The sequence below is a fragment of the Adiantum capillus-veneris genome, chromosome 28 (assembly GCF_014529385.1).
Source record: "Adiantum capillus-veneris isolate H3 chromosome 28, ASM1452938v2, whole genome shotgun sequence".
NCBI classification, from domain to species: Eukaryota; Viridiplantae; Streptophyta; class Polypodiopsida; order Polypodiales; family Pteridaceae; genus Adiantum; species Adiantum capillus-veneris.
Genome location: NC_140958.1, coordinates 72,027,005 through 72,099,093, shown reverse-complemented (window position 1 = coordinate 72,099,093; position 72,089 = coordinate 72,027,005). Strand labels below are relative to the sequence as shown.

General features: G+C 44.1%; 1 protein-coding gene across 4 annotated transcripts; it reads left to right on the top strand.

Annotated features, from left to right (window-relative positions):
- Positions 1 to 28,137: 28,137 nt before the first annotated feature.
- On the top strand, positions 28,138 to 58,091 carry LOC147420665 (uncharacterized). 4 transcript variants are annotated; one of them, XM_086504270.1, is made up of 3 exons: positions 28,492 to 28,771; positions 57,100 to 57,294; positions 57,416 to 58,091. In XM_086504270.1, exon 3 carries the CDS (start codon positions 57,486 to 57,488, stop codon positions 57,834 to 57,836), a length of 351 nt encoding a protein of 116 aa, XP_086360396.1. In that variant the 5' UTR covers positions 28,492 to 28,771; positions 57,100 to 57,294; positions 57,416 to 57,485; the 3' UTR covers positions 57,837 to 58,091. The 4 variants fall into 4 exon arrangements, with proteins under 4 accessions (XP_086360397.1, XP_086360396.1, XP_086360394.1 ...); XM_086504271.1 differs by lacking the exons at positions 28,492 to 28,771; positions 57,100 to 57,294 and adding an exon at positions 28,138 to 28,379; XM_086504268.1 differs by lacking the exon at positions 57,100 to 57,294 and having other exon boundaries at positions 57,472 to 58,091.
- Positions 58,092 to 72,089: the final 13,998 nt, after the last annotated feature.

Sequence of the window (72,089 nt, the reverse complement as noted above, 5' to 3'; positions counted from 1 at the left end):
GTAATTAAAACTTATAAGATGGACCTGGATAACAATTGATATGTTCCATTGATACCTGTAAAACACATGCAAGGCTAACAGAATTGTTGTCTTGTTTGGATGGATGCAGGTAAGGACTCTATCTTATCTTGGATGGCTTTCTTTTCTTTGGCAAGCAACCTTTTTGTAATGAAATACTCACTAAGGAACGAGGAAGTTCTTTTACTACTAGTCTTACTGAAAGAGGATCTCTTTCCTACAATCATTGTACCTAAATAATTATAATACTGAGTTATTTTTGTACATATCAGTTCATTATTCCTCGGCGAGCTGTCTTTTGAATGTAAAAATTCAATTATGTCTTATTAGTTAAGATTTAAACAGCTACACACACACATAGAAACACACAAATACACATATGTGTGTGTGTGTGTGTGTGTACTCAAGTAGGGTATTATACTCATATTCTCAAATTTTCAAGGAACCTAATGTGTACACAAAAGGAGGCGTCCTACATTGCCTCAATGTCCAACCACACATTTCACAAAGCAACAATTATACCAAATGGTGGGTATAGTATAGATTGTGCGCAAGGAAATAGGCTCAAGCTGGTTGAATACAATCTTCTCTCTCAAAGAGGAATATGCTTTTGTAATTAGAGGACAGATAGAGATCAATGGTATGCATGATTTTAGTCACAACCTCAATTTTACACCACGTTCTTCACTTTAGCATAATGCCCAGAACTCCTACAAAAATAAACAATTGAGCAACCTTACTTTGCTTTCATTTTTATCACATTTTAAGATGCAAATGATGTGAAAGTGTACATGAACAAATATAGTGCACCTTATCATACTAAGCCGCTTATATATTGTTGTAATTAGGTGATGACGTAAACCATTACCATGCTTGTGAACATAGATAAAGATCCAAGAGAAGCATACAGAGAGAAGCATTGATGTAATCACATTCTTAATATTAAAAAAACGTTAGCTCATCTCTTTTTGTACTTGAAGCTTTTCTGGTACATTGGAACTATGAGCCCTTATATTTTCACAACTCTACTCTTAGACATGAAAAGTTTTATGATTACGCATTGTAGTAATTATGGGTCTTCATCTTTAAAAACTTGCCAGCTTACCCAGTTTATACTTCTCGATTTGGTAGCACGTTTGTCAACTCTAGGAAGACCAAGGGAAAGATGGTCTTCTTGCCATATAGAAATTTATGATGTACATTTTTACCATGTCTTGCTCATAAGGAAGAAGCAATGATAGAAGTAAGTAAGAGAGTGGAGTAGAGACATTGAATTCAATTGTGTTCTTATTGTTGAAACCAATTCTAGAACCCACTCCATTTTCAAAAAAGCTTTATTTTAACATTGATTTTAGACGGCTTCATCTCTTCACACCATGCTAACTTACCTAATCTGTATAATCCACGTTGATAGCATAGCTAAACCAAGATACACCAGAAGGAGGTGACTCTCTCTCTTTTTCTTACTCTCTCTCTCTCTCTCACAATAGAAGTAGAGCACTCCTAAGTTTTTTGAACAAGGGCTAGCACCTCATGAAAAACAATGTCTATGAGAAGCTCCCAAGCTTGGTATCAAAGAATGCTTTGTAGAATCTTACATATATTCATGTTTGTTAGAATCTTCAAGAGGTTGTGTAGTGCATTACTTTTAGAAATGCAATAGAATATACATGTAGGAAAAGAGTATTGATAATGTTTCACTTAGAAGAGAAGATATTCCTACAAGAATAGAAGCGATATTTCTTGGCTGAAGCAGCGCACGGGTCATATACTAGTATATAGTATAGATAGAACCAATGAGTGACACGTGGATGCCCTCTCTTTCCTTGAAATTTTAAGCTCCATTATATATAGTATAGATATGGACTCACATGGGTTTCAACAACCCACACGCACCTGCGTGGTGAGCCCTAATGTCGAAGTGCTGGGTTCAAATTTCAAATCTTGGCGCACATTGACTTTTTTTTGCACACTTCTCGTGCCTTGAGATTCATACGCTTCACCCTCTACTGTCGATCCCACCACCTTGGGACATTTAAGACCCCGTATCGAATAGTGTTGAGCCCCCCCCCTCCCCCCCCACCCCCCCTCGCACTATCTAACATGGGGTTTGAGGGGTGGGATCTATGGTGTTCGTCCCCGATGGGAATCTCGAGGCGAATGTGCAGTCCAAAAAAAACGCGCCCTTGTTTTTCGCCAAGCGTTTTGAACCCGAAACCTCCTCCTCATTTGGTTAACTAGGTCGTTCGCGTGCATCATGTCATTTCAAAGGCAAACATAAGATTTATAAATAAACTCGAATGTCCACTCTTTCCTGTCCTAGTTTACTAATTTTGTCCTTGTTTACTTCTGTGCATCATGTCATTTCAAAGGCAAACATAAGATTTAGAAATAAACTCGAATGTCCACTCTTTCCTGTCCTAGTTTACTAATTTTGTCCTTGTTTACTTCTAAAAATCAGACGACGCTACAACTCTCGTGATTCCGGCTCGTAGTTCTTCACCGTGGATCCCATGACAAAAGTTTCATTTAATTAACAACACAAAAAGCAAGAACCGCCCCCCCCCCCCCCCCCCCCCCCCCCCCCCCCCAAAAAAAAAAAAGCCATATTTGGCTGGCCAATGACATGGAGCACGCAATCTGCTTGGCTGCAGCTGCGCAACGGCCTACTTCAACTCCCTGCTTCTCGGTTTTTCGTATGCCCTCCATAATCTTGCACTGCTGATTCCAAGTTCGTGAAGCCTTCTCCATTCAGTGCTTTCGACTGTTCAAGCTGCATCGAGGTACCCCCAAACAAACACACACTCGCTAACTAGCTATTGCTTTTTCCTCAAACGCCTCTATTGTTTTTAATCAATGATGCATGTGTTTTCAGTCGAGTTTAGTTTTGATGCAGGGTTTTTAATCTGATTTCTCCCCCCAAAACACACACACACACACACACACACACACACACACACACTCTATTACTTTATCCTCAATCGGCTCTGTTGTTTTCAATCAATGATGCATGTGTTTTCAGTGGAGTTGAGTTTTGCTGCAGGGTTTTTTATCTGATCATTGAAGTGACCCCATGAGGATGAACCATCTGATTAGAAGTTTCTTGTTAAGTTTATATATTTTGAGCGATGGATATGGGTTAGGTAGTCACAGAACAGTTTTCGAGACACAATTGAGCGAAGACCAGTGTTCGGGAAAATTCATTTTTACAAACATACAAAAATCCCTCCAAGACCGGAAATTTACAATACTAGCCATTATTTTTGCAAATTACACTATTTTTCATGTATTTTAAGCGGAATTTTCTCCTTCTTGCCCTCCCCTCAACCGGCTACTTTGATTTTGCAACCGGCTCAAGGCTAAGCTGAGGCATACTTTTCCCGAACACTGGCAAAGACCTAGGTTTTATGCAGTTGCTTTAACAGGGTGGTTGGGGGCACATTGACTGAGGGTCAGTCAATTGAGAACATAGGATTGAGTCACTCCACCATCCCACTCAAGCCTAGTGTCGCTCCGGGTGTTTCCTTCATATGTCTGAGGCCCCTACCTACAACATTTATTTCAATGATTTCCAAGACTTCTGGCCTCTTCGCATGGGGGCACCTCCGACCGTGCCTACAATGAGTGTTATGCCTTCTCTTCTGTCCACAACACCTCTCCTATTCAATTGCATCCTCCCGTGACCTCTTCGAGTGAGTCGGGCTAAACGCCCTCATGTGGCGGTACCAGTGTGGGATGAGAACATTGACCTTGTTGAAATACTACGAAGAGCGATGGTCTCATGTAAACAAAGGCAATTTGTGATCGAAAGATTGGGAGGAAGCTACATTGCAATTAAAAAATGAGGTCATTGGCACGTTTACACTGGAGCAGGTTAGGAACTGCATAAACACTCTTAGAAAAAATACAAAAAAGAAAAGTAAAAAACAACCACCATTGGGGGAATGAGGGCCACATGGGAATACTTCAAGGTGGCGGACTCCCTGTGGTCATGCACTCCACGATGTGTCGGGATTCCAAGAGCCTTTAATAGTGCTAGCTGGCATAGCCATCATGCAGGGAGTTAGGGCCATGTCACGATGCTATGTCAACCACCAACCTTAGTTGTTGGTTTCTTTTTGGTTATTTTTATTTAATTTTTGGGATCCTCTTTTGAAGTCGCAAATGGCCGGACATTGTATGGCGAGTGTGTTCACCCGCGTCAGTGAAGGGCAAGTCACCACGAGGATGGTCGGGCAAGTCGGCACTGAAATCTGAGCAGTAAAAGTATGTCTAGGCTCAGTTCAAAGTCATTTAGGCGCCACGTGGTGCTTATAAGTTGGTGGGTACCAGGAAATTAACTTAAAAGAGGCAAAGTGGACACATGGTGGCCCCAGATCATCTTGCCGGACTCACATGAAGAGGAGGCACCCAATTTTGAGAGGGAGGCTGCTTCTCCTTCATTAAGTGAACTCTTGTGTGTGTGAGTAGCCCCCTTTGAATACAGAAACGTGATGCCCCACTTGAAAGCTTTTCATCTATATGTACAATTGTGTGGGTAGCGTGCTACGGGCCTGTTTCATGATTCCGTCCCTAGCAGGGCTAGTAAAATACATTTTTCCTAATCGATCAAAATAAGGGGAAACTTGAATTCTCTCGGTTTTCAGGTCAAAATTTGAAGCTTTTGCCGGTAATTACACTAAAACTTGTGTAAATTTGCCGGTTTTCTTAAACGCAAGCTCAAAATCTAACAAGGATTTTATAATTTAAGCCGGTTAAAATACTAGACCCTGGTTTTTTTTTAACATTGGTCCCCTAGATAGAATCATAGGACGAGTGACACCAGGGAAGAGGCTTACTCTTTACAGGATAGAAAGGCAGTTCCTCCTCCAGTGTTCGAGTGTGGTGAAAGTTCTCGGCCACCCATGTTTGTACCTTTTGTTGATGTGAATGCTCCACAAGTCCAGGGGTTTATGACTGGGACAAGTAGAAGAGGATGCATTCGGGACACAGTTGGTTGTTGCTGTGATTGTGTTTACTCGGTTGGTGCAGAATCCTAGGTTTATGGAATTTCTGCAAGCGCCACCAATGCCACAGCAAACAAGGAAATTCTCTCATGTAGGAGAGTCCGTTGAGGCTCAAGCTCAGGTCCCTTATGTGTCCCAGCCAGAGTAACATGGAATGGGCGGAAAGCAGCCCAAATGTTCCGAAACGTCGTTCCGAACGAGTCCTGCTCCCAAATGGAATCGAGAACGAAACGTTGTTCCGGAACGGAGTGTAACCGGAACGGTGTTCTGGAACGGCAAAATGTGGGGCAGAATGGGCAAAAGTATGCATTTGGGGACACGTTTCGGGGCTGTTTGAGGGCACGTTTTGGGGCTGATTTGTGGGGCAGTTTTGGGGTTGTTTAGGAGTTGATTTGGGACTAAGCTGAATGGAGGTAATTCAAGCCTTACTATAGTTGACCATTCTGGCCTTCCCCCCTCCTCCCTGTTCCCGTCCCGTTTTGGACACTCCCGTTCTCGTTCTCGTTCCCGTTCCGGGTAACGTTGGACTCAACAGGGCAGGGAGCACATGCAAGGCATGATGCCAAATCCCATGTATGGTAACATTGGCATGCAACAAGGGTTTCAGTGCAATCATGGCCAGTTTGGGGTGGGTCTTTGTTTCAGAGCATGACTGGTTATGCGCCTGGAAACCAGCAATATATGCAAGGAACAGTCTTTGGGGGTATGCAAGGCATGATGCCAAATCCCATGTATGGTAACATTGGCATGCAACAAGGGTTTCAGTGCAATCATGGTCAGCTTGGGGTGCCACAAGGCAATTTTAGTATGGATGGTTTTTCCGACCAGCAGGCACATATGGCACTAGTGACTCAGAATGTCAATGGCCAAGGGGCGCCGATGATCCCTATCACAGTGGCCATGTTGTAGACAATTCCCTTATGATAATTTGGAAGCACAAGAAAAGCCAAAAGCATACAAAGAAGGTGTTGCAATTGTTAAGTTTGATACTTTCAGCGGCTTTGAGGATAAAAGAGGCTCTCAATTTCTTCCAACAGTTTGATAGTGCTTATGCAAGGGGGAAATTTTACAGAAGCCTCCAAGGTCAGGAAAGCTGCCACTTTCTTGAAAGGCAATGCGCTTACATGGTGGACGATGCTGTTGATGCAAGGACAAGCACCTGCCACATGGGTATACTTAAAGCAAATGCTTGCATCTGCACCGCTGTCAAATGAATTTGAAGGCGATGTCATGACGGATTGGTACCAACTCACTGCGGCTACTTGCATAGAGGAGTACGATCGGAGGTTCTGTATAGCGTTACTCTCAGTAACCTCCTATAGGTTTGTGCCATTGACAAAGCAGATTGAGAAGTATTGTTGTGAGCTACCTAAAGGGCTTCAAAACTATTGTACAAAGAACTGAGTGGCCACCCTTACTCAACTTATGGCAGTTGCCAACACTAGTGGGTCATGCCTTGTTGAACAATGGGTTTCAGGGCAACGTGAAAGGGGTCAATAAAATAAAATTTCAACAAAGAGCCCCTTTGTGAAAGTGACTCTTGAAGCATCCTAGGGGTCAGAAAAGACAGGGAAAGCTAAGGACTCAGCCGAGACGTCTGAAGAACAGGCCAAGAAAAAGAAAAGGAAGCCTTTTATGTGCAAGTCGCTCGAGGAAAAAAAGGCCTCAATGGCTGAGAACAAATGCTTTAGATGCGAGTAGCCTAGCCATTTTGTTGCAGATTGTCCCCAGAGGAGGAGGCTAGCTACTCAGAGGACAGGAGAGGGAAGAATCCCAAACCCATGGCCGGGTTAGTGCCAAATATGGTGGGTCATAGGCCGAACTCAAATGCTAGTGATTTGTGTGGGGTAAAGTCAGAGACCAGGCAACACTTATCTTCTTTGATCGAGGTGCTAAAGCAAACTTTATCTCACCAGAGTTGGCCATCAAGTTGGGAAACAAAGCTGAAGAGATTCAGCTGAGACAGGGATGTCCTGGCCACTCAGAGCGTGTTACGCGTATCATTGGAAAGCTGCGTTTGCATTTTCAATCATATGTGGACACAGTGGAATTTTATATCATGCCACTGGAAGGGTGTGATGGGCTGTTGGGAATCCTTGTGATGTTCCGTATACATGGAGTGCAGGATGTCTTTAACAAAAAGATCAGCCTTCAACATAGGGCAAAACTCACATCCTTGATGTAAAGCTTAAAGGGGAGTCTGTCCCTGTTATATCTACTTCAGCTTCTCTTTTGTAATTAAGAATCATCTTTCTACGTACTTGATTTTCGCATGTGATGTTTCAAATAATTGTCAGTCAAATTTATCTGTGTTAAATAAAGGTTAGCATTTTTACGAGAATTTAGTGATCGTTTTTTTGACTCATTACCGTCTTGGTTGCCGTCAGAGAGGCCTGAGGATCATGCGATAGATTTGGTGCCAAGTTGTAGCCCACCAAATAGGCCTCTATATAGGGTTAGTGCGGCTCAACAAAAAGAGATTATGGGCCAAGTAGAGGAACTGGTAGAAAAAGGGCTGATTCAACCTAGTTCTTCACCCTTTTGCTCCCAATTGCTTCTAGTGCAGAAGAAGGATGGCTCTTTGCGCATGTGTATTGCCCTTGTCTTATGTAGCACGATGATTCCGCTCTCGTGCACCTCTCCCCCCCTTTGAATACAGAAACGTGATCCCCCACTCGAGGGCTTTTCATGTGTATGTAGAGTTGTGTGGATTCATGTGCGATTGCTGAGGCAAGAGCCTCTTGCACAGGTACTGGACTAGCTAATTGCTTATCCCTCACAGGTACAGGTGAACTCGGAGAGATTTCACGCGAGAAATCTCCTCCAATTCAAAAAGCAAGTAGCCCTGATAGGTGCGGGAGCTCGAGGGCTTGCTACGGATGCGACCAGCTCGCGAAGCGGAGCGCGAAACAGTAGGTTGAAGCTTGCTGTGTAATTTTGCAGGTTTAGGGTTTTGACCCTAATTGATCCCTATACCCCCAAGACCTTTAGGGAAGCTAGCGGATCACTGTACAAGTGGTCTAGTGCATTTTTGGGGCAGAAAGTAGAGAATTCAGCGTGCTGCAGATTCTCGCCGGGTTTGAGAAAGTGCTCGAATGCGCCGGGAAAGTCACCTCTTCCACGGGGATTTTGTATGTGAAACCTCCTACTGCGGTTATGCTGTCAAAATCGAGCTAGAGTAGGTCATTTTCGGCCCGGTAAAAGTGGGATAGCTCGTAGCAATTTGCGGGTTTTCTCTTAAGTTTAATAAGGCTAAAAAAATACCGAAAGGGGCGCTAGTCTTTGGGGCCTAGAGGGAGTCGCTGTCTGCTTGGAAGGACTCTAGCTGCCAAGCCGTGTTTGAAGTGTAATTCCCAGTTGCAGGCTTATTCGTGAAGTTCCTATGTCATAAAGTTTACAATGTAAAGATCGGGTGAAACCTAAAGTCTAACGCCCTACAAGCCGGTTTCAACGATCAAGAGGGAGAGGGAGCATTTATGGAGAGGAAAAGGGGGAGGGAGAGATTGGGGACGAGAGTGAGACTATGATAGAGGAGACTGCAAGTGCGCGTGGCACAGTCGATGGGGGAATGCAACACGGATACCTCAGGTACAAGACCTTCCAGGAGTTCAGTCGCAAAAAGTCAAAGAGCCCAAACGCACATCGCTAGGATCTATTGCCAAAGTGCTCGGGGAGGGGATAAAAGGGATGACCCAAACAAGGAAAGTCTACGAAAAAGGACGGACCGCCCAAGAGAAGAGATTGTTGAAGTTGAGGATGGATGATGGAATTGGAGCTGATCTCTTTAGATAGCTGATTCCAGTGTTAGAATTTACAGCTACCGGAAGTCGTCAGTTCAGTCAGTGAAATTGGAATAGAATATGGAAACTGAGCTGGAATAGTTAACTGAACTGAAATACTCTATTGGGATTAGAAACAGACTGAATGACTGGAAAAGTGTTTCAGGTTCAGATTGAGAGTTTATGAAGAACAAGTACAAGGTATAACAGATTGAAGCCCTATTGACTACTGTAGTAATGTTTATAGAGTAGAATTACAAGTTAAGAGATTGTAACTCAAGAAGAGCTTCGGAGACTAAAACCAAGAGACTAGGAGTAAGAAGTCAAAATACAAGCAGCGCAATTACAATGTAATGGGTCCTATTTATAGCCTCTCGAAGTTACTGTGGTAACCGCTGTGGTAATTACTGATTGATCCACTGTTCGGCTTCCAGGAGACAGTTCCCGCCTGTTTAGACTGTCTTCGCCGTCTACATCCTTCCCTCCTTTCTTGAATTTTGGTATGACTCCAAAATTTCTGAAAAAATCCACGGTCTGATTCTTCTGAGGTGTTGAGGAACCTCTTCGCCTGCTTGCTGGGTTGGTCGATGTTCCTCATGAGTTGGCCTATGTTCCTCATGAATTGGCCTATTTTCCTCATGATAATACTCTTCTGAAGTTGCTAACTCTCCTGGTATTGCTAACTTTATACCATACTTCATGCTTGTTGAGTGCTTGACACCCTATAATTGTAATTCCAAGGGTGTCCAACCAAAAATATTCCAGCACCTTGCTAGGAAAATCCACCGTCTGATTCTGAAATTGGATGGAAAAATCCACCGTCTGATTTTGAGAACGGCTGGAAAAATCCACCATCGGATTCTGAGATGGAACTACCCAGGATCCTTCCACTGAACCCGCTTCCTCTTGCCGTTCGATCGTGTTGGTGTTTCAGAAGTCCCAGTGCCAGCATTGTCCTTCTGGATAAGTCTGTAAATGGACTCCTTCTCAAGTTGATCCCACCTTTTTGTGGTCATTTCCAATTCATAAGGCGTGAGAGGATGATAGGTTTTGGTGTCGGGATCATAGAGCGTGCGTTTGCCTTTTGTTAGACGAGTTCTGGCCAATTTATGACAATGCGAACCTGTATGGATCCATCCTTCTGGAAGAGGCTGATTTGTTTTAATCCTAGCTTCAAAGAGAATCTCAGCCATCTCTCTGTACTGTGGTCCCAGGCCTGGTGTAGCCGTAACATCCTTTTCAGGGATTTTAGAGGACTCCTTAGTAAGTTGCAGCAGCTGGTTTGTGATCCTCGTGTTCCCTAAGTTTCTTACTGCGGAAACCATTTAAAACCATGTCCGCAACCGCTTTTCTGATGGTGGTTCCTGCAGCTACTTAGTCAGCTCCTTGATTTTCTCAACATAACTTCTGACTGATAATTTCCTTTGCTTTATCTTATCCAATTCACAGAGAATATCCTCATCTCCTCTGTTATCTGAATATTCCAGTCGGAAAGCTTTGAGTAGTTTGTTATATGATTTGAGTTGGCAAGCTGGGGTAATGGTAGTACCATTTCCTTGCTGCCTCCTTTAATGTTTGAGGAAAGTATTGCCCCCAGTCATCTTCATCAATATTTTTCAACTCAGCATACTGTCCAAAGGCTTGGATATGAACATCCGGGTCACCTGTCTTCCCACCTTTGAAAACTGGAAAAGAAATTTTCAATGAAGAGGTGTAATCATGTCGATCAGCATCGTTTCTGTCTCTTCTCACCTTAGGAACCTGACTCCTTGAAGATTTCTTGCAATGGTCCGTGTCTGCATCCCAGTCAATTTCTTCTTCAGTCTTAGTTTCTGTCACCTCCCTGGCTTTTCTACTTGAACTATGGCGACTACCTTTACTGCCTTTGGCTCCTTCATCCCCATGTGTGGTCCAAGAACTCCTTGCCTTTCGTTCTTCCCTCTTAGCCCTTCTTCTTTTGGACTGACTGGAGTGCTGAGAGTCCCTAGCCTCATCAGCATGACTGTGCTCCCCCTGAGCCTCAGTCTCAGTCCCCGGTTCATTCTTAGGATCAGAATCTCTTTCTGACTCCTCATGGATAGGGTAAACGCGGTAGGATGGTTTACGACCACGGCTGGTTTTGGGTGTCATAACTTCAACTGAAAATTCAAACTGGGAGAAGTGTTCTGGTCAACGAGCAAACAGCTCTAGCCACCGTGATCGCCAAAATGGAATTGGAGCTGATCTCTTTAGATAGATGATTCCAAAGAATTTACAGCTACCGGAAGTCGTCAGTTCACTCAGTGAAATTGGAATGGAATATGGAAACCGAACTGGAATAGTTAACTGAACTGAAATACTCTACTGGGATTAGAAACAGATTGAATGACTGGAAAAGTGTTTCGGGTTCAGATTCAGAGTTTGTGAAGAACGAGTACAAGGTATAACAGACTAAAGCCCAATTGACTACTGTAGTAATGATTACAGAGTAGAATTACAAGTGAAGAGATTGTAACTCAAGAACAGCTTTGGAGACTAAAACCAAGAGACTAGGAGTAAGTAGTCAAAATACAAGCTGCCCAATTACAATGTAATGGGTTCTATTTATAGCCTCTCGAAGTTACTGTGGTAACCGCCGTGGTAATTACTGACTGATCCACTGTTCGGCTTCCAGAAGAAAATTCCCGCCCGTTGAGACTGTCTTCGCCGTCTACAGAATAGGAGGCTCGACGAATGAAGATGTACATAAAATTTCAAATGGACGTCGTGAAGATTGTCACCAAATACAAGGTACGTCGCTACTCGACTTTAAATTTTGTTGAGGGAGGAAGAGAGGGAAGGAGGAAGTAAATGGAAATAAACTTTTGCTTTGTGTTATTCTTTAATGTGTCTTTTTTCTTTTGGAAATATAGATGGATGATGTTGATGCAATAAAATCTCTTTGTTTAGCTGTGTAGTTTGGCTGTTTTTCTCTTTGTTTTGTTGTGTAGTTTGTTGCATTGCATCCATGTCTGGTTTGATAGAGAAGGGTTTGATTGGGATTGAGCCATGGATGTGATGGTGCTTCTCTAGGCAGGTGACATTTTGGTATGCCATCCACTCGACCATTTGGACATCAGGGCCGGTAGACTGTCAAGCTATCATTAGAATGTACTATAGGATGTCTTACAAGGGCTTTCATGAGTTGAAAAAACTCATCCTTTCCCATCTCCCGTGTCTTGACGCGTATGGGTGATGTAGGGAGCCCATCCAAGTTGATCAAGCTCGTGGCTGCGTGCCATGGAGGCTTGCACATGGCCATTCCGCGAGAACATTATGCCAATCTTCAAGGGGTCTACAATATATGCTCACATTATGCTAGTCTTCAAGGGGTCTACAATATATGCTCAAATGAAGAGGAACGAGGTTTTAAATATGCCTCTTGTGGAAGTGAATGGTTCGAGAGTGCGGCCGCATATTGTGGTTAATTCGGTGTATAAGATGACGAGTTAGCTTATAAATCCAAAGGGAGGCAAGAATTGCTACAAAGAATTTTTTTGATACACATTTTGAAGGGTAGCTTGAAGGTTGAGAATTCCTTTGGTATATTGAAAGATCGATGGCGCATTCTCCGTGACCTTAATCTAAATCTTCCCTTTGATCCCTTAGTTGTTATTGCTTGCTAGGTGCTACACAATTTTGTGCAACTAAAGGGAGGACCAGAGCCATTGGAGCAAATTGATCCACACCCCAATGTGGAGGAGACCATGAGGTGATGCGCAATGACACGTCAGTATGTGGCATGTCTAAGAATGCGCACGTGACTATTAATGGATTTCAATAGGCGAACGTCGTAAAATTGAGTGTTTATTCTGGCAGTGTGTATTGATTTTGAGACTCAAACTGAGTTTTGATGTGTTTGCCAGCTGGGTTCAATGATTTTTTTTTCCATTGTTGCATGTTTTTACGTGTGTGTATATAGTGTAGCATTTGCTTGTTTCATATATTTACTCGTGTGTTTTATTAGGTTGTGTGTTTTTTTCCTTGCATATCCTCATTATTGACTTGTGTTTGCATTTCATGAAAAAAAGAAAAGCATTCTATCCTTGAAAGGCCTGGGCAACCTTTGGGGAGAACATGCCCATGGCCTGTGTAGGGTTAGGTTTGAATTCCAAGTGACTTTGACAGGGTGGATCTCTCTCCGTAGCATGCATATACGTAACTAGAAAAAAAGAAGCTTATTTAGATAAATTTTAGGTAAGATTGATGCTTGTTAAGTCCAAGCGGCCACTCTGCATGAGTTCAAAACATCGACTACCTCCTGACGGGAGGGCATTAAATGGGCGTCAACTGGCAGTCATTGCTCAAAACCATCGGCCAGTCAGAGAATATTCTTGGGATTTTAAAGTCACCGGAGAGCGGCCACCCAACCCTTAGCCTTAGCACATGAGGCCGTGCGGCCGCCGTACGGTCACTCGAGAATATTCTCCGGTCAGTCGGTGGTTTTGAGCACTTGGCTACAGGTTGATGCCTATTTGTTGGGTTGCTATCAGGCCGTCGGGAGGTGGCTGTTTTCTTGAATACATGGAGAGTGGCCGCTCAGAGTTAACAAGCCTAATCCTCGCTAAGAACTATCTAAATAAGCTTTTTTTTGTTGAAGTTATGTAGATGCATGCTACGGGGGGAGATCCACTCCGTCAAAGTTACTTGGGATTCGAACCCGGCCCCTCCATAGGCTATGTATACATTCTGCCCAAAGTTACCCATGCCTTTCAAGGATAAAATATATATATTTTTAATGGAATGTAACACAAGTCAATCAAGCAACACACACAAAGAAAGAAATACACAAGCTGATAAAACACGTAAGAGGAAACATATGAAACAAGAAAATATTACAATATGCACATATGTAAAAACATGTAACAATGCAAAAAACGTGCTGTTGAAACCAGTTATTCCTGCATGGCAAACACATCAAAAGTCAACTTGAGTCTGCGACATTTGCCTATTAAAATCCATAAATAGTGCCGTTCGCATTCTTAGACCTACCGCACGCTGACGTATCATTGTGTGCCACCTCATGGTCTCCTCCGCATTGGGGCATGGGTCAATTTGCTTCAAAAACTCCGGTTCTCCCTTCAGCTGCACAAAATTGTGTAGCACGCAGTAATCAATAACAACTAAGGGACCAAAAGGAAGATTTACATTAAGGTCGTCACGGAGAATGCGCCATTGATTTTCAAAATACCAAAGGCATTCTCAGCCTTGACCCTACCCTTCGCAATGTGTCTGTTAAAAAGATTCTTTTGTAGCCGGTCTTGCCTCCCTTTGGATTTATAAGCTTTAAGAAGAAAACTCGTTGGCTTATACGCCAAATCGCCCACAACATACACTCGCACTCTCAAGCTGCTCACTTCTACAAGAGTCATAGATATGTCAAAGTGCTCCAAGAACTGTAAAGCTTTTTTTCTATCTTTCATGCCTAAAAAGGTGAAAAATTTAAACATAGATCCACCATCCTTGAAATCTTTTGGCTGATGCGGTGCAAATCTAGGATGTGGATAATAGAGGTAGGCATACGGGCTCCAACCGTTTTACCCATTTGGCGGTGGTGGCATCGATGGTGGTATTGGTTAGAAATTCAATGGTTACTGTCACAAACACTATTGACGTGTCAAGCCATTGCAGATCTCGGCCGAGGGGCCTAAATCGTAAGAAGCAGCAATAGCAGAAGTAGAAGCAGCAGAAGAAGTTTTACTAACTTACTAAGTCTTGCCGAGTGGCTTATTTTTTTTAAATGAGTTCTTACCAACTCATGGGACCCAGGTGACTCAAAGAACAAGTAAATAAAGTAGGAGCACACACACATACTCTCAATTCTTGCATAAATTATTGATAATGTGGCAGTGTACGGACGCCCGCGATTTGCGCTGATGATGTGGTAGAGTACGGATTTTTGCTGACTACTGATGACATGGCAAATTGTACAGTTAGACCTTTTGCACAAGCTTTTCGAGACTAGATGCTTTTAAAACTTGAATCTTTTCATATATATTGCTTTTCATGGGCCTAGGGCCTTTAATATGTGTCATGGGCTCATTCTCTGGTGTGCTTCCGCGTGAAGGTGCAAAGAATGGAGTATCGGCGTTGTTTACTTCGTTAGCGTAAAAGGCAAAATCACAGATATGGAAGCACGTTCGTCCACGTGGCTGGCATTAGCAAGCTTTTTTTAACGCAGGCAAAAAGAAGCGAGGAGTCACCTACACAGGCATCTTGAAGGCATGCTGCTCCAGGCAGAATCCATGTGCAAATCGAGGGTCCCCTGGATATTCTTGTCTACCGACACGTCAAGCTGTACCTCATTGTTACTACAGGGGCCTATGGCTTTGTTCTCTAATAAGCGCCTCTTCTTTGTGAGGGTCAATGGAAATCTTGTGGAATTTTTGTGATGTGTTTCCTTATAGGGCAAGTTAAGGGTGAATGTTGATGCTTAACATCAAAGCCTCGTTAGAATGTTAGAATATGCAATATAACATATCAAAATACTTACACTATTTGTTATTTTCTAGGATACTTTTGTGTGAGAGTCAGATGTAAAGCTAATGCATGTATTTTAATTCCTCAAAGCATTTTTCTGGTGATTAAATACTCAGTTGAGGGTTCAATTGTTTTGATATTTCATAATTGCAACAGGCACTTGCAAAAACTTTGTCAGAGGATGATTTATTTTATCTTCGGGCCCAGTTTCTTTGTTTGAAGCCCTCAAAGAATGGTCGATTATTGCTGGAAAATTTCAAATCAGTATTCCTTAGACTTTTGACAGAGCGTTATTGTTATTTCAATTCAGCTACGATTTGCAAGTTTGGTGACTAGCTTTTTGCTTGCCATGTGTACCCAGGCATTGACAAAACATGCCACAGAGGCAATGAAGGAGTCCCGAATGTTTGATATGATTGTGGCGGTATTTGCTCTACCTTTGTACGTGTGTAGTTAGTCATGATACATAGAGGAGTTGCATTATCATATGTATATATGCTTAATTCAACAGGTAGATGCATTGCAATTCAAGAAGATGGACTTCAAAGTGTTTTGTGCAGCAGCCTGCAGTGTTACCCAGCTAGAGGCTCTCAAACATTGGGAGAGGCAAGCCTGCACAGTATATCAGATTTTTGAAAGGGAAGCTAATCAGGTGGTAGTGATTGAGGATCTTGCGCGGGTAAAAACTCATTGATCGACCTAAGTTTGACCACAATATTATGGAAGTCCATGTATGTGTGTGTGAAGAGATGCAGGGCCGCATGGTAGAAGTCTCATTGCGGGTTGTCGGCAAGATATATGTATGGTTTGAGCCTCTCCAGTGTTTTTGGTTGACAAATCTCACGGCATGGGGACATAGTCCGGATTGCAAGAATAAGTGTTTTCTGTGCATGTGGGAAGCTCTCCATGGAAGGTTGATATGGCAAAATTTTTTTTGATATGGGCACAAAAATTCACAATTATATTATTAGTCAAAGTTTATTGGAAAAGGATGTGCTTGGCACATGGGTATCAAAATTCATGGTGTGATTGCTAGGCAGGGACAGTTGATTGCAAGATATGTGCAACATGGATACGGCAAAAAAAACATGGTCTTCTTTTACGGGAGGCAAATGAGGGATGCTCGCCATACAAAGTCTCTTGGAGTGCTCTTATGGCCCTAGGTTGCTTTAAACAAATGCAAAGAGAGGGTTTCTCACATTGAGATTGTTGATAGCGGATTGGTGGTGAAAAAATATTGTACTTGGTTGTGCTTAAATTGGTATACTTCTATGTCAAATGTGGTTCCCTCATGAATGAAAGAAAAAATCTCGATGGGCTTTCCCTACGGAATGTCATCACCTCAAAGGCATTGATTGCTGGATATGCCCAACCTCATTGTGCTAGGGTAGCTCAGGAAGCAGATGTAAATGGAAGGCTTTTCTCCAAATGCATTACCTATGCTTGCATCTTGAAGGTCAATGGCCTTATGCAAGCCATTGACATGAGTGACAAAATCAATGAGAAGATACCTGGTACGAGCCTTCCCCTGGGTGAGAGAAAGCACAAAGGAGCTCCCTCTCTAGAACAGGGCCAACCCTTGCTGGTCACACCACATTTGGCATATATATCGGCCAAGACAGCTATGTTGGCATATCAATGATAACTATGTTGGCATCAACGTTGGCGATATCATTTCCTCATACACGAAGTCATTGAATGTATCAAGGATGGTGCTCAATTCTGGCAGAGATATTGCAACAGGGGTTGAATATACCCTTTTACAAGACATTGACATGGATAAAAGTATGTATTCTCCATATGTATGCCAAATGTGGTGTTGATTGCAGGATATGCTCAGCATGGCTGTGGCAAGGAAGCTTTGGGTTCCTTTCACAAGACTCGAAGCAATGACTTGCAAAACACTTTGAAAGCCTTCTCCAGGTGCAATCGCCTACGTATGCATCTTGAAGGCATTTGGCTCTACGCAAGATGTTGATATGGGCACAAAAATTCACGATTATATTGTTAGTCAGAGGTAGCTGAAAAGAAAAAATATGTTGTACTTGGGAGTGCCGTGGTCGATATATATGCCAAATGTGATTTGCTTGAGAAAGCACAAAAGTGCTTGAGGAGCTTTTTGTCCGGAATCTCGCCTCTTGGAATGCATTAATTGCGGGATGTGCCGAACATCAGAGAAACAAGCAAGCTCTAGAATATTTTGAGGTGATGCAAAGCGAGCGCAACTCTCTACATGAAACGAGCACATCTCTCTAGATGCAATCACCTAGGCTCATCTTGAAGGCACGTCGCAATTCGGAAGATGCAAAGATGGACAAAAGTCATGGGATGTTTTGAACAGATGCAAAGCGAGCCCATCTCTCCACTCGGTGAGCACTGCCTTGGTCAATATATATGCCAGATGCAGCACGCTTGAGAAAGCACAAGAAGTGTTTACGGAGCTTCATGTCTGGAATGTTGTCCCTTGGAATGCACCAATTGTGGGATGTGCGCAATAAGAGCAGGGCCACAAAGCTGTAGGCTATTTTTAGCAAATGCAAAGAAATATCTCTCTCTATCCCCGGGTAAGGATCACTTGAAACGGCGTCTCTTGGAATGCACTGCTCGCAGGATACGCAAAACAAGAGCATGGCCAGAAAGCTCTAGGCCTTTTTCAATTTCCTATCTAGAGCGTGGCCTCTTGAAATGCATTGATTGCACGGTTTGTCCCACAGCAGATGTGAAGCGAGGTCCTCTCTCCAGATGCGATCACCTATGCACGCATCTTGAAGGCATGTGCATCTAAGAAAGATGTTGATATGGGCACAAAAATTCACAATTATATTGTCAGTCAAAGTCTATTGAAAAAAGATGTTCTTGGCACATGGGTATCAAAATTCATGATGTGATTGCTAGGCAGGGGCTGTTTATTGCAAGATATGTGCAACATGGATATGGCAAAAAAAATATGGTCTTCTTTTACGAGAGGCGAAGTGAGCGATGCTCGCCATACAAAGTCTCTTGGAGTGCTCTTATGGCCCTAGGTTGCTTTAAACAAATGCAAAGAGAGGGTTTCTCACATTGAGATTGTTGATAGCGGATTGGTGGTGGAAAAATATTGTACTTGGCTGTGCTTTGGTCTACTTAGTATGTCAAATGTGGTTCCCTCATGAAAGAAAACATAAATCGGGCTTTCCCTGCAGAATGTCATCACCTCAAACGCATTGATTGTTGGATATGCCCAACTTCATTGTGCTAGGGTAGCTCAGGAAGCAGATGCAAACGGAAGGCTTTTCTCCAAATGCATTATCTATGCTTGCATCTTGAAGGCCAATGGACTTATGCAAGCCATTGACATGGGTGACAAAATCAATGAGAAGATACCTGGTACGGCGCTGTTGGTGAAGGATGGGTAGTTTGATCAGTATGTATACCCGATTGGATGTCATGCTTGATCAATATGTATACCAAATCCGGTGTCCTCACAATAGCACAAAAACTTCTTGAAGGACATCCTCCCTGACATGTCATCTCTTGTCACAGGTAAAGTGCAGAAGATGTCCACAACATTGTTGATGTAAGGAAGTGCATCGATGATAGACATTCAATTGTGCGGTGAGTAAGCAGTATCATTTTTTTATTCTTGACACTGAGAACACAGTTAATGAACGCACTGAAAATTGCACGCTGTCGTGGGAATGGCACGTTCCCTCGTATTATAAAAATTGGGGAGGACTGTGCAAACTCCCCCATGCAAGGAGACTTGTATGTTTTCTTTTTTTTGAAACATAAAAATGGAACAATAAACAATTAATAACATTGACATCTTGTATGATCACAAACATTGAGCTTGACAAGACTCTAACCCTCCAGTATCTGATTTTTACGAGGTGCACCTCTGAACTACGACGATTGGTATCCCAAACACGCTTTCAGGCAAAAAAAATAACATGCTTTGATGAAAAGTCTCTCTCTCTCTCTCTCTCTCTCTCTCTCTCTCTCTCTCTCTCTCTCTCTCTATTTTCTCTAAAAAATTGTAACACCCTTTGATGAAAATTTTCTCTCTTTAATTGCACTCATCTACACTTCACCTCAAAGGCTTGTGGCCTTATATGAGATCTTCAAACACAATTCATTTTCTCAGTTTTTGACTAACAAAATCTAGGCAACAAGCAATATTTGGAATACAAGTCAAGCATAGACAAGCAAAGCATGATGAGGAGTTAAAAGGAATGGGCTTTTCTTTTCTAACTGGATTGATTCCAAGATATATCCAACCTGCTTGTGGCAAGAAAGCTTTGGGTTGTTTTTACTATACGCGAAGGAAAGGCTTGTCTCTAATTTCAATCACGTACGCTTCCGCCTTGAAAGCTTGTGGCCTTATACGAGATCTTCAAACACAATTTGTTTTCTCGATTTTTAGTTCGTAAAATGTAGAGAATAAGCAATATTCAAAACACAAGTTAGCCATAGAGAAGTGGGGTGTGATGAGGGGTTAAAGGCAATGGGTTATGCTTTTTAGACCAGACTGGTTACAATATATACTCAGCATGGTTGTGGCAAGCCTAGCTCTGAGCTGATTTTACCAAATGTGAAGGGAACGCCTCTCTCTAATTGGAATCACCTATGATTCCACCTTGAAGGCTTGTGGCCTTACGCAAGACCTTTACATGTATGATTTCTTAATTCATGATAAGATTGCTAGCCAGGGGCTATTGGAGCAAGACACCATGCTTGATGGTCTTTTGATCTATATGTATGTCAAATATGGTGCTGTCACGATGGCACGAGAAGTTTTTGATGGGGATCCTCTCTAGGCTGTCATCTCTTCAAGTGATTGTAGGATATGGTCAACGTGGGCTATTTTTGCTAGATGTGAAGGAAAGGCTTGTCTCTAATTGCAATCACCTATGCTTCCACCTCAAATTGCGGGAGTCTAGAGGATGCTCACATGCTATTGCAGCGGTTGCCAGTAAGAAATGTTGTTACCTAGAGTGCGACAATTTTTGGCTTTGCTCTATATAGCAACTTTTCTTGACTTCCGATTATTTTTAGAGCATGCTAGATTCAATGCTCAAGCCAAATGATGCGACTTTTACCAGTTTGTTCTATGCTTGTAGTCATGTAGGCGAGGTTGCGGAGGCATGATGACATTTTAAGTCCATACGGTAGGACCATAACTTAGAACCTATCTTAGGCCACTATAATTCTATGGTGGATTTCCTTAGTAAAGTAGGACTTTTAAAGTAGACAGAGGAGCTAATGAAAAGTATACCATTTTTTTGGATATTATCGGATGCCTCTTGTAATACACATAACAATGTGACATTAGGAGAACGTTGCTTCGATTGAGTGCTCGATAAAGGCGGTTGGGAGGCGGTTGTGCAACTGCTTATATATTAATGTCTGGCATCTATGCCAGTGTAGGCATGGAAAAGGATGTGGCAAGACTACAAGACATGAGAAGGTTCTCAAAAGTATGGAAAAATGATACGACAAGATTTATGTGAATGGTGTATCACCATCAAGATGAATATTGTCTGACCTCATGCCCATGAGAGACATTTCAGATCAGCAAGTGAGGTGAAGGCTTCTCTTTCGACAAAGTCTCTTGTTGAATCTTCAAATGACACAACCATACCCACACAAATGACAAGAATGCAGACAATAGAGTGAGATTGAATCAAAGAATTAATACAATCTAAAAGGTAAGAACATTTTTAGACATATCAACATTGGGGCATGAAAATCGTGGAGCGTATCATGCTCTAGGATGCTTTCAACACATGCAAAGCAAGTGTATCTCTCCAAATTCAGCATCCTATACTTGCGTCTTGAAGGCTATGCTTTCTTGAAGGCATGTGGCTCTACGCAGGAGCTTAAGGAGCTTCCTTTTTGGAGTGTGAACTCTTGAAATGCTTCGCATCTGGCCTCTCTCCAGATGCAATCACCTAGGCATGCATCTTGAAGGCATGTGGCTCTACGCAAGGAAAGTCATGCTTGCGACTGTCTTGGTGAATATGTATGCCAAATGTGGTGTGCTTGAGAGAGCACAAAAAGTGCTTAAGGAGCTTTTTGTCCGGAATGTCGCCTCTTGGAATGCACTCATTGCGGGATGTGCACAACAAGAGCAGGGGTAGAAAGCTCTATGTTGTTTTTAGCAGATGCAAAGAAAGTATATCTCTCCAATTTCAATCAAGGCATGTGGCTCTACGCAAGTGCTCGAGGAGCTTCGTGTCCTAAGTGTGGACTCTTAAAATGTGCTGATTGGATGATTTGCTCCACAAGGGCAGGGCCAGGAAGCTCTATTCTATTTCCAGCAGATGCGAAGTGAGGGCCTCTCTCTAGATGCGATCACGTACACATGCATGAAGGCATGTTGCCATGTAGCTAACTGAAGAAGCTGTTATGGGCACAAAAAGTGCTTGAGCAGCTTTCTTTTCGGAATGTCGCCTCCTGAAATGCATTGATCGCGGGATCTGCCCAACAAGAACATGGTAGTTGAAAGGAGATGCCATGCATGGGACTGTCTTGGTCGATATGTACGCCAAATGTGGTGTGCTTGAGAGAGCAGAAAAAGTGCTAGAGCAGTTTTCTATCCGGACTTTCGCCGCTTTGAATGCACTGATTGCGGGATGTCTGCAACAAGAGCAGGGCAAGAAATCTCTAGGTTGTTTTTAGCGGATGCAAAGCAAGTATATCTCTCCAAATTTAGTCAAGGCATGTGGCTCTACGCAAGTGTTCGAGGAGCTTCATGTCCTGAGTGTGGACTGTTGGAATGCCTTGATTGAATGATTTGCTCTACAAGGGCAGGACCAGCAAGCTCTATTCTGTTTTTAGTAGATGCGAAGCGAGGGCCTCTCTCTAGATGCAATCATGTATGCATGCATGAAGGCATGTCCGGAATGTTTGCCTCTTGAAATGCATTGATTATGGGATGTACACAACAAGAACATGGCTGTTGAAAGAAGATGCCATGCTTGGGAATGTCTTGGTCGATATGTATGCCGAATGTGGTGTGCTTGAGAGAGCACAAAAAATGCTAGAGTAGTTTTCTGTCCAGAATGTCGCCCCTTGGAATGCACTAATTGTGGGATGTGCGCAACAAGAGCACGGCAAGAAAGCTCTAGGTTGTGTTCAGCGGATGCAAAGCAAGCATATCTCTCATGTGGCTCTATGCAAGTGTTCAAGGAGCTTCATGTCCTGAGTGTGGACTCTTGGAATGCACTGATCGAATGATTTGCTCCACAAGGGTAGGGCCAGCAAGCTCTATTCTGTTTTTAGCAGATGCGAAGTAAGGGCCTCTCTCCAGATGCAATCATGTATGCATGCATGAAGCCATGTAGCTCTACACAAGCTTGTATTGGCACAAAAATTCACAATTACATTGTTAGTCAGAGGCTGTTGAACGCAAAGAGAGGGCCTTACAAGACATGCCTGAGGAGCTTCCTGTCTCAATGTTAGGCAGGGTGTCTCCAGATGCAATCACCTACGCCTATGTAGGCATCTCGAAGGCATGCGAGACAATAGATGCAATCGCAAGCAGGGTCTCTCTCCCAAATGCCGTCTCTTGGAGTGCATTGATTGCGGGATACACGCAACAAGAGCATGGCTAGAAAGCTCTCAGCTGTTTTCACCAGATGCAAAGCGGGGGCCTCTCTCCAAATGCAGTCACACACGCATGCATCTTGAAGGCATGTGGCTGTACGCAAGATGTCGATATGGGCTTGAAAATTCTCTTTAATAGTGGCTGTTGCAAAAAATTGCCGTGCTTGGCAATGCCTTGGTCGATATGTATGCCAAATGTGGTGCGGGATGTTGTCTCTTGGAACATTATGACTGTAGGATATGCCCGACATGGGCCGTGCCGGAAGCTGTGGGATGTTGATATGGGCTTGAAAATTCATGCTCATATTGTTAGTCAAGGGCTGTTGCAAGACATTGTCGTGCTTGGCAATGCCTTGGTCGATACGTATGCTAAATGTGGTGCACTTCAGATAGCAGAAAACGTGCCTGAGGAGCTTCAGGTCCGGAATGGCGTCTCTTTGAGTACATTGATTGCAGGATACGCACAACAAGAGCAGGGACAGAAAGATGTCGGCGGCTATTTTCAGCGGATGCAAAGCGGGGGCCTCTCTCCAGATGCAATCACACACGCGTGCATCTGGAAGGCATGTGGCTGTATGCAAGATGCCGATATGGGCTTTAAAATTCGCTCTGCTATTGTTAGTTAAGGGCTGTTGCAAAAAAATCTCATGCTTGGAAATGCCTTGGTCAATATGTATGCTGAATGTGATGCACTTCAGAAAGCACAAAACGTGCCTGAGGAGCTTCATATCCCTAATGCCATCTCTTGGAGTGCATTGATTGCAAGATACGCGCAACAAGAGCACGGACAGAAAGCTCTCGACTGTTTCCAACGTATCTGAAGTGAGGGCCTCTTTCTAGATGCAATCACATACGCGTGCATCTTGAAGGCATATGCATGTACACAAGATGCCGATGTGGGCCTCTCTCCGTATGGTATCACCTACGTGTCCACATTGAAGGCATGTGTCTCTATGCAAGAGGTTGATACGGGCACAAAAAATCTGCTTTTTATTGTTGTTCAGAGGTTGTTGAAATAAGATGTCACGCTTGGCACATTCTTGGTCGATAAGTATGACACGTGTGTTGCGCTTTAGAAAAGTGACAGTTTCTCACCAACCAAAGTCTCTTGGAGTGCTTTTATATCCAGTTATGTCAAGCAAGGGCAGGTGAGGAAGCTCTGAAATTAATTTCAAAGATGCAATATGACAGGGCATGTTCTTCATGACCATTTTGCCCGAAATGTTGCCTGTTGAATGCATTAAATGATGGGAATGGCGTCTCTTTCAATGCATTGGTAGCGGGATACACACCGCAGGAGCAAGCGCGGAAAGCTCTAGGCTTTCATCTTTCTATCTGCAGTGTGGACTCCTTGAATGCACTCATTGTGGGATGTGCGTAACAAGAGCAAGGCCAATGAGCGATACAGAAAAGAAGTTGTGCTTGGCTTTGCCTAAGACTATGTGTACGTCACATATAGTGCTCTTCAGAACGCACGAAAAGCACCCGAGGAGCTTCTTGTGCGGAATGCCGCCACAAGAACATAGGAAGGGTCTCTATCCAGATGCAATCAACTACGCCTACACAAGAATATGGAAGGTATGCGGGTCAGCAGATGCAATCACATAGGCAGCCATAGATATTAGAATTCATGATATGATCGTTAGTCAACGTTTGTTGGGAGTACAATTTCATGCTTGGTGGTGGTTTGATCGATATGTATACACAATGTGGTATCCTCACAATAGCAAAAAAAATTCTTGAAGGGTATCCTCCCTGGGGTGTCGTCTCTTGTAGCGGGTTAAGTGCAACAAATGCCCAACATCGTTGATGCAAGGAAGTCCATTGGCGATAGACATTCAATCTCGCGGTGAGTAAGCATTATCATTTTTTTATTTTTGACAATGACAACGCAGTTAATGAATGCATTGAAAATTGCACGCTGCTATGGGAATGACACGTTCCCTCGTATTATAAAAATTGGGGACGACTGTGCAAACTCCCCCATGCAAGGAGACTTGCATGTTTACTTTTTTTTTGAAACATAGAAATGGACCAACAAACAATAACATTGACATCTTGTATGATCATGAAAATTGAGCTTGACAAAACTCTTTAACACTCCTTGTGATTCCTCGCGAGGTACCCCTCTGAAGCATTACGATCAGTAACCAATTTCTGTGGAGGTACACCACTGAACCACGACGATCGGTATCCCAAACACTCTTAGGTAAAAAAATCTAACACTCTTTCATGAAATCTCTCTCTCTCTCTCTCTCTCTCTCTCTCTCTCTCTCTCTCTCCGTTTCCAATATTTTGTTCAATCTCAATTCGATGGAACATAGCTAACGAAGCACTCTAGTTTCTGATGAAGTAATATGAAGAAATACCGAAAAGGGCGCCAGGGTTTGGGGCCAGTTCTCTCTTGGGGTGGAACTCCACCACTTCCTGTCTCGTGTGTCGTGCATCTCTTTCAGTTCAATGTTATTGGAAGTGCTAAAAGTTGTTCAGTATGTTCTCTTCCGTTGGCACGTGGTTTCGCTTGTTACAACGGTATCAGAGCTCCAATCGAGTGGTTTCCTCAAAGCATACCGGTCCTACCAAAGAGCAGACATAGCAAAATGACGCTTCCAAATTTTCATCAAAGAATCTTTGTGGCCCTGCAACGGACTTACTAGTCACTCCTACCCTTAGTCCATCGCGCATCAAGCGCACTCTTGTCTTCATCGCGCATCAAGCCATAAAGAATCCAAGATCACTTGCAAGAGAAGGATCAAAGTTTTTTTTTTCAAGCCTCCTCTTTTCTCAAAGGTAGTGCCATATAGTGGTGGATGTCTATAGCTACCAAGATGCACACTCCAAGGACTTGACAATCTTTCAAGAAATTTTGGTTTTAGAAGCCTATTGGCTGAAATTCATCATACTTGTAGCCAAAAACGGCTATGTCTGCTTCGATTTTCAGCGCAGGAGAAGCTTCTACTGATTTTTGCTCACGTAGGGGACTCCCACACCGGTTCTCCTTTGTTGGAATTTGCTTCTACAACGCGTCAGAGTGCTGAAATTTTTGTGGGCAGTCGGTACTACGCTTATCTGAGTGCGACTATTTCCGCAGGGACGTACATAAGCTCCTATGGTTGCACTTTACCTCCGCCGTGGACTTCACAGCCTATGCACGACCTCCACGGACTCCAAAGTAAGAAAATCGTGAGGAGAGAGAGAATTGGCTGAACTGAGAGCCGATAAAGGAGACTTTGCGTGGGTGAAAACTGCTGCAGAACTCCACAAATTAGTAACGCTAGGCCTTATGTAAGGTTGCGCATGCTAAATGAGAGAGAGAGAGAGAGAGAGAGAGAGAGAGCCGCCAATGTTGGGCTTTCCAAAATCCTACGCGAGTTTGTTGTAGTTTTTTTAATGTTAATTCATTTGACCGCTTTTATAATGACCCAACCACTCATTTCAAAAGGTTTAGTGCCACAAATACAACACAGAAAACTGAATGATAAGGCTGTCAAATGCATTTTTTTTGGTTGACTTAAAAATGAGTGTTAAAATCTAGATTCTTGGCCACTTTAGAGTATTAACAACTCGGCCGATTTTATGTCTATCCCTACCAAGTCTACCGGCTCTTGCCGCATCGTATTTCCATTGTGCGGCCGACCACTATCTTGGGCAACCACTACAGGACTATCAAATTATAGCTTTTCCGAGCGGATTGGGGACACCATCTTATTCATTTGCTTGTTTTGAACTATTTTGCACTGCTTACTGTTCAAAACAAGACGGGCACCACATGCTAATAAAAAAGAATAGACTGAACAAACTTTTCGCACTTCAATAACAATTGAATTAAGAGAGAGAGACGACACGTGACACGAAGTGGCAGAATTCCACCCAAGGAAGGATCCGGACGTACGTACGGATCCGTAAGGCACCGTACGTCCGTACCATATAGTACAGTACCGTACGGATCCGTAGTGTACGGAATTTTTTTGGCTTGAAAAAAAAACCCTACGCGAGGAGCCTTATATTTTCGCCTGGCTGGGTTTAGTTTGGGCACCTTATTTTATTGGAGATTGTATGCAATAGTGACTTGCAACCTCCAAAGTCCATCTGCGGAGCCTTTTCGCGCGTGTTTACCAAGAAGAAAGCAAATCTTCTGTCTCCCCCTCTCTTCCTCGCACATTTCTTTGTGATTCTCTCGCGATAGCACATGCGTTTTAGTCATGATGTCGTGTTCCTACTGCATGTGTAGGTCCACCATGCCTCGCAAACCCAACCCAGTATGGAGCGCACACACCAATGTTATTGCGGTGGTAAATACACGAGGGCAAGCATGATCAGGAAACACACTTGGACTTGAAAATATTGTGGAAAGCAAAAGACAAGTATGGTGACGCGTGTGTTGAGGCACCTTATTGGCATCGGCACTACTGGCCAATGCGGAGGATGCAAGCTTGTTCCGCAAGAGATCAAGGATGCTTTGATTCTGCAACACTTCTCGGGAGGGGGTCTGTTATGTCCCGCTCATAGAAGAGGGGATCTAGCCCAGACGCCGCCGGGATGGGCGTCCAGTGTCCGGGCGGACGTAGTGTGAACCCGACCAGTGTGGCCGGCCATTATTATAAAAGGGAGGCCAAGGCCTCATTTGAAGTTATCGACCCCCACTGGCAGAGTGCCAGTGGTTAGCCCGCGAGGCTAGGAGTGCGCGAAGTCACCTCGAGGAGGTGAGGCCGGGTGGTATGGGACACTCGGTCTTACAAGTGCACGCCTACGTCCTCGGAAGCTGATCCCAGCACGGGGGAGCTGCCGGATGGTGGCTATGGTCGGGTGCTTGTCCGACGCGTGTCTGTAGCCGGGAGATCCACTCTGAGAGTTCGTTTCATGGTATCAGAGCCGACTTGGCTGCACAAAGGACCGTGTGCACACTTACGGACTGATTAGAGTCGGATAATTACCATTTCATGCAATTTTTGATCAATTAACTGTTTAATCGATTATTTTCTTCTCATGACTATGTTTGCAGGTGAAATTTAATGTGCTTCTTGCTGATTTTTGATAAAAATCAGCAATTCAGAGGTGAAAGTGCTGAAAATCAGAGGATTTCTATAAATTTTACTGATTTTTGACGAAAATTAGTGTATTTCTCATTAACTTGCTGATTTTAGATTAAATTCAGTGACTGTACTTCTCGAAATCTCTCTTTGTAATGTCCTCTGCGCGAAGCACACACACACACAGAGAGAGAGAGAGAGAGAGAGAGAGAGAGAGAGAGTGGTACCTCTCTCGGAGAGAGCATGGGGGCAGAAGCCTTGAGGGAATCCTTGCTGAGTGTGGAACAGTAGCAGGGAGAAAAATTGTAGGCTCTGTGATGACGTGGAGGCTGCTTCCAACATGGGCGCTCCCTTCGCGTGTTAGCCACAGGCAGGCACAATCCTTGACGACCCCTCTTAATCTCCACACGTCACCTCCTCTCATCTTGCGTTCGAATTGTTGGTTTCGCTGGCAGCTCTGCGTTGAGTTTCTTTTAACCCACTTAAGACTTTATTTATTAAGTGTCCCTTTTATTTTAAGTGGCCTGGACACTTTGAGTTTTTTTTAAAGAAGTATGAAAGCTGAGTTTATTAAAAACTCACTTACAGAGACTAACGAGTTTGCAGAAAATTGACTTTTTGGCTCTGCTGCTTCTCTCCCACTGCTCCTATCTCTCACCTGCTCGGACTCCCGCGCTCCCGCCATCACCTGCTCGCCTTCGGACGCTCACGCCAACGCATAGAGCTCCTCGAAGTTCAACTTTTCGCGACCGAAAAGTACAGAAAAGATCCAGTTTCACGTGAAACTTCTAGTTTCTCACGCACTTTGCCATGGATTCTTCCAGCCCGGATGTGCAGCGTGACGACGCACCAGGTAATGTTCAAATTCCATTTACGCATGCTCTCTACACATGGATTACAAGTACTTTCCAGAGCTTCGACCAACGTTTTACTGCTCTGGAAAACGCGAACGTTGTCGCTTGGCCTCTCTCGAAGGGGTCGTGCAAGGGCTTAGTTCCTGGCTTACTGCTCTAGAAAATACGGCTCAGTCGATGACTACACGTCTTTTCGAGGGCTAAACCCATCTCCAACAATTGCGGATGCAGATTGTTGCTTTTGGGCATTCACAGGGTGGTCCAACTGCCACGATTCCGTACAAAACTACAAATTTCTCAGGGGAAGAGGAGTGTGCGGAACTGGCCGTAAATAACTGGCTGCACCAGTGGACCACGATTCCGTACAAAACTACAAATTTCTCAGGGGAAGAGGAGTGTGCGGAACTGGCCGTAAATAACTGGCTGCACCAGTGGACCACGTATTTTGATCTCCATAGGGAGCATGATGAACGGAGGATTCAAACGATTTCTCTCTATATGCGCAGTAAGGTCCTTACCTGGTGGCGTGATATGACAGAGAAGCCTACGACGTGGGCTGACTTTTGTGTGAAATTCAAGAAGGATTTCGCCAAAATGGATCCTTTGAAAGCTTATGCCAAATTGCAGAGTCTTTCGATGAAAGCTCTATCTTTTGATAAATATATGACAGCTTTCAAAGATGCGCTCACCTTTTGCAAGGTGGATTCCACGCACGCTGTGCACATGTACTTACTGGGATTACATGAAGATTACCGTTGGGCCTTAATCAAGGACAAAGCCTTGACTGACGCTGAGGATGCAGTAGCAAAGGCCAGGACGTTCCATTTGATAAATGGAGCGAACTATGAGAAGAAAAGAACTGCAGACCATCAATCCGCTGAGTGCGCTTCGAGGAAGCGACCTTGATTCCAGCATAAGTCCAAATCACCGCCGAGATCATCTCAGGAGAAGAAGAAAGCCAAAAATGCTTTAGTTGTTGCTGATGCAGTGAAGAAGGGGGCTTGCTTTGGATGTGGCCAGACAAGTCACCAAATCAAGGACTGCCCCAAGAAGAAAAAGATGCAGAAACGGCAAGGTCGTTCTTTGGTTCAGATTCACGAGATCTCAAGTAACTCTGATGTTGTTCAAGTTGAAATCCATCATTTAGCGCACAATTCATGCACTAACTGTACTTTTAGCACGAAAGTGTTTGATAAGCACGATCTTCTCCGTTTCCTCGGGAAGATCAATGGTCACGACGTGACTGTGTACTCCTTGATAATGGGAGCTCACTCACAGAATTTTGTGGATGCAAATTGGTGCAGAAACTGAGCCTGCAGACGTGGGATAGTGACCATGAGTATCGCGTGAAGATGGTTGGTGGCGAGGATACGGATGTATGGAATTGGATGGTTCCAGATTTGTCGCTCGAGCTGGCTGAAAGAGAACTTGGATTTCCACATTATGCGCGTGGATAGAGCATATGTTAGTTTAGGAATTCCATGGTTTTATGATAAACAAGACTCATTGTATATAGACTATGTACATCACTCTCTTGTTTTTGTTAAGCAGGATATGCCTCATGTATCTGTGTCACTTTGTAATCAGAAGTCTGTAAATAATGGTTTTACAATACCAGTTGTTACTGCTTTGGAAATGTATAAAGATACAAAGTCTTCTGATGTTGACTTTTATCAATGTGTACCATCTGCTTGGTTTGATTCATTAGTGCTTGATACTTCTGTCACAGAATTTGGTAAAAATGTTTCATGTTCTTCTGTTGAACTTGGGGATTCTGACGAATCCGACCTTATCTGAGAAATCATGACTGATTTCAAGGATGTTTTTCCTGATGATCTATCTCCTGGCTTGCCGCCTTTGAGAGGAGTAGATCATGGCATTGAGTTGGTGGCTGGTAGTCAACCCTTCTCAAAGCAACCCTATCGGTTTAGTAAAACCGAAGAGGACGAGATTCAGCGGCAGCTGAAAGATTATCTCGATAGGGGTTTTGTTCGGCCAAGTAAATCCCCATGGGGAGCGCCAGTGTTACTTTCTCGAAAGAAGGATAACACTATGCGCTTCTGCGTGGATTACAAAGGGTTGAATAAGCTCACTGTTAAGAACAAGTATCCGCTCCCGCGCATGAACGATCTGATAGATCGGCTCCATGGCGCGTTGTATTTTATGAAGATAGACCTACGATCAGACTATCACTAAATACGTATCAAACTGGAAGATGTTCCCAAGACAGGCCTCCATACGCGTTATGGTCACTACGAGTTTTTGGTCTTGCCTTTTGGTTTGACCAATGCTCCAGCTACGTTTCAGCAGATGATGAATGATCTGCTGAGGCCATTTTTAGGCAACTTCGTTGTTGTATTTCTCGATGATATCTTGATCTATAGCCGAAGTTTGTCTAAGCACTTAGCGCATATACGCGCTGTTTTCGAAGTACTGAGAACTGAGAAGCTTTATGCTAAGGCTTTCAAGTGTGAATTTTTCAAGAAAGAGCTTCTGTACTTGGGTCACATCATTACTCGCGATGGAATTCGCGTTGACCCTGAAAAGTTGGATAAATTGCGAAATTGGCCCATTCTGAAGAATGTACGCCAAGTAAAGTCCTTTTTAGGCTTTACTGGATTCTTTCGCAAGTTTATCAAGGATTACTCTAAAGTTGTTGCTCCGTTACGCAACTTTTAAAAGCAGGGGTGATAGGACCGAAGACTTCGGGTCCTCATTGTAAAGGTAGCCCCCCATGTTGTATGGAATGCGTCTCGACGAGAGCTTTCAGACACTAATGCACTTGGTGACTACTGCGCCAGTATTGCACATTGTGGATCCTAGCAAACCGTTTGTGGTTGAAATGGATGCTAGTGATTATGCCATTGGTGCGGCATTATACCAAGATGGACGTCCTGTCGCGTTTGAAAGTAAGAAACTTTCTGATGCTGAGATGAGTTATCCAACGTATGAGAAGGAGCTTTACGCCGTCGTTCACGCCTTGAGGAAATGGCGACACTACTTGTATGGCTCTACATTTGTTGCATGGATAGATCATCATTCCTTGCGCTATGTCTGTGATCAGGGTGATCTCAGGGGCCGGAAGGCTAGATGGTTCCGGCTAGATGGGTTGAGCTTATGCAAGAGTTTGACGTTGAGATCCGTTATAGAAAAGGATCCAGCAATCGAGTTGCTGATGCACTCAACAGGATTCTTGAGGTTAATGCCTTGTCTATTGCTGAAATCTCGACGGACTTCTATCTCTCTCTCCGAGGGCTATGTCGTTCCGATGGCCATTTTGGCAAGATATGGAACGAGGTCGAAGCGGGGCATGACTCACGTACAGGCTTGGGTGATCCGGAGACCCAAGTGAGTCGTGCCAGAGAGACGAGACAGCGACAATATTCCATTAAAGGTGGACTATTGTTCAGAAATGGTAAAGTCTGCGTGCCGGAAATCGATGAGGTTCGACAAAGGATTTTGTGCGAATGCCACGGTGTTCCTAGCGCTGGGCACCCAGGCATCCAAAGAACTTTGGCTTTGGTCAAGCGATATTTCTATTGGCCAAGGATGCGCTCATACATAGAGGGCTATGTGAAGAAGCGCGCTCAGTGTCAGGTCAATAAGGCAGAGCACCTTAGGAAAGCTGGCCTGCTACATCCATTGGAAATCCCAGATGCCAAGTGGCAGAGTATTTCCATGGACTTCATCGTTGGTTTGCCAAATACTAGTTGGGGCAATGACGCTATTTGGGTTGTGGTCGATAGACTCACAAAAATGGCAAAGTTTATACCAACAAAGTCGACAGTAAAAAGCCATGAGTTGGCGGTTTTATTTGTCGATCAACTTTATAAGCTGTATGGTCTGCCAGAGGATATTGTCAGTGATCGAGATACTAAGTTCACTGGCCGATTTTGGCGAGATGTGTTTGCTCATCTTCAGACTAAGTTGAGTATGTCGTCTTCTGACCATCTTGAGTCCGACGGACAAACTGAGAGGATGAATCAGACGTTAGAGGACATGTTGAGAGCCTATGTCTCTCACAGGCAGTCTGATTGGGAAAGGTATCTCCCACAATTAGAGTTTTCCTATAATAGTAGCAAGCATTTTGCTACTGCATTTGGCCCGTTCATGCTGATGTATGGGTTTGAGCCTAAATCCCCGATTGCTATTGGCTTAGAGAAAGTCAACGAACGCCAAGCTCGTGATTTCCTGTATGACATGCAAGAAATGCTCGAATTGGCTAAGGATAGTATAAGAACAGCTCGTGATCGAGTCACTACTTATGCTAATCAAAAGAGATCTCCAAGGACTCTAGATGTGGGACAATGGGTCTATCTGAAGATACCCAAGGATTCCAAGACTATGCGAACAGGAAAGCATTATAAGCTTTCAACTAGATATTGTGGTCCGTTCTTGATCACAAAGAAAATTGGCCAAGTTGCCTATAAACTGGCTCTTCCTTCGGATGTTAGTGTACATCCAATGTTTCATGTCAGCCGCCTTAAAGTAAAATTGGGCGAAGCCGACGATGTTGTGCCCATCGAGGAAAATGTATGGCAAGATATGCAAATTGAGTATATTCCTCGAGAACCAGAGGCAGTTTTAGATCATCGTACCCGTCATTCGTGCCAAAAGGCTTATGACGAGTACCTAATTAAATGGAAGGGTCAATTTGAAAGGTTTGCTACTTGGAAACCAGTCAGAGCTCTGAAAGCTCAGTATCCCCACTTCATTGATGAGGACATCAATGGTGCTTAAGGGGGGAAGTATGTTATGTCCCGCTCATAGGAGAGGGGATCTAGCCCAAACGCCGTCGAGATGGGCGTCCAGTGTCCGGGCGGACGTAGTGTGAACCCGACCAGTGTGGCCGGCCATTATTATAAAAGGGAGGCCAAGGCCTCATTTGAAGTTATCGACCCCCACCCCCACCGGCAGAGTGCCAGTGGTTAGCCCGCGAGGCTAGGAGTGCGCGAGGTCACCTCGAGGAGGTGAGGCCGGGTGGTATGGGACGCTCGGTCTTACAGGTGCACGCCTACGTCCTCGGACGCTGGCCCCAGCACGGGGGAGCTGTCGGATGGTGGCTATGGTCGGGTGGTTTTTCCGACGTGTGTCTGTAGGCGGTCCGTGTAGCCGGGAGATCCACTCCGAGAGTTCGTTTCAGGGTCTTTCCTCATCCAAGGGTAAGAAAGTAGATGAGGCAACACAGGATGCATTGTTTGCAGATTTTCCAGATGCACATACTCAGCAAGAAAAGGACGTTAGCAGGAAAAGGGCTTGTTGTTCTCAGGATGTAGATGAGGATACAGATCAAGGGACACGCATGTATACGCAGTCTACTTTGCCTTCACGTATCCATGCACAGTCCTGGGTAAAAGAGAGGCAAAAAATTGGAGAAATAAAGATTGCTCGCACTCTTATAGAGTGCAACATTGCATTTAATGTCTTGCGGACAGAGCAATGGAAGCGAATGGTCCGAGCCATTGCACAAGTCGGCGCCACGGATTCCTGGAGTGGCTTGGATTATCTAAAGATGCGCACAAAAATGTTAGATGAGCAGCGAGAGATCATTGATAGAGACGCCACATTATTAACATCCTTGTTTCCTCTTGCCTTAGTACATACTTCCTACGTGCTGTGGACGCGGGCAAGGCTGGTGAGCGTATTTCAGCAGAGTTTATTTTTGGGCACATTCGGCAAGCCATCAAGGAGGTCGGGAAGGATAATGTCGTATAGGTACTCTATCATTCTCGAGAGTCGAATCTCTTGCGTTTTTTAGTTTGTCGAATCTCTTGCGCTTTTTAGAAGCCATAGTTTGTAACTAACAAGATATTGGTCGTATAATGGTCACTGGTTTTGCAGGTAGTTACGGACAATGCGTCCAACTGCAAGGCCATGGGGGAGATGGTTGAGGCGGAGTTCCCTCGCGTAGTTTGGACTCCATGTGCTGCACATTGCCTCGACTTACTCATGGAGGATATTGGCAAGTTGACTTGGGTACAGCCTATTGTTTCTGATGGGTCGAAGATGACTACTTTCTTCCGCAAGAAACATCAAGCACTTGCCATATTCAGGAGTCACAACACACTAGACATGGTGCGTCCCTCGAAGACTAGGTCTGCATACATGTACCTAGTACTTCAGAGGCTTTATAGGTTGAGGGATCCATTGTTGCAGACAGTTCTGGACCCTAAGTGGCGGTTGATGCACCATGCGCAGACGGAGCCTACCAAGTACATACAGAGGAAAGTGCTTGATGAGAGATTTTGGGTAGAGGTGCACTCTTTGGCAGTGGCTCTCCAACCTCTGTGTTCTCTTGTGTGTGAAAGACATGGAGGGGTCGACTCTTGGCCTTGTGTATCATCTATTCATGCAGATGAGGAAGCACATAGCAACATGTACCTCCGTGAGGTAAGTCAATGCATTTGAAAATTGGTACTGTATTTTGGTTCGGCCTTCTCGCTTGATCCTTGGAAAGTTGGATGCTGTATTTGTTTGAAGTCTTGATCGTGAAGTCTTGTGAATTGCAGGCGGGATGACATCCTCGCTATTGTGGAGAGTAGATGGACGTATATGAGTCATCCTATTCATGGGATGGCTGCTACACTCCATCCTCTCTACAAGACTCCAGAGCTTTTTGCAGAGAGCGGTTTGCTCAACTTGCGATCGGAGTACCTAGACAGGATGTTCATTGAAAATGAGCAACTAGACCTTGACAACGAGATGAGCAGCTACATGAATAATCTGGGACCGTCTTTCTTGAGGAGTGTGTCTTTGAGGCTGGTAGTGTTGGCCAATAAAAATATCTTTCTAAGGCTTGTGTCATAGACATTTCACCTCTATGTCGTGTCATGCGTAAGGAGAAGCATGTGCTTTATCCATTACCTTTGTTCTAAGTGGGACGCGCCACACAAAGAGCCTGATGAAAATAAAGGTAACTAGCTTTAATAGAGTAGGAAAAAATTTCAGTAGCAGTTTGTAGTTGTTGCCAGATTTCACTGAAATCGAGGTTGTCAGAGTACATCTCGGGTAGACATTCCAACTCTTGATAATGTATACTTGTTATGGCATTTACTTGGGGCCGTAGAGAGAGAGAGCATCTGCCACCACATTTTTACTTCCAGAAGTGTGTAGAATTTAGAAGTGAAAGATGGAAAGAAAATTGGCCCACAACATATGTTTCTGAAACAACTTGTGTTGAGGGAGAAAGTATCAAAGACTTTGATGATTTGTCTTGATCGTAAAATATGCTCCCAGAAGGTAGTGTTTCCAAACTGAGAGAGCATGAATGATTGCTATGAGTTCCTTCTCATAGATGGAAGCATGAAGCTCCGCATCACCAAGTCGTCTACTTTCATAAGCTATTGCATGGCCTTCTTGATTAAGAGATGAGCCAATGCAATCGCTTGAAACATCACACTTTAAATGGTTTCCGGAGATCAGATACAATGAGGATGGATCCGTGGGTGAGAAGGTACTTAAGCTTTTCAAAAGCTTCCTTCTGTCTAGACCCCATACAAAAGATATCTTTTTCTTTGTGAGATCATTGAGAGGTGCAACTACATGAGCGAAATGGCTAATAAAGCGTCTGTCGTAGAAACAAAGGCCAAGGAAACTTTGGACATCATGAACCGAAGCAGGGTGTGGTTAATTTGAAATAGCTTGAACGTTTGCTAGGTCAATGCGTACTTGATTATAGGAGGCAATGTGTCGTTTGTGTTCCTCCTTTGTGTGAGAGAAGACAAAAATGTTATCGAAGAAGATGCCTGTGAATTGTCAATGAGGACAAAAAATTTGGTCCATCATTCGATTGAAAGTTGCTGGAACGACCGAAAGGCATTACTAAAGACTCGTACAATCCTAAATTTGTACGGAATGCAGTCTTGTGTATATCTTCTGGAGCAATACGAATGCAGTCTTTTGTACGACCGAAAGGCATTACTAAAAACTCGTACAATCCTAATTTTGTACGAAATGCAATCTCATGTATGTCTTTTGGAGCAATACGAATTTGATGGTAGCCGCTCTTGAAATCTATCCGGCTGAAAATTTGTGCCCTTGTAGCTTGTCTTTGATATCATCGATTCGCGGAATCGAAAATCTAATTTTGATTGTAATCTTGTTGAGAGAACGATAGTCAATGCACATTCAAAAAGTGCCGTTTTTCTTCTGAAAAAGCAATAATGGTGAACAATAAGGAGAAGTACTAGGGCGAACAAGACCCATTCTTCTTATTACATAATCTGGAAGTGGATGAGTTCTGTAATGCCAAGGCATTCGCAAAATAACATCGCAGCCTTGTATTGGAGCAGCTGGGAAAGACTCTTGATCAGAGTACTTCCCGATCTTTAGATTCAAATGCTCTTGCAGTGAAATGGAATTCGTAGTCAACCCGTCAAAGGCTGATCCTGACCTGATTGGAGTTCCCAATCACTCGGGCATAGATTCTGAGGTATCCAATGAAATGAAATTGTTGGTGGAGCCTGGATCAAACAAGATCAGTCCTCTTTGCCCATTGAGACTGCCCCACCCTTTGAGTAGCTGTCTATTTTCTTTATCCTTCCTCGTGTTGGCTTGTACGTCAGGTACAAGATTTGATGCAGGAGGAGAATCTTTCTTAAGCTGTAGGCAATTTGGTTTCTTATGGTCTTTCTCACCTCAATAGAAACATTTTCCCTCGTCCATGTAGGTTTAATTGAGAGGGAGTGAAGAATTTACTTTTCTTTGCTCCCTCTGGCTTCTTTTCTAGGCTTTTAGGCTGATCTGAAGGCCGCTTTCGTGTGGAGATTTCTGCCTTAGTAGTGAGAGCCTTTTGCTTTGCATGAAAGGTACTAAACTCCTGCTTGCGAGGAATTCCTTTCGAATGCAAGTTATTGGCTATCAGGACGGACTGAATAGTGTTTCGGGGGTAGAGCTTCATACTTTTTGAAGTATTGGCTAAAGTCGAGCTTCAAACTTGTGCATCGTCTCTTCTCAGAAACTTTTATAAAGGGAGTAACTTTAAGGACTTCTCAGAATTTGTCGACGGAGTTGGACACAACTTCGTTCTCTCTTTGGGAGAGCCAATCCCATTCTATCTACACATCCTCGGCAAAGTATGGGGGAAGGAATTGAGGGTAAAACTCCTTTTTGAACTCCTCCCAAGTCTTTGGGTTTGTGTTTTTCCAGAATTGTGGTAATCCACTTGTTGCTACCCGTATCTTTCAGATACATGCTAACATGGCATAGTTTTGAGCGCTCTGAGAAATTATATTCTGCAAAGGCCACCTCGAACTGTCGAATAAAAGGGAGAGCCTTCGTATCAATCCTCTTTCCATTATAACATTTGAATTTAACATCTTTATCTCCAGCTTTGAATGTCTTCTTCTTCTTCTTGTGGTGTCGGGTCCGCTTCTTGGAGATGGCTTTTGAATCCTTGTGCACCAGAATTGTGTGCCGACTCTTCCTACGATCCTTGTCCTGCTTTTTTGCTTTTGGTGGTTGATCTATAGTCTCGTCTTGGGGCAACTCACGTTCCTCATCAGGAATGATATTTATCCAGGTTCTTCATATAAGAGTAATCTGGCGAATAAGTCGGCGATTTTTTTTTCTTCTTCTTCTTTGTGCTATCGGGAGGTTCCTACTACAGGATCCCTCTGAGGCCGTGTTAGAGTCCCAGTTTGAGGTATCCTTTGAGTTGGTACTGGGGAGTTTTGAGGTGGTTCTTTCACCATCTTTGCTTTCCCTTTTTCAAGGGTCTTAAGCACTTTTTGCACCTATGGCTGAGCAAGAGCAACGTGCAATTTTGCCATTTTTTGCCTGAGCTGCTCAAGCTTTTCTGCTTGTCCTGCCATGACGGGTATTTTTTTGCCAAGGACTGTCTCTTCTTAAGAAAGGAAACGAGAGGACCTTGCTTTGATACCACTGCCACAGAAATGGAAGCGTGTACATAATACTTTAAAACTAAGTGACTAATTCACGTGGAATTGTGCAAGACATAAAATTGCAAATAATCGACACAACACTAGGGACCAGAAGATGGACTGGTTCTCCCCCTTAAGGAGATTTTAATTTATCTGTAAGTGTTACAAGCATGTGAACCCGAAATAGAATTCACCATTCATGTCCCAAATATTTTTGATGCGTAAAGATGCATGGTTTCATAAGCCTATTGGCTGAAATCATCATACTTGTAGCGAAGAATGGATATGTCTGCTTCGTACTGGGATTTTTAGCGTGGGAGAAGCTTCTACTTATATTTGCTCGCGTAGGGGGCTCCCACACGAGTTCTCCTTGGTTGGAACTTGCTTCTTGAATGTGTCAGAGTGTGGAAATTTTCATGGGCAGCCGGTACTGCACTTGTCTGAATGGGACGCTTTCCGCAGGGACGCACACAAGCTGCTATGGCTGCACTCTACCTCCGTCGCGGGCTTCATAGCCTTTGCCCAGCCTTCACGGATTTCATAGTAAAAAAATCGCAAGGGGAGAGAGAATTGGCTGAACTTAGAGCCGAGAGAGAGGACTCTGTGTGTGGGTGGAAATTGCTACAGAACTCGACAATGTGGTAGCACTAGGCCTTATGTAATGTTGCACATGCTAAATCCTTGCCAGATGGCACCAAAGAGAGAGAGAGAGAGAGAGAGAGAGAGAGAGCTGCCAACGTTGGCCTTTCCAAAATCCTACGCTAGCAGTTTTTAGTCTTATTGTAATGTTAAGTCATTTGACCGCGTTCATATTGACCGGGCCACTCATTTTTTAAAAGGTTTCAAACCTTAGACTTAAAGATGGGTGTTAAAACCCGGGTTTTTGGCCACTCTAGAGTATTAACAACTCGACCGATTTTATGTCTCTCCCGACCGAGTTTGCTGGCTCTTGCTGGGTCGTATTTCCATTGTGTCCGACCGGCCACTTTCGTGGGCAGCCACCGCAAGATTATTACATTACAGCTTGCCCGAGTAGACTAGGGACACCATCTTATTCATGTGCTTGTTTAGAACTATTATGCACTACGTCCGACTATTGTTCTACTTATCATACTATCTGGACACGGATAAATTTCCACATGGCACATTGCATGTCAAAAAGTGTTGATGTGTCAAGAACAGAGCCAACTTGCAAATCCCGGGCGAGAAGCCTAAACCCTGAAGAAGGAGCAAAAGAAGTTTTACCAACTTGCAAAGTCTTGCTGAGTGGCCAGTCGTCTTTTCGAGCTCGACTGATGTCAAGACTGCTTTCTAAGTATGAGTTCTGTTTGAGAACTTGTTTGGAATTTGTTTGGAATAGATGGTATCTATTCTAAACTTGTCTTGGTGTGGATTTGAACTGTTTGACTCTGGTTTTGATACTGCTTTCAATGATTGGTGATTTTTCTCCCGGGTGGAGTACTGAGAAATGATGTTTGAGAATGCTTGTTCATACTCATGGCCCGAACCCCTGTGGTTATTTGCGGGGGGAGTATTGGATGTTTGAAAAGTGATGTTTTTATTCATGGCCCAGACCCTTGTGGTTATTACGGGGGGAGTATTAAGAAGTCTAAGCAGTGGTTACTCTCAGCACCTCCAAACGACGCAGACTGCGGTCTGGGGGGACGTTTGGTTGTAAAAGGCCTCTATATCTCTCGACTTGGACCTTTTTAGGTTATGCGGAGGAGTGATGAGGGAGTCAATGAACAACATGACCCAAACTTGGATGGTTATTTACGGGGGGAGTGTTCATCGGCGGCTTTATGTTTCTATGTCTTGTAACATGCATATGTGAGCATTCATGTTGCATTGTGATGTGCCAACCACTGAATATTCATTATTGGATGAGATACTTCTGGGAAACCAACGACGAAGGATATCAAGAGTTCCGACCTGGAATGAGACTCTCCATTGGATGAGATACTACTGGGAAACCAACGACCGAGGATACTCCAATCTGGAATGAGACTCCTTATTGGATGAGATTCTTCTGGTAAGCCAACGACCCAGGAAATCAAGAGCTCTGATTTGGAATGAGAAAACTGATCGTCCCTCAAAATGACTCCGGAAATTTTTGAGCTAACTTGAGTTGTTTTGCAAATATGCTGTGATCGCGGATGATTACTTTCTATCAAGAAGGGGGGATGTCACAAATTGCTGACGTGCCAAGCCAATGAAGAACGGAGCCAACCTGCAAATCGCGGCCGAGAAGCCTAAACCCTAGAAGAAGTTGCAGAAGAAGTTTTACCTACTTGCAAAGTCTTGCCGAGTGGCCTATTACTAAAGAGGAGTTCCCGCCAACTTATGGGACCCTGTCTGATGGGGCCCTAGTGACCTAGAGAGAATAAACTAAAGCGGGACCAACACACACACACACACACACACACAAAAAAAAAAAAGCGAAGAAGATGATTACGTGGCAGTTGTACGGACGCCAAGGTTTGGGGCCAGTGCTCTCTCGGAGTGGCACTCCGCCACTCCCTGTCTCGTGTGTCGTGCACTCTCTCTCTCTCTCTCTCTCTCTCTCTCTCTCTCTCTCTCTCTCTCTCTCTCTCTCTTTGAGGTCAGTGTTATTTTGAAGTGCTAAAAGTGTTCAGTCTATTCTTTTCCATTGGCACGTGGTGCCCGTCCCCTTGTTACAGTGGTATCAGAGCTTCAGGGCCCAGCTGGGCGTGTTCTTTTCTGAAAGCATCCTGGTCCCACCAAAGAGCAGATAACAAACGGCGCTTCCAAATTCTACTGGAATTTTATTTGAAGTATCTTCATGCCCCGACCTATCTTCGTGCCATGACCCCGGACTTATTAGCCACTCCCACCCTTACTTCATCGCGCATCGGGCGTGTTCCCGTCCTCATTGCTCTGCCTTACAAGGCATAAGCCATAAAGATCACTCGCAAAGAAGGATCAAGGATTTTTTCTCAAGCCGCTGTTTTTCTCAGAGGCAGTGCCATGTAGTGGTGGATGTTTATAGCTACCAAGCCGCACACTCCAAGGACTTGGCAAGCTTTCAAGAATCTTTTTGCATGAGGTTGGCAAAGTGGGGTATCTTGAAAGGCTTGCCGCAGAAACCCTAGCAAATTAAAACTTGAAATTTCTCGACGTCTCTCAACAGGTGTTTTTTCTAGAGCTGATAACCTTGGAGGTCCAATATGATTGGTATATCTTGGGGTTACCATCATCGCCACAGGAACACTATCTGTCGAGGCTTGTTTCAACTATTTAAGCGCTTATGGACCATGCTGTAGTCGGCTACGACCTTATGAACGAAATCTAATCCTAATCTTGGTGCAGGTTTCATGATGGAAAGCCAGTCGTCTTTTCGAGCTCGACTGATGTCGAGATTGCTTTTTAAGTTAGTAGCCTGGACCTTTTTAGGTTATGCCGGAGGAGTGATGAGGGAGTCGTTGAACAACTCATGGCCCAGACCTGGATGGTTATTTACATGGGGAGTGTTAATCGAAGGCTTTTTGTTTCTATGTCTTTTAACATGCATATGTGAGCATTCGTGTTGCATTGTGATTTGCCAACCACTGAATATTCCTTATAGGATAAGATACTTCTGGGAAACCAACGACTAAGGATATCAAGAGTTCCGATCTGAAACGAGACTCCTTATTGGATGAGATACTTTTGTGAAAGCAACGACTGAGGATATCAAGAGCTCCAATCTGGAATGAGACTCCTTATTGAATGAGATTCTTCTGGGAAGCCAACGACCCAGGAAATCAAGAGCTCCGATTTGGAATGAGAAAACTGATTGAGCTAGCTTGAGTTTCTCTGCAGAACGGAGCCAACGTGCAGATCGTGGCCGAGAGGCTTAAACCCTAGAAGAAGCAGCAGAAGAAGTTTTTCCAACCTGCAAAGTCTTGCCGAGTGGCTGTCACGTGACACATCCAACCCTATGTGTCTGTGGACAAGCTACAGCATGACCAAGGTTCAGTTCAGTTAAGTCAGTCTAGAATAGGAAGTGATCTGGCACTTTTGTGAGTCTGTTTGCAAACGGTGCATGTCCAGACACTTAGATTAGATGCATATCCTCTGGTTGCACACAACATGATCATCAGCATTCCCATTAGAATCCATTAGAATCCATCAAGGGAATTTTCTAGTGCATTAAACCTATTTTTCCTATTTTTGACATTTTTCACTTATTATTTTTAAGTGACAATTGTTGGAAAGTAGGTAGGGCAATTTTGCTAAGTTTGTATCAGTATAAACCTAGCGCTAGCACTTTCTGAGCCCGTATTGGCTCGATGGTTGGAGGTGAGTTTCATGTCCACTCTCTATGCTCATTTATGCATGAGTATGGCTTGTGTCATGTGATATATGCAGGATGGATCCGACCAGGGACTAACACTGGTATCAGAGCCTCTTCTTGCTTATGTGTATGACATGGAAACATGCAAAAATCCATTAGAGCTCATGAGGCCATGATGGCCTAGCGTGACAAGCTCTCTACACTTTTGCATAGTGCGGTATGGGACACTACTAGCAAAAAAGGAGAGCAAGGGGGGCACTGTCACAAGACGAGCACCACGTGCCAATAGAAAAGAACAGACTGAATAGACTTTTAGCACTTCAATAACAACTGAACTGAGAGAGAGACGACACGCGACACGGAGTGGCGGAATTCCACCCCAGAAAGTATTGGCCCCAAACCTTGGCGCCCCTTTCGGTATTTCTTTATATTGCATCAACACAATACAAGCGGGTACTCCAGACTCTGCACCTTCTCCAGGAAGCATGCCAAAGAATGAGCCCATGGCCTCATATTTAAAGGCCCTAGGCCCCAAAGCAGTTCATGTAAACTGCTTTGGTCCAAAAGCAATGCCAAAAAGCTACCAGCGTAAATCCTGGAATTCCATACAACTGCCACGTCAGCACTGTCAGCGTGTTTTGTGGAAATCTGCCACGTCAGCACCGTCAACGCAAATTGCAGAGATCCGTACAGTTCTACCACGTCATCAACTGGTTGCGCAAGCCTTTGTGTGTGTGTGTGTGTGTGTCGGTCTTGCTTTATTTTTAATTCCTTTATTTCACAGGGGCCCCATGGGACGGGGTCCCCATAAGTTGGTAGGACTTCTTCTGTTACTTGTTCTTAGGGTTTAGGCCCCTCTGCTGGATCTGCAAGTTGGCTCCATTCTTCAGGGCTTTGACATGCAGCAGTTTGTGACAGGCACATGCAAGCAAATGGTGGGAGTCTATGTTACAAACTGCGGGCGTGTCAACCGCTGAAGATGAAGAGGGTAATGACTTTGTGATCCTAACCCTAGCTAACTTACAAATCCCAACTGAGGGGCCTGAAACTTGAAGTGAAGACAATGGGGGTTAGGATTCTACCAACTTGCATATCTCGGCTGAGGGGTCTAAACCCGAAAAAGAGCAAGCAGAGCACCAATTGTGCAAGAGATGGTGACGTGGCAAACTGTACAGACTTGTCCGCAAATTGTGGAAATTCTTGCTGACATGGTAGTGTTGTACGAACCACCCCATATGCGGCAGATTTTGGACCAGACGCTTTTAGAGCAGTTGCTTTTCATGTGAGATGCTTTTGGGGGCCAAGGGCCTTTTAATATGTATTGTGGGCTCTCACTCTGACATCCTACCTTGCAGAAGAGCGGAGGAGAGACCCAAAGCTATAACCTTGTGGAAGCAATATAAAGTAATATCAAAAGGGGCACCAGGGTTTGGGGCCAGTGTAGTCTGGGAGTGGACCTCTGCCACTCCGTGTCTCTCACGTGGACTCTCTCTCTCTCTCTCTCTCTCTCTCTCTCTCTCTCTCTCTCTCTCTCTCTCTCTTACCCTATCGAGGATCCACAGGTATGGCACGATTATGCAGAGAAACTCTATCAGGTACCACACCAGTCTTTGATCCCACAACCACCCAGGCCTCGACCCACAAGCTCCTCTTTCTTCATAGCGGAGATGGTCAAGAAGGCCATCCACCGTCTACAGGACTGTTGGTCTTCAAATCATACAGGATTACGGAGTGAGCACCTCATTTATGCAGCTGCAACTATAGCCCAGTTGATTGTACATGTATTCAATCGGATTGGAGGGGAGGGCTTCCTAGAGGAGTGGACGCGGCACACCATTGTGCCAATCCACAAGTCTGGGGACGCCTTGGACCAAGGGAATTACACGACTATCATGATTGGCCATACAATGGCCAAACTATATGGGGCAGTACTTGAGGCTGAGCTCAGTTTATATGGAGAAAATGAGGGCCTATCGGCTCTCGGAGGCAGGTAGGGTTCAGGCGGGGCTTCTCCACCATCAACCACATCTTCGTTCTACGTGCCTCATTGATGGGGCAAAGGTGCGGAAGAAGAAACTTTATTGCTGCTTTGTGGATTTCCGCAAAGCGTTTGATATAGTCCCACGGGGAGGCTCTTTCGGTGGCTTCAAAATCTGGGGATACTGATATGGGCCACCTATGCTCTCTATGAGAGAGTGACTGGGAGAGTTCGTTGTCCATGTGGCCTGTCAGAGTCTATTGCTAGCGTTGGTGTTAAGCAAGAATGCCCCCTCTCCCCGACCCTCTTTGGATTCTACATTGACGAGATCTCCAATTTCATCTTACGAGCGGGAGGAGCAGGAGCTGACCTAGCAGGTACCCCAATCCACATTATTGCGAGATTCTGATGACATTGTTTTGATTTCAAAGTCACCAGAGGGTTTACAGAGCCATTTGAGCAATTTGAGTGCCTTGGATGAGTTGTATACACATAGAGGACAGAGAGTGAACCTTGGGAAGACCAAGGTCATGATCTTCCACACCTCCAGATCAGTCCGGTGAGAAGCCACTTTTACAGCAGCAGGAGGCCCAGTTAAGGTGGTCACCTCTTACGTCTACTTGGGAGTCACCTTCACTAGCAAACAGGGACCCTTCTCCATGGCACAGGCCGCCACTGACAGACTCACCCAAGGATATGCAGCTTTGGCCATGTTAGAGCGGAGATGTCATCAGGCACACTTTCAGGAGCCCGGCACGAAGGGCTGACTATTTGATACATTAGTCAACCCAGCCTTGATGTACGCAGCAGCAATGTGGGCACCCGGATTGACAAATAGGCAGTGGGCGCGGATCGAGAGACCACACATATATATGATCTCCTGTTTGTTTCGAGGCAAGCACACAATGCCACAGGACATCATCAGGGCAGAGCTTGCTCCCCCCCCCCCCGGTAGTGGGGGCACTCTTTCAGATGATGTGCTTTATTTAGAGGGTGAGAGAGCTCCCGGCCGACAAACTAACACGGCGAGCATTGAGTCAGCCATACAGATAGCAGAATTTGGATATGACAGAGCTTGGTACACACAGGTTAAAGCATGGTTCGGAGCACATGGCCTTGATCTTGAAAGCCTGCCACCTTTCCAGTATGACCCCGACTCACCCCGGGTTCATTTCTGATGCAATGAGAGAAACATAGTGCTTCAGCAAGATCTCTGGCAGCTATATATCAGATAGACTTGGATCACATCTCCCCTTGAGCGAAAGATGTCACACTACAAGGACGGGTTCAGACAGCGACCACGCTATATGGACATCTACATACCACACAACTCACGAGTGGCGATTGGTCAGCTCAGAGTATCAGTACTAATCGAGGTGGGACGCGCTCATGACATTCCCAAAGAGGAGAGAGTCTGTCGAGTATGCATAGAGGAGGTGGAGAGTGAGGAGCACTTTGTTTGCAGATGCAGAGCTTATGATGATATCAGAGGCAGATACAAGTCACTTTTCAGAGGGCAACCTACCTTCCGCAAGATCATGCACTCTCGAGATCTGAGACAGTTGGGGCGCTACCTTCTGGAGATCAAAGGCACAAAGATACACTTCTACAGCCACCTACAGAGACACGGAGGGAGGGCGGGGGGGGGGGGGGGGGGGGGGGGGGGGGGGGGGGGGGAGCAGATTGCCATAGCTTACAAATTTTTTCTAGAGAACCCCCCCCCCCCCCCCCCCCCCCCGCAGATCCACCAAGAGGAGTGACTCTCCAGCAGGCTGAGACAAGCGGAGCCCCACGACTCCACCGCAGACAGATTCAGGAGGTCCAGATGCGAGCTGCCGAGGAGAGAATAGCCTAGATGATGGCTCACCTAGCTGCGTTCATCCGAGCAGCCCTTGCTCACGATCCTCCCATGTACCACATTTTACACTCTCCTATTGGCACAGAATGGAGCTAGCTAGCTTGATGCATTTGCATGGTTGTACTACCTAAGCATATAGACATGCACATACCCCTAGTACTAGAGATCCATCCATCCCCCCTCCCCCCAGATCCCATCACAAACCAAGGTTTTTCTCCTTATCCTTATTTTGTACCAATTTGTATTGTTTTGTCTTTTCTGATAGATCGGGACATACACACACATGTATATTTGATTTGTCTCATAGGCTGACTTCGGCCTCACATAGACGTTAAAAATTTCTCTGTAAGGTGCAGCGGAATGAATGTTGTATTTTCTCAAGATTAGTGATCTTTATTGCTCAAGGTTCCTTTTAGTTCTTAGGGAAAGAGAGAGCTTTCCGTCTTATGGAGAGTGCTATGATCACGAACAAAGTGTGTGGATATTGTGCGTGCAAGTGAATGAGACTGAGAGAAGGAGAGAGAAGAGATACGACACCCGAGAGGTTGTAAAACCCTCCTCCGAAGGCCCCACTCTTGTCGGTGAGAGTGGTCTACTTTGATTGCACAAAAGTGTACAATGCGAATGCAATGGACTGATGCAATGGGACTATGCCGATGATGACGACGGTGATGACGACGACGACTTGATGGCTGAAATCTGAGATCTTCTAATCGCTGAATTTCGGGACTGTTTCGGTGGCTGAAAATGACTGTTTTGGCTGCGTTTTTATGGCTGAAAATGGGGGAGCATCTGCAACCGATCTGGGGGAGTTCTGCTTTTGTGTCTAAGGCTGAATTCCTGCGTTTTGTCACTGCTGAAACTGCAGGTATGCTAGCGTTAGTGTTGAGGCTGAAAACGCTGGAAAGGGCTGAGGTCTTGCTGGCGTTTTTGCAAGAAAAACGCTGGCTGAAGGTGTAGCGTTTTTGTAATGAAAACGCTGGGCTGAATGGTGCTGTGGGAAGACGCCAGGCAATGCAACTTGATGGCGATGCTGAATGCTGTGGGGGAAATGCCAGATATGGGGTGAAGGTGGCGATGGTACTGCTTGGAAAACGCTAGGGGAAGCTGAGGGGGGGTACTGCTGAGAAGTTGCCTGTTGAGCGGGAAGCTCCTGTTGCCTCTTCTGCCAGAAAGTGCTAACTTGGGTTTGCTTATATATTAACTTGTCAAAAATGCCCTACCTACTTTTGTTGGAAAGTCACTTAAAAATAATAAGTGAAAATACCAATAAATAGGAAAATAGGCTAAATGCACTGGAAAATTCCCCTAACTGATGCTAATGGATTCCGATGGGAATTCCGATGATCATGCTGTGTGCAACCGGAGGATATACATCTATGCTAAGTGATTGGGCATGCACGGTCTACGAATAGATTCACAAAAGTGCCAGATCACTGCTAATCTAGACTTGATTGAACTGACTGAACCCTGCAGTGGTGTAGCTTGTCCACGGACACATAGGGTGGGGATGTGTCACGTGACACTCTCTCTCTCTCTCTCTCTCTCTCTCTCTCTCTCTCTCTCTCTCTCTCTCTCTCTCTCTCTGTGTGTGTGTGTGTGTGTGTGTGTGTGTGTGTGTGTGTTCAGTTGTTTTGAAGTTCTAGAAGTCTGTTCCAGTCTGTTCTTTTTAGTTGGCATTGGTGCCATCCCATTAATGTGGTATTAGAGCTTGTGTGCTTTTTTGAAAGCAAACTGGTCCCTTCAAGAACAGAGAGAGCAAGATGGCGCTTCTAAATTCTATAGAGTACCTATAGTTCCTCCTCGAGATGTGCTGGGCATCAGTCAAATGGTACAAATCGAAGTAGTCCGTCCAGCCAAGAGTCAATAGGGGTCTCTTCGCACTCCTTCCGCTGCGTAGAAGTCACATAGGAAGTGCTCAGAGGATTGCTGCTTTCTTTCCCTCACTTCTGCTGATTTTCCCTCCCTATTCCATTGCTGCAGCATACCGTCTTGATGACAACTCCAGCAAGGTGGGGGCCATCTTTCCAACCTGAGGAAGCTTCACGGCAACTTCCACGTGCTAGTCAGGTTACTTCCTGGCAGTGCTGACTGATGATCTCTCGTCAGGGGGCTCTCGAGGCAGCAGTGTCTTGTCGGGGGCATTTCTTTAGGAAGCAGCTGCATGGAGCCTTCCTTGAAGCGCCTGTTTCATGATCTCCATGCTTCTGGGAAGCTGGAAAGGGGGAGCCTCTCAGAAGTGTCATGGGGATTTCCAGCCACCTTCCTTGCATGTTCTTTGTAGCCAGTTGTGGGCAGCTGCTTAAGCAGTTTCCTCTTAAGCTCCAAAAAGTCAATGGGGGAGCTGCCCGTGCAACTTCCTTGTGGTTTCAACTTCCAGGAAACTTCTCTTCTTCCTATTTCAGAGCAGCCGGCCAATCGGATATGCTGTGCATGCCAATTGGCACCAATCGACTGAAAATTGACCAGATGGCTGTCAAATACGCAGGTCTTACCCAGGGTTGGCTGAAACCGGCCTGTACTTTCAAAAAGGGTGGTAGACCTTAGACTTAAACCTTATTTGCTTTCACCCATTTAATTTGTTGCCCACTTTACTTGTACTTTCAAGACACAACAAAGGGGAAAGGGATATAGGCTGCTAGAATGCACCTGTATGAGAAGACCGACACCAGATTGGCCCCTAACTTAGGCGCCCCTTTCGGTATTTCTTTATTGTTGAAAAGAGGGATAAACGCTCTGGTTCCCTACAAGCTGTCCCGCACAAGCTTGGCTGAATTTCAACTTTTCCGGCCCGATTTCGGCAGCATAACTGTACTAGGACCCTTTACAGTCAGTATTCCCATGCATTGAGTGACTTTCCCGACGCATACGGGCACTTTGCAAAACCTGGCGAGAATTTGCAACACGCTGAATTCTCTGTTTTCAGCCCCGAAAATGCGCCAGATCACCTGTATAGCGGTCCCCTCGCGTCCCCGAACCTCCTGGGGGTATAATGGTCTGTTTAGGGCCAAAACCCTAAAACTGCAAAAATACACAGCAGGCTGTAATTCACTGTTTCGGGCTCCGTTTTGCGTGCCGGTCGCATCCGTAGCAAGCCCTCGAGCTCCCGCACCTGTAGGGCTACTTGCTCTTTGAATCGGACAAGATTTCTGACGTGAAACCTCTCCAAATTCACCTGTACCTGCGGGGGATTAGCCGCTAGCTAATCCAGTACCTGTGCAAGAGGCTCTTGCCTCCGCAATCGCACATGAACCCACATAACTGTACATTGGTCAAATGAAAAGCCCACTAGTGGGGCATAACATACTGCCATAGGGGAGAGAGAGAGCAGTGCGTAGCGTGCAGTCCTGGCACCGCACTGTACATAAGAGGGAAAGGAAGCATTCCATTGAAGCTCTCAACCTGTGACAGCATGAAAATGAGCCTTCTCCTCTCTAAAATCAGCGCCCCCTTCTCTTGCATGAGGAAACTGCACAGAAATGTGCCACATGGCACATTTACAAGCCATTTCCCGTTTCGGGGTTGCCGCCTTAAAATCTCATGATCGGTTGCCCCGTTGACTTTGCGGCAGAGTTGTAAAATGTTCCCCTAGTCATACCGGAGGTAATGACGCGAACACATTTTCAGGTCCCAAAATAGCAGTTCCCTAAGTTTTAGGAGATGCTGCCATTGTATCTTTCTAGGTCATCTGACCCCCTTTGTACATTGAGCCACACCCAGAACTGAAATGTAGCCTCCGTAGCAAAGGATTCCACTTTGGCTAGTCAATGACCCCACTTTGGCTAACCATAGTCCTTGTCCAACCTTAGTGCTCTCTTACCCTCAGTCCTGGACTCCCTCTGAACAGTTCCACTCTAGCTATGCAATGCAGGGCAGTTGGATTTCCCGAGGGGTGTTTCCAAAAAGTGAAAGTAAATAAATAATAAGAAAGAAATCAATAAAAAGGATAGATAGTAGTCACACGCTGGTGACATACCCCCCTCTTGAAATCTCAAACGTCCTCGTTTGCATCTATGTCGTACATGCTCACAGTCAACACTAATGTATTCAACACCTGTCGACACATGTACGACACATACATGCTCATTGTCAACCCTGGTGTATTCAACACCTTGTCGACACATGTATTGCCTGCATGTGAATCCTGTCCCAATGACATAGTGGTAGCTTCTCACTGTGCCATTGCTTTGAGTCATTAACTTTCCAATGACAAAATGGTAGCTTCACATTTTGCCACTGTCTTTTAGAACACGTTGGATCTAGTAACACTTTCGAGCATACCCAAACCGACAGTTTAAGAATACAGTTACACATGTACCCTTTAATAGAAGCAATTACTGTATCCTTGACAAACTGACAAGAAATACTCACTTCTATAGCACTAACCAAAGTTTTGGACTTTCCATAAGAGCAATTGCCAAATTGACAATCTGTACAGCTCTAACATTCATGTAACATGTATTTGATTTGAGCCGACTTTAAATACCATGTACATCATTTGTTTCAGAAGCCATTGTCACACTGACAATCCATGTAGCTTTGAAACTCAAGGGGTCAAGGTAGGTTGCAAATCGAAGGCTTCAAGGTAAAGTGATAACACAGTTGGTGACTCTGCAAGTTCACCTTCTTCCATCCACTTAGCATCCATTGGTGGATAGTTTCTGAACTTCACCAAGTAACGCCTAGCAACCTTGCCTTTCACTTTTCTTTCTTTATGTGCCAAAATTTGTTCCGGGACCAAGATTTCGTCAAGTTCCTCAACTTCCGGCTGATCTTCAGCTGGCATATCCTCTGGCACATCACCCACATAGGGTATGAGAAGACTCACATGAAACGCATTGTGAATCTTCCAACTCTCAGGCAATTTCAGCCTATATGCAACATCATTGATTATGTCGCATACTTGAAAAGGCCCATAGTAACGCATGCTGAGCTTTGGAAACAGTCTTTCCTTGCCCTTCATCTTCTTTAACCTTGCCTTTTCAAAGCGTAGAAGCACCCAATCACCAAGTGAAAATACCACTTCACGACGGTGACGATCAGCTGCTTTCTTTTGCTTTGCCTGAGTCTTTTCCAAGGCCACTTTGACCTTCTTGTACATTTCATCCATGTCCTGAACATACTTATCTGCTTCAGACATTGTGCACCGTCTTCAAATCTGGCCATGACATGATCGCTTCAACTTTTGCAAGATCCATTCTGACACCATCCTTTGAGACAATGTGTCCCAAAAAATGAATCTCTTCCATAAAAAATTCACTTTTCTTTGCATTGATGAGCAACCTATGGCTGCGTAGCTCTTTGAACACAATGGCCAAGTGATGCCTATGCTCCTCTTCATTCTTTGAGTAGACTATCATGTCATCAAAGAATGTACCAACAAACTGCTGGTGTGGACGGAAAATTCTGTCCATCATCCTATTGAACGTAGCAGGAGCATTTGTGACCAAAGGGCATCACTAAAAATTCGTAAAGGCCAAACGTTGTTCTAAAAGCAGTCTTGTGCACATCCTCTGATCTAATGCGGATCTGATGGTACCCACTCTTTAGATCTATCTTGATGGTATTCTTGTTCATTGCACGGTAGTCGATGCACATACGCCATGAGCCATCCTTTTTCTGCACCAACAACACTGGAGAACAAAATGGAGATGAACTGGGCTGAATCAGCCCCTTTTCTAACAGCTCTTGTACTTGGCTCGTTATCTCTTTCTGCTGAGCCGTACTAACCGTGTACGGAGGCTTATTTGGTGGGCTACTGCCTGACACCAAATCTATCGCATGGTCCTCGGGTCTCTCTGACGGTAATGAATCGGAAAAAACAGTCACTATACTGTTGTAAAAACATTAACCTTTCCTTATCTAACACAGATAAATTTGATTCATCACAATTGACACTTCACGTGCAAAAACCAAGTACGCAGAAAGATGCTTTTTCATTACAGAAGTAATAGCAAAAGCTGATACAGTGGGAATAGACTCCCCTTTAAGCTTTACATCCAGAATGTGAGTCTTTCCCCTGCTCTGTACAGTGATCTTTTTGTTGTAGGCATCCATGATTCCATGTACACGAAATAACCAAGGAATACCTAACAACACATCTCATCCGTCCAGTGGCATGATGTAAAATTCTTCAGCATCTACATAGGACTGGATATGTAGGCGCAACTTTCCGACGATGGGTGTCACAACCTCTGTATGGCCAGGACATGCCAAACCTGCCTCTGCTGTATACCCCATCTCTTCAGGTCTGATTCCCAAATTTGAAGCCAATTCTGGGGAAATGAAATTGGCTTTGGCACCTGGATCAAAGAAGATAAGCATTGTTTGATCCCTGACCTTTCCCCATGCTCTGCAAAGCTCACTTGCATCTGAATTTGGCTTGTCGCCCACCATATCTGGCACTAGACCAGCCATGGGCTTTTCTCCTTTCTTGTCCTCCTTATCTTCAGAATCAGCTGGCCTTTTCTTTGTAGGACAATTGTAAGCAATGTGGCCAGGCTGCTCACAGATAAAGCATTTGTTCTCTGACCTCAGGACCTTCTTTTTCTCTTCAGACTTGCGAGGAAAACGTCTTTTCCATTTCTTTGTTGGTCCCTTTTCTGATTCAGCCGTAGCTTTGTCTTTCCCTGCGTTGCCTGGCTCCTGAGTCGCTTTAGGAATCTCCTTGGGAACGTGCTTCTTCGCTGAATTTTTCTTGACTGATCCTTCCTTGACGCCAGTATTGAATTCATAATCTTCTCCCTTGAGCAAACCATTGCCAGTGTTTGCTACCTCGATGAGCTGCGTCAAAGTAGTGACTTTGGTCTTCGTGCAGTACTTTCTCAATCCTTTGGGTAGGCCACAACAGTATTTTTCAATCTGTTCTGTCAATGGCACAAACCTATAGGAAGTTACTGGAAGTAGAGCTTTCCAAAACTTCTGATTGTAGTCATCCAGATTCTTGCAAGTGGCAGCATTAAGCTGGTGCCATTCTGTCATGACATCTGCTTCAAAGTCATCAGATAACCATGCTGCTGCAAAAATCTGCTTGAAGTAAATCCATGTGGACGGAGCTTGCCCTTGAAGCAATAAAGTTGTCCACCATTGTCCCGCATTCCCTGTCAAGAAAGTGGCTGCCTTGCAGACCTTTGAAGCCTCTATAAAGTTTCCCCCTGCATAGGCCTTGTCAAACTGCTGGAGGAATGAGAGAGCCTTCTTCCTGTCATCAAACCCTGTAAAGGTCGTGAATGTCACACCTTTGCCACCTTCTTTGTACGGAGTTGGCCTCTCTAGCGGCGTTAAGTTGTCATATGGTAGTGACTGAAACATGGGAACACTGTTAGGATTCATCTGTGTTCCTTGACCGCTATTAAGTTGACCTGGAAATGCCATATTTGGCTGTTGATTTAATATTCCAGCCATACCAAAATTTGCCTGTGGTATCCCAAATTGGCCCTGAGTGCTTTGAAACCCTGGTAGCATGCCCGTGACACCATACATGGGGTTAGGCATCATTGTTTGAGCACCCCTGAATACTGTTCCTGGCGTGTAAAACTGATTTCCAGGTGCATGACCAGCCATGCTCTGGAATACCAATCCACCTCCAAAATAGCCAGGGTGTACTGAAGGTGGTGGAAAGACTTGTTGGATAGCCTGTAGGTTGCTTCCCTGCCCATTAGAACCAGTTATAGGCTACTGAAAGGTGGCTGGCTGAACTGGTACAGCTTGAAAGACTGGCATTTCAGCCACCTGTTCTTGCACCTTAGGCACAAGTTGTGGAGACTGCATATTCTCCGTCAAGTGTACAGGTGTTTCCATTGACTCTGCAGTATGAATCACCAGTGCTTGAGCCTTAACAGGCTTTTGAATATGATCCAGTGACCCAACTTGCTGAGACGGAAGAGGAGGTTGCAGAAAGGTTAAAAACCTCGGGTTCTGCATTACTTGTGTGAACATAGCCACAACAGTAGTCAACTGGGTCCTGAATATATCATCATCCGTCTGTGGTGGTCTTGAAGACTCACCCACTTCATGTGTCTGTCGACCCTGTGAAGAGGAAACCTCTTCAGTCACATCATCTGGTCTATCAGCCATAATTGCAATTCCCTGTGTCTGGTCTATGATCCCCTGTGTCTTCAAGCCCAAACTGACCAAGGCTCACTTCTATGGGAAAAAGTGATTTAATCCAGGCGATGGAACCATGAAACCGGCCTATACTTTCAAAAAGGGCGGTAGACCTTAAACTTAAACCTTATTTGCTTTCACCCATTTAATTTGTCGCCCACTTTATCTGTACTTTCAAGACACAACAAAGGGGAAAGGGATATAGGCTGCTAGAATGCACCTGTATGAGAAGACCGACACCAGATTGGCCCCTAACTTAGGCGCCCCTTTCGGTATTTCTTTATTGTTTAAAAGAGGGAATAAACGTTGTGGTTCCCTACAAGCTGCCCCGCACAAGCTTGGCTGAATTTCAACTGTTCTGGCCCGATTTCGGCAGCGTAACTGTACTAGGACCCTTCACAGTTAGTATTCCCACGCATTGAGTGACTTTCCCGACGCACACGGGCACTTTGCAAAACCTGGCGAGAATCTGCAGCACGCTGAATTCTCTGTTTTCAGCCCCGAAAATGCGCCAGATCAGCTGTACAGCGGTCCCCTCGCATCCCCGAACCTCCTGGGGGTATTAGGGTCCGTTTAGGGCCAAAACCCTAAACCTGCAAAAATACACAGCAGGCTGTAATTCACTGTTTGGGGCTCCGTTTTGCGTGCCGGTCGCATCCGTAGCAAGCCCTCGAGCTCCCGCACCTGTAGGGCTACTTGCCCTTTGAATTGGACGAGATTTTTGACGTGAAACCTCTCCGAATTCACCTGTACCTGCGGGGGATTAGCCGCTAGCTAATCCAGTACCTGTGCAAGAGGCTCTTGCCTCCGCAATCGCGCATGAACCCACATAACTGTACATTGGTCAAATGAAAAGCCCACTAGTGGGGCATAACATACTGCCATAGGGGAGAGAGAGAGCAGTGCGTAGCTTGCAGTCCTGGCACCGCACTGTACATAAGAGGGAAAGGAAGCATTCCATTGAAGCTCTCAACCTATGAAACAGCATGAAAATGAGCCTTCTCCTCTCTAAAATCAGCGCCCCCTTCTCTTGCATGAGGAAACTGCACAGAAATGTGCCACATGGCACATTTACAAGCCATTTCCCGTTTCGGGGTTGCCGCCTAAAAATCTCCTGACCGGTTGCCCAGTTGACTTCGCGGCAGTGTTGTAAAATGTTCCCCTAGTCATACCGGAGGTAATGACGCGAACACATTTTCAGGTCCCAAAATAGCAGTTCCCTAAATTTTAGGAGATCTGCCATTGTATCTTTCTAGGTCATCTGACCCCCTTTGTACACTGCAGCCACACCTAGAAGTGAAATGTAGCCTTTGTAGCAAAGGATTCCACTTTGGCTAGTCAATGACCCCACTTTGGCTAACCATAGTCCTTGTCCAACCTTAGTGCTCTCTTGCCCTCAGGCCTGGACTCCCTCTGAACAGTTCCACACTAGCTATGCAATGCAGGGCAGTTAGATTTCCCGAGGGGCGTTTCCAAAAAGTGCAAGTAAATAAATAATAAGAAAGAAATCAATAAAAAGGATAGATAGTAGTCACACGCTGGTGACATTGGCACATCCGAATGTCCTTTGCTAGTACAGGCCGAGCTTCTGAGGTTAGTACGGTACAAAATCGATTAAGCCAAAGCTAGTACGACACATACGATGAAAGAAAGAGAGTCTAGAAAAGAGCTTAGGATACCAAAGTTGAAAGGGCTCAAAGACCATCTTTGGAGCACAAGAGGCTTGAACTTTGGCCCCACACCCTTGAGCCTTGGGCCTTGGCCGTGGGCCAAAATTTGCCCAAAACGACAGCTGGTCAGTTAATGGTCAAACTGATCAGACGCCTAACATACTAGTTCATACAGGACTAGATGGGCTGGATGTAGGGGTGCACCGTTGGATGTGGGCAACGCCCTTGCAGACTCAACAAATGTCAGCCAAACAAGGGCATTCCTTGTGCCAGGTGGCACTTCCTTCTTGGCGAGATTATGTGTTGCTTCTTCCTAGACCACCTCCACAAACTCGTTCTCTAACACCTTCATACCTTGCCTTGTTCAAGTTGGGGATACCCTGTAATTATCACATTTCAAGTGCCAGCTGTGATCATGAATCAACTGGACTTGGTAACCCATGACTCTTGCACATAAATTGAGTGGCTATTCTCATTTTTATTCAGATAACAACAATGAGGATAATTTACTAATCATTTTCCTTGCTGTGCCTAAAGATTCTTGTCAGTGTACATGAAGGTTACACTCAATGTACATCATTAGGGATGTCTGAGTGGTCTATCAGCATTATGCTTGATGAAAAGCAGAAGATTATGAAAGGCCAATCTAAGCTGGGGACTCAGAAATTTGTGGAAATTGTTTTACTGAAATGGGCGAAGCGTTAATTGCTGTGCGTACATGTGAACCACGATGTATGAACCCTGATATCCACTTTTGTATGCTCACTAGATGTTGATTTTTTATCATTTCGAGGAATAATACTAGATGAGAGTGTGATTGCAGAGAAGGGCTTCACCTTTTCCAATTTTACAGGTTATTTATAATCTGAAGGGTTGTGGTGAAGTGTCTGTTGCTTGGGGCATGTGCAGCCACTAAGAGAAATATGGCAACCTTACAACCCATATGGATGATGGGGAGTGGACCAAGGACCCACCCTGGTGGGGTGCCAGACAAGGAATGGAGGCAGATGGAGAGGAAAAAACTACTAGCCATTAAGAGGGAGTTCCAGCAACAGCACCAGCAAGAAATGAGTGAGAGACGCGCTATGTTCAGGGCCCTTACAGAAAGATTGAAGCAGGATGATGGGAGTCCACCTAAGGAGCAAGATTTAGGAATGTTCGAAACTCAAGATGGCACGCCTTCACAAAGATTCTTTCCTCCACATGCAGTATACAGTACCCGGATGTACAAGAAACTAGGTACTTTTGCTCGTGAGCATTCAACAACTGACTGACGATCTAAATAAAGTTGTATACATGTTTCACAGGATTGTCCTACTCCTGTGCTATGAATTCAAGTAATGAGGAAGTAGTGGTACCTTAGAAAGGGACAGTGGGAATCTTGTTAATCCATTCATGTGCGCCACTAATTATGACGAGGCATTTGGCTACCTAAAGAGAATCAGCATTCCGTTGTATATACACCGGTCGTTTTGGTTGCTCTGGCTGTAAAAGTATTGTTTCAATTGAGATGTGCATTGTTTTGGGGAGTTTTTGCTATTGCATTGATCACAATTTGTCATTGGTGCATTTTAAGAACAAGTCCATTGTCATTTGTTTGCGGCGATTTGTCACTGCCTGGTTTCAAAGCATTTGGTAGAGCCAACAATAGGTAGCCTGAGTTACAGCTTACCAGATCAAACTTCTCAAATGCATCGACAAGATTGCTTGCTTTTTAGAGCACTGACCAAATACTGTGGCCAGGTATTGCATTTTCTGAAGGGCTTGGAAGCATCTGAGGAATGCCCTTGTCAGAAGTCAGACAGTGAAGACTTGTGGATCTGTTAGCATATTCTCAAGAAGACTCGAGAATATGTACATTTTACAAGAGCATGTCTTTCATGCATATATGCGAGGGTGCTAAGGTTGCCATCATATCCTACTCTTGCCTAGTTACTTCTACTCCTAATGTCAGCTATCTTCTAAGTTATGTTATTCTAAATGAACCTGTACAAACAGGTTAGTGAAGAGTGTACCACAACTCTTCAATGCTACTTCTTGAGGTGTGTATCAACCATTGTATCCGTGCACATAGTCGGATGCATGCAAAACATAAAACGCCTTGCAAAATTACCATCTCACACATCAAACAAAATAAGAGAGATGGGCTTTTCACCCCCAAGAAATCCTATGTCGAGATACAGGCTTTTCACTCCCAAGATATCCTACTCCAAACACTGTTTGCTCAACCACAAAGGCTCCAATGATTTGTGTGTGTCATAGCATAGCTATGACCATGGATGTCACACCAAGATCTTGGGCTTTTCACTCCCAAGATATCCTACTCCAAACACTGTTTGCTCAACCAAAAAGGCTCCAATGATTTGTGTGTGTCATAGCATAGCTATGACCATGGATGTCACACCACCTTAATATGTCGTCTTGAGCACCTAGCAAGCCTTTTCCTTTAGAGGAGTTAACACTGTTTCTTTATTGGAGAAAAGTGTGATGTAGCACTGCTCTCTTGCAGACATAAGGTGTCACATGTTGCTCCACTTTTGCACAATCAAAGGATAATATTGTTTTCTCTCTCTCTCTCTCTCTCTCTCTCTCTCTCTCTCTCTCTCTCGCACAACTTTGGTGTGTGTGTAGATAGAGAGACGAGGGAATGTTGCTTGTAAAGTAGGTGATGGAGAGGAATTTAACGGCTACAGGTTTTGTGATACGATCCCACTCAAGCTTATGCAAAAAGAAAAAAATCATGATGTTTTTGGCAAACATAAAGATCATGGTCTTGCAACTCCTAAATACAAGGGAAAATGTTCATATTACTAGCTTTATAGCTTGAAAGTAAAATGTCTCCTCAATAGTATTACATTGACTTTATGTTTTGTGTGAGTAAATTCTAAATCACATTAATCTCCATAGTGCATAGCCGGACACTCACCTTGTGTAGCCTTATCCCTCTATTATTCCAGCAATGTGTACTATGACTTTACCAAGGCTCCTAGCTCTCAAATGGAGCAACACCAATGCCACTGGTTAAGGCTACAAGAAACAAAGAAGAGGCTAATTGACATGAACAAAAGCCCACTCTGATAAGTCTTTGTATAAAAGGTTCAATTGCATGGATATTACTTAAATTGAGAGATCCCAAACCCGTCAAGGTTGGGAGCCACAGGGCATTAGATTTGCGCCCTCCATTTGATGCACTTTATTTTGCAGAACCAAGCTTTGCAACTCCTCGATGTGTGACACATCAACATGCGAAAGTTAGTTTCGCCTTATCCAATGATTGCATGGCAGGTCAACAATGAGAATTTCAACTAGCGTGCTACACCCCAGCACACAAAATTTTCAAGGGGTGCATGCAATCACTGCGCGATAGATCAACAGTTGAAATATCACCTTAGCACATTAGGAAAAATATGAACCCTCTAGGGGCCCTTTGGGATTAAGGTTAATTAGAGGCCAGCCAATGAGAAGAGGGTGGTGGACACACTCTATGCCTTCAAAAATGTAGGGGGACAAAGTAGTCTTACACTTCTTAATGGGCTCTTACCTAATGAGAAGGGACGGGGGGTGGGTCATATGGAAACTCCAATTTGCCTCTTTTTTTATCTGGTTTTGAAAACATCCCAAAATTTTGAAATTTTTCAAAAACTAAAATCTTATCTTCTTAAAACCTCCCTAAATCTATTTTATGGTCAAAAAAACATTTTTTGTCCTCAAAAAGTCAAAACGTGCACACAAAAACCCTAAAATTCAAAACTACAAAAAAATCTTTTTTAACTATCCAGAAGCCCCCCAAAAGTAGTCCTTAGGCAAAAAGTGATATTTTTCTCTTTAGAACCCCTTTTCCAACCCCTCCTTGGTTGCAACTATCACACTCATCCTCTACTCCAACAATCTCTCTCTACACCATCTCCATTGTTGCAGCAAGGAAGCTCCTCTTTTCTCCCCTACCACCTTCCATTACCACACCAAGCAAGGGTTATCCACCTTCTCCTCCCATTGCCACACCGAGCAAGAGTTAACCACCTTCTTCTATCACTTTATCCCACCTACATTGTAGCAACAAACAAGATCTTGCTCCTCCTCCTAATTTTCTTTGCTCAACCATGGCCAACTCTACTTCGCAAAGACGGCCAAAGGATGAGGTCATAGCACTTGCATGCCACAACACTAGAGGTATAGATGATGAGTGGGTGCCACAAGAGTTCATCAAAGGTGCTTGGATATAAATGGCCCTCATCGTGTGCGGAATCATGTAAACTTGGATCATCATTGGAAAAGAAAGCTCCTTGGCTTCAAGAACCGCAAAGACAAGGGGACCGTAGCCATTGTGCAACATGTTTTCTCAATGTCAAGCATGCAATTGTAACAATCACCTCGATTTCCAACACATTGTAAGTACATGTTTTGAGAATACAAAGCTAAGTGTGAAATCAGAGTGTAATGTTATTATAGACTCATACTTAAGATTTGCTATGCATTTATAGTCATATTTTCATCCACGTTGGTGGAGGAGCAGCCACTACATAGTCTCTCCAGCACATTCAATGCTATACATGCGGATATTGGAGCAACAATGTTCGCACATCTTTGCCCAACCAAACTAGTTCAAAGAAGGATTTTCTTCTATTCTCACTCCTATATTGTGTCTACTTCTACACAAGAGTTTGGAACGCTTGAACTCATCAAAGTAACTTCCTTATTAAGTATGGAGTGGCCGGTGCCAGATTTGTGGTCAGTAGCATCTTTCAAGCAAAAGATGATAATAGATGTCCAAAACTCTTTGAAATTCTCTAAAGCTTTTAGGTCTGTGGGCTTGAGTTGGTGTTTGCCTATTCATTGTTTTATGCACATTTTTAAAGAGTTTGGATTTGTGGAGACTACCACAATGCTTGTATGTAAAGATGTGTATTATGATGAATTCGGAAGGCTTTTAGAAGAGGGCTGGGGTTTTGTGGCGGGTATGCACAATGGAAACCGGTACCGTTGTAAGGTTGGAGCTTCAGGTATTGAAATGCGCTATTTGAAATCTCGCATCTCCTTGTACATACAATTTCACTATGATCGTTGGATGTGCAAGCTTGGAGTGTGGGCTCCCTTACAGAGTGTAAATGGAGCTATTGCAAACTTTGACATTGCAGTGAAGATACCCAACGATGCTTTGGAGGCAGTCCAAGTGAACAAGCATTGGACTCTCAGTAATGTGCGAGAACATTTGGTAATTATGGGTTTTGAGGCCCTTCAACAAGCACAATTTCGTTTACAAAGTCACAAGGTGAGAATCCTTCCACCACATTTTCAATACATCATAGTTTGTCGATCATTGGATGCTTATTGTAATGAATGTCCGCAAATTGGAAAGAGAATGGAAGACAAATTGAAGGTCGAGGAGGACTGGGGGATGGATGGAACTATGCTATCGCTCTTATAACTTGTAACTCTTGCAATTTTGAAAACGATCATCATGATTTGCTTCGGCAAATCATGTCTTTGAATATAATTTTTTGCATTGAGTTGAGAGATCATTTTTTGGTGAAAGTGCCTCTTTTTTTTTTAATGTCTTTAAAAAAGGGACCATTATAAAAGGAGGGCCGCATAACTCATTCACTATTTTCACTTTTGTAACTCTTGAGCTCCTCCACTCTCTATCTACACCCCAGGCTAGACATGGACGCTTCCACAGCCTCTGCATCTGCACCCACATCCACCCCTATGTCATGCTTCATCCTCTTCCTCAAGGACACCAAATACAAAGGGAAGTTGGACCTCCACACCTTTTTTACTCGTCTCCTTGACCTTGACGCCACAATTGCCCTTCACGTGGATGCATTTGCCGAAATTTTTGCGTTCATGGAGGAGCACATCATAAAATATTCCGTATCTATCTCCCACATGCAGGGATCTGGGTGCCTTGCGATCTTTTACGCTACATGCATAAAGGTGATCGCCCATTCTCCAAGCGATTACGACGATTCCAAGAAATTGCCACCGACGCATGCCATTTCTTGGACGAGCAAGCCCAAGGGGTGTCAGCGCTCAAGAAGCGCAAGTTGGGGGTGGAGTACCTTTCTTGGCTAGCAACATTTATCTTCTTGGTGAGCGAACAACCTAATTTGGAGGAGCTCCGCTTACCACACCTTCAGGTTGGATCCTTTATCAAGGACACCAAGGAGTAGGAGGTTATCCCCATGAACCTTGCAGCGGAAGGAAAGACACTTCGGCTCGAGTATCCCAGGGGGCTCGAGGAAGTGGTTGAGAAATCCATCATTGTGGCTGGCCCTAGTGACACTCCAGTGCCACTACCATTGACGGATGTGGCTATCCCAAAGGTAGAAATTAGCCGCTTCTCCTCAGTGGTAGTGGATGGGGAGGAGTATGAGTTTATACATGATTTGGAGAAAGCATTTGGCATGCGCATGGATGAATTCTTGAGTGTGCTATGCAACATCACCAAATGTCCCTTAGACAATATGCCAGATGCCCTAGAAAGCAATCTCTTACCAGTTGGGGACTCTGTTGTTGACACTATTGCAGTTGTATGTGCGGAGGTCCTGGCAGCAGAGCAGTTGCCCGTTGGCTGAGAAAGAATTCCAAGCCACACAAGCCAAGGTTGAGGCCGCTAGGATGCCTATGTCATTATGCAACCTCCCATCTGATGATCCAAAGCTCGTAGCTGCGGTGCATGGGAGCATTGACTTGGATGCAAAGGGCAACAGAGAGGAGGACGATAAGGAGCAGGAGGTAAACTCTATCCTAATTTTCATGTTATTATTTTATCCTTCATTGTCTTTTTTCTCAACCTTCATTGGTTTATGACAGGACGTCGTGGAGGTTGATGATTTTGCTGCAAGGACGGGTGGCAAGCAGACGGGCTTTGGACTTCAGTCTTCCCTTGCGCATTACCTAGGACAACTCCCCCCCTGGCGATGTGGCCATTATCCATAATGAATTTACTCCCCAAGCCCATTTCATGACTTGGTCGTTGAAAGCTTTGAGCAAGTTTTTGTGTTTGAGCACCATTGCTCAAACTGTGCATCTTGTGTTCCTAGTGCGTAGATCCCTTGTATGCACAACGTTTGGCACTGGCTTCCGTGGTAAAGTGCTTGCCCAGATAGGGATACATGCTTCCATTGGCTCAACTGACCCAAAGGCCATCGTGCAGTCCCTCTTGACTGGGGAGTTGCCTTACGCGCAAGATAGGCGCCAGGAAATGGTCAAGAAAATTATGAACTCCTCAGATACATGATGTAAACTCATCTTTTTGAAACTAATGAAAAATATTCGAAATTGTCTCTCTATCTTGTAAATTCTTCTAAAGGTGATTTGTCAATCTTGAAAATTGTTGTAATTGGTGATATGTTTCAATAAGCTGCGTCTTTTTTGCTTGAAGTAACAACACAACGGAAGTTGGATGCAAATGATACTGGGGAAAGTATAAAAGACATTTGAGTGAGAAGAAGTGGTTTCTCTAAATTAATGATGCAAAACCAATTGCTTTCAGTTAATTTATGTTTTTAAAGTATCCTGGGGGGTAGAGAAGCCTACTAGTTGCCAAAAAAAGGGTGGCCACAAGGGCGCGTAAATGGCCCATCCATCAATTTTGGATGGCCCATCCATCAATTTTGGATGGCCCATTTGCGCGCCCTTGTGGCCACCCTTTTTTTGGCACCTGTAGGCTTCTCTATCCCCTAGGATACTTAAAAAACATAAATTAACTCAAAGGAATTGGTTTTGCATCATTACTTTAGATGGAGCCTTGTGGCCATTCTTTTTTGGCATATGGAGCATATGTTTTAACTTTTTTGATATCCTATGGGGTAGTCAAGGCTTGAAATTGCCAAAAAAAGGGTGGCCACAAGGCTCCATCTAAAGTAATGATGCAAAACCAATTGCTTTTAGTAAATTTTTTATGTTTTTAAGTAACCTGGGGGGTAGAGAAGCCTACCAGGTGCCAAAAAAAGGGTGGCCACAAGGGCGCACAAATGGGCCATCCAAAACTGATGGATGGGCGATTTGCGGCCCTTGTGGCCACCATTTTTTTGGCACCTGGTAGGCTTCTCTACCCCCACGATACTTAAAAAACATAAATTAACTGACAGCAATTCATTACTTCAGAGAAACCACTTCTTTTCACTACCTAATACATCCCTGCACCAAAAGGCCCAATTACATTGGACATTTGAAAAACCTAATTCATTTGAAAAACCTAATACATCCCTGCACCAAAAGGCCCAATTACATTGGACATTTGAAAAACCTAATTCAATGTTGCATAGACACCTGGTTTCACAATACGTTAGCTTTTTTGATATCCTATGGGTAAACAGAACTTGAAATTGCAAAAGAAAGGGTGGCCACAAGGGCCACACATGGATAATAGACATAGTAGACACAACTGTTGATCATATTATCATTGCAAAGTCATCTCATTACAAAGATAAGGGTGTGCAATACAAAAAGAGGGGTAACTTCGGCTAATGCTCGAAGTCTTGCCGCAATCAATGTGCAAGTTGCTTATCTTTTGGCTGTATTGTCACTCGCTTTGCATGAATGGCGCATAGGTTGGTATCTTCCAACACCAAAATGATGTGGGCCTCTGCAGCTTCTTGAATAGCCTCTAGCGCTATTGCTTTCATTCTACACTGATTTCCATATCTTTGAAGCACCTCCTTTACTGTGCGAGCAAAGGGGGCGCTTCGAATCAAAAGCTCTGTATTCTTCTGGTAGTGACAAATTTCTGTGAATGCCCTCGCTATTTTTCGGCGCCGCTACAGTTGTCTTGGGGGCACTTGCACATTTGTTAGCTGGCGACGTTTAGGCTTCTTGAAAAACTTTGACTTGCGCCTGTTTACATGCTTAGGGGTTGGATCTGTAGCCTCTTCTGATTCATCCTCTTCCCTTGGCTCCCGATCTTGTGCTGTGGGGAGAGCTCCCTGGCCTCGAGGCAATGTCTTTTCCCCAACAGGAACCCGGTGTGCACGGTACATCAGCTCGTAGCCATGGTGACTCACTCTCTGATTCAGTGTCTGTATGGACCACCCAAGTCCTAGATGGTCCTGCTTGTGATTGGTGGCACGACGGCTCCTCCCTATCGGACTATGTTGTTTGCTGGGCCTCTTCTTCTCTCCAGCGTTGGGCACGTTGCTTCATTCTTTTTCTAGGTGTTTGTTCTTGTGGACGTGGAGATTCAACAGCCCTCGATGACTCTGGTGCCCTACTACCATGCCCACTGCCAGAAGAGTTCCTGGAACGGCGAGGTGTTCGTGGCGGTTTTCTTGTGCCTTTAAGCCATGCTGGCTTCTCACATCCTCGAAGGGTGTTTTTGTTGGCAGGCGGATGCTCTTTCGCGGTTTGTTTGGTGCATGCCATTTTGTATGGTAAGAGCTCACCTGTTCTTAAGAAACGAGTGGTTTATGAGAGCATGCAATATTTATAAGGACCCATTTAAAAAGGGCCCTGTTCACACTAATTTTGAAAAAAAACTATTATTTTTTAAATGAACATGTCGTTAAGAGTTGGACCTTGCGTTCACATGTAGTGACTCGCGCAGAATCCACTTTGATCCTTGTCGCACTCTGCATCGCCGCCATGCAGCATGCTTGGCGGGACCTTGTGACATTTGCCACTTGTTGCTATGCTCTTGACGACTCCATTTCCCCACTTCAATAGCAATCTTGGATTGTTACACACGCTCCATTGTGAGCTTAGGAGCAAATGTTGTGCGAAAAAACCATTTGAACATCTCCTCCAAATAATTGGATTGCACCATTCCACCACCATGTTGAGTATTTTTGAAGTACACTCCCCTTGCTCGATAATGGGACTTCTCCATGACTTGAGTGATAAAAATTTCAAGCGATCTATACTTGTGCATAAAAAATGCACCATGCGCAAACAAGATATACTTTTCACATGAGTAAACGATCCACATTATTTAATAAAAACAATCCCTTGTAATAAATTCACCACGTAACATGGCTTACCATGTAATGTGTGATGTTATTTTCATGCCAAGAAAGGGTGAAGACCTTGGTAAAATCCGTCAAGGCTTCTTAAAATTATTGGCGTTGTTCTTCTGTTGTGCTGTTAAGGCCCATAAGCTTTACCATTTTATCAAAATGTGCCCAAACTTGCTTGCGCTTGTTTGCAAGCTCGCCATTTGAATCATTGTCAGTAGTAGCTTTGCATAACTCCTTCCAAAGCTCCCAAAGGTTACCTACCTGCTCATTGGAGCTGTTTTGAGCAGCATATCGACTTGGATTTCCTTGGGAAACTTTCTTCAAAAGTGTCTAGCTTTTTGTCCACTCATTGACACTTGTTGAGCAATTTCATGGGCCTCCCCTGTGTTCTTTGCAGCAACGATAGACACATTTCTACCGTGACATCCAATGGAATTCAAGAGTACCTCCACTCTCTCGATCGCTTCCTGGGACTTTTCCAATGGTTTCATTGTGAAAGCATAGTCAATGTGGAACTTCAATAGCCTATCAAAAATGCGCATGAATGCGTGTAATGTACAAAAATGTACATTCGATAGAGGAAATGAAAAGATTAGATTCCAACCGTGGTCCTTTTGATCACGGTCTGGGGAGTTGAGCATGGGACATCTCGAAATAGACGCTTCCCATTCTCTACCTTCATCTCCGACATCACAAAAATCTAACCCTTGTTCTCCATGCCCTTGCCATGGAAGCATGGAACCGACCTTTGTAGTGCTCTTATGTGATTTTTGTCCATTAGGTTTGTACCCTTGAGTACAAAATGGACAAGGCATGAGAGAAGAAGCCCCTTGTTTGCAGTCAAGCAAACACTTTATGGTCTTCAAGTTCCCACCTAAGTGCCACTCCACATCATAACCACCAAAACCCTCAACCTCCAACTTCTGACCTGCAATTTGGGCGTGTATTACTTCTGTGATCCATAGAGTTCTCTCAAAAATCCATGAAAGTACTCTATTGGTCTCTTTAGGTACCTCAATATCACCCAACCACCAAATGTCTTTCTCTTATTGCACGCTAAAAGATGGGGTGGGAGATGACTTGATTGAATCCCTTCGCTTTGTTTGCAAAAGGGCCTCGTTCATTAGAGTGACACTTAGCCTCTCTAATCTTCGGCCTTTCACTATTTGACACTCATCGAGTTTCAGCACAAAAGCGACCTTTGTGCCAAGCACTACAAAATAAATAGTGTCAAGACCTTAAACTTCAAAGTCTATGATAAGAACAATACCAAAGAAAAAAGTAAAGTGTGTCACCTTCTTCAGGTAACTCGTAAAATCTAAGTATGGATTGTTGAAGTCTTCTAAGGTCCACAAAAATATTTTTCCACATTGTGTAAGGGAAGTCCTTCTCCGAAGGTCTTATGGACTGTTTCTTACCTTTTTCCCTTGTCTTTGTTGCACACGAAGCATAAAGGGAAGTTGGCATTGTATCCTCAATGTGTAGGTATGTCCCAATGCGGGAGAACACATCTTCGTTTGTGGTCTTCTTTGCGAGGTTGACCTTGTGAGGAACAAGAAATAGGTTTTCCACAATGCCATGCTCTTTGAGAGCATCCTTTAGGAGTTGGAAAATAGCATGATAGGCTTTGGTGTGATTCCAGCCTCATCACAAGCTTGTTGCATGTCATCATTACTAACCACATTTCTCAATTTACGCATAAGGTCCTTAGTGACTGCATCCTTAATGTGCTTACCTCCAGGTGATTGTAAGATAGAAATCACATCCTGGGTATTGAAACAACTAGTGAGAAGGTTGACTCGATCATCTTGGCTTGTTCCACCGCATGCCTCCTTGATGAAGTTTATAGCGACCAATAAAAATAAATGTTAGAAAATAGTGTGAAGTAAGAATGCATCATGCAAGTAAAGAACAAATTACCTTGTGACTGTCACTCGTCGTTTGCGTGCTCCTCTCGAATGTGTAAGAGTTTCAATGGATGAATACGTGCGTTTGTGTTCCCTTGCACCAAGGGGTGTTTCTTTCAAGTATGTGATGGTGTTGACAAGATTCTTAATGTGGGACTCCTTTTCTTGCATTTGTTGTTGAAGAGTTTCAACCACCCTCTCCGAAGAGGCGACACTCTCTTGTAATGCCGTCGTCTTGAGGTGAAGAGCTTGACATTTGTGCATCCACATATGCAAAGAAGCACCTACACCCATACACAACCGCTTGCAATAGCTTGACAAGCCTGCTTCTCCCCTCTCAAGAAATTGAAGAAATGTCAAAAGGCTATCAAAGGATGGATGGAAGCGGCTTATCAGATCATAAGGGTACAAATGGCCGTCCACCCAAATGTCAACATTGGTCTCACAAGCGGTGCGACGTTCCTGTGATGACCTTTGATCACCCTCACTAGCAGTCTTCGATGCGAACGCCGTGGGTAAGCGAATATGTATGCTTTTGGTATGCGGAGTACATGGTGGTGGAAGAAAACCATTTGTGATGTCCGTGAGCACCATGGAAGCTGTTGTGTGAGGAAGCAAATGATGAAAAGATAGACGGGGAGGGGTAGGGAGATTGAGGAACATGGGAGGAGAGAAGGAGGAAGGGGGGGGGGGGGGAAGATGGGGGAGCAGAAGGAAGGTAGGGGCAGGGAGGGAGAGGAGACGGAGAGAGGAGAGAGGAGGGAGGAGGGAGGAGAGAACAAAGTGTTTTTTACTTTTTGAGGAAAAAGATTTTTGAAAAAATGGACTTTCTAAACTTGTGGGTTAAAAAATGGGTCAAAAATTTATTTTTGAATATGTATATATGTTGGGAGGGAGTTTTAAGTAAAAAATAAGTAAAAATGATTTTTTTATAAAAAAAGTCAAATTTTGACTCTTAGTGACCCACGTTTTTGCTGATGTGGTCACACCCCTATGCTTCTTTCACTTTAAAAAATCTAAAGAGAGAAAGTAACCCCTTAGGTCCACATCCTACATTTGTCTAAAAAGAAGGTTAGAAAAGCCTACTCAAACTACCTTCTTCAATGTCCTTGCCCCCGCAACCCCACACAACATTAGCCTTAATCTCTAAAAAATAGGATTCCTTACAAGGCCCATGCAAGGTTCATATTTCTCCTAATGAATCATCAGTTGCGCTCTGCCTCACCATGGCTTGCAACATCACTGTCTCCTAACTCTTGACGGTTGGAATTGGTCACTACGCAAACTCTGATCCCCATGGCTCTTGGCCTCCGCCAATCGCCAAGGGGTCACCAGGATTACCAGGAATGGTCACCAAAGGACCATTCCCTACCCCTTAGTAACATAATTACAAATGGTTATATATGAGGGCAAGGATTTGTGATAAGTCTCTAGACACAACAAGCTAGAAAAATATTTCTCTACCAAGGAATATAGTCGTATCTCACACACTAACATGCTAGACTAAAAAGAAGCTAAATACAAACAATGTACTCATAGAAAGAACTTTAAATTGAACCCTTGGAAGCAATTGTGGACCATTGGATAAAGATTGACGATTAATGCCACATGGCAAGTGAATGATGGGATAAAAGAATTGTAAGAGAGACTAGTGAAAGGATAGTTCCCATTTGTTATCGTATCTCTATAAATAGGGGCATGGAGTAGTGGACCGTCCACATTTGTTTATCATATTTCTTTAAATAGAGGCATGGAGTAGTGGATCAAACACATTCTTTCTCATCCTCTTATGTGGGCCATTGTGACTTTGCCAATCATTACTGTCTCAACTTTCAACATAATGGTGATTGAAATACTCTTATTGCTTGCAAAAAGACAATACAAATGTATTGTAAGAAGAAGCGCGACTTATCATACGCCCATCCTCACTCTTGCTTCTTACTTTGAATTCAACACTCTCCTTTTTCTAGGTGGCACATTTTTTTGACACATGTATCCCTTTTCTACTAGTTGGTAATCCATTGTTTGTTTTGGTTGTCCTTCAACTAGTATTATAGGTGTTCAATTTTTTTTGTTATTAAACACTCCTTTTTCTAGAGTTCTTGTAAAGGTTCATTGCAAAACTGGGGTTGCCCATAAACCTTAAAAGAATTATAGCAAAACACATACTCCAATTGATATCAGTTCACCAATTCCAGGTTGCAACTATTGAATGTGCTCCAAAATGTGTCAAACTTCCATTTTCTAACAAAAGTTGCATTGTTCTTTGAAGTGCTATAATTTCTAATCAAAATTTCCTCGTTACTTGTCCCAATTTTGTTGGCCACCGCCAAGAATGTTTGCTTGAGTGCTCTTTTGGCCTAAACTTGACCATTGCTTGCGAAACTAGATAAACATGATTGTACAAAACCACATAGATCATCTATGAGATTTTGGCACATTATATTGTACCAAAGAAATGCATTTTAGACCTTTGAATGACTAAAGCTTCTTTCTGAGTACAATACCTCGAAAATCATTTTAAATATTTCCTCAACTCCACTTTCTATCCCTCTGAGAGAAAAGGACTTGAGAAAGTAACTCATAAATCTCCCAAAACGGAGTAATCACATATTTAAGAAGACCTGGTTTGGTATCTTTTAGAATTTTCTCATCATCAATTCCTAATTTCTTAGTTCATATTACCATATCCTTAGGTAACAAGGTACTAATGAGGCATACCATAATGAAAAGTGAGTCCAATGGTTACCTCATTCTAATGAAGTATTAAAAAGAAAATTTGCACAAGACGGACTTAGAGAAGTTAAACTTCCACAATATATGCCAATGAAATTCATGTGCACAAATGAAGGGAACACAATTTTACTATAAAAATCATTCGTCATTATAATATCTCATATTTTTTTTTGGGGCTAAAACTTACTTCATTTTAATGCAAGTTACATAGTTATGCTAAATCAGCATGCTAGAAATTAAAGACAAATTTTTTATGTCAGCGCAATTAGCAGAACTCAAATTTGGCCCGCATGTTTCTTGGTTAAGGAAGATTTACTAATCATAACACTCTTAGTCCATTAGTTCTCGTATTTATGATATTTAGATGTATATGACTTTTTTAGAGAGAGAGAGAGAGAGAGAGAGAGAGATAGATATTTTATTATCGTCCTCGGAGGTCAAATATGACCTATGGGACCAAAGTTACATGTGATCTAGTATGTGTATGGTTGATGAGTGACTCTCGATGCTCCAAAATTGTGGTGATGAGAGTCGCAATGGAGAGCCCACACACTGTGGCTGGGACAGGAAAATGTGTAGGTCTAAGTTATGGCTGAAAATGTGAGAGAAACAAGTTTGGATGTGACCAAAAGATGAGCACTCTAGTAGTGTGTGGTACTCAGACTCTCGAACTTGCACTGAACATAATGTGCATAGTCGATGTGACTCTTCTCCATTGCCCTAACGCCTTATCTTGCATCGAAGGAAATTGGAGCTAAGCCGAATGGTTGCGATAGTGTGTATCGTCGACAAGGGGATAGGCTCAATCATATAGGTGTGATTACAGTTTCCTCTTTCAGTGAAGAACATGGTTTTGTAGTTGGAGGCAATATGGGTGGTGTAATGTATGAAGCGTGACCCACCGGATTTCTCCCAAGCCGTAATACATTGG

Bases quoted from the DNA above. Each gene is read 5' to 3' on its own strand.
- LOC147420665 (XM_086504268.1), top strand. From the start codon at position 28,729: ATGGATTCTTCCAGCCCGGATGTGCAGCGTGACGACGCACCAG. The intron at 28,772-57,471 runs GTAATGTTCAAA...GGGCATGTGCAG, and splicing joins GCAGCGTGACGACGCACCAG to CCACTAAGAGAAATATGGCA.